We start from the raw sequence: 72,089 nt of genomic DNA on the forward strand, positions 1-72,089 counted from the left end.
CATCTCTAAAGGATAATAATGAGCAAGATGGGTTTTTAAAACATTCAGTAATAGTTGTCATGGTCATCATGACTGAGACTCACTCATGTTATACATTTTAGATTAGATTAGATTCCCTCCAGTCTGGAAAAAGGCCCTTCGGCCCTACCAGTCCACACCAACCCCTACGAAGAGTAACCCACCCAGGCCCATTTCACTCTAACCAATGAACCTAACACTATGGGCAATTTAGCATGGCCAATTCACCTGACCTGCTCATCTTTGGACTGTGGGAGGAAACCAGAGCACCCGGAGGAAACCCATGCAGACACAGGGAGAATGTGCAAACGCCCACACAGACAGTCACGCAAGGCTGGAATCGAACCTAGGACCCTGCAGTTATGAGGCTGCAGTGCGAACCACTGAGCCACTGTGTGTTAAAAGCAATCGAAATTTCACCAGCTAAAACTTCCCATCGATCAGCAAAACCTTCTTTTCCCCTCTCCCTCAGATACGTATTTAATTCCACTGAAACTCATCCATACTATGTTGCTGGTTCCCACAATGAGAAAGTCACTCCCTCTCCCTGTCTACTCTACAAAGCCCACAATAATATTAACACAGTATTGTGAGAGTCATTTGTGGGGAATGTTGCCAAAATGAAATGGGATCTGGATAGGTCATGATTAAATTGATACCATCAGGTCTGAACAGCCAAGACCGTCCCCTTTCCCATCATCCTCTGACCCATCTGCAGCCTCCACCCAGCATGCTGAGTTGATCCACTCCACCACAATGTTCACTGTCCGAGCAGGGCCTTACTGTTATGTTCCACCACAAATCAACCCGAGCATTGTCCTTGAGTATTCCTTTCCTTAGCAGGGATTTATTTGCTCCCTTTGACTCTGATCTGGAATCCCCTAGCTCTCTGGGATCACTACCTATTATAGACACATAGAGTCATAGAGATGTACAGAGATGGAAATAAACCCTTCTGTCCAACTCGTTCATGCCGACCAGATATCCTAACATAATCTAGTCCGATTTGCCAGCACTTGGCCCTTATCCAGGTGCCTGTTAAATGCTGTAATTGTACCAGCCTCAACCACTTCCTCTGGCAGCTCATTCCATGCACGCACTACCCTCTGGATGAAAACCTTGCCCCTTAGGTCCCTTTTAACTCTTTCCCCTCTCACTCTAAGTTGATGCCCTCTAAATCTGGACTCCCCACTCTAGGGATGAGATCTTGTGCATTTACCCATTCAAAACCCTCATGATTTTATAAACTTTTATAAAGTCACTCCTCAACCTCCGATGCTCCAGCTTATCCAGCCTCTCCCTATCGCTCAAAACCTCCAACCCTGGCAACGTCCTTGTAAATCTTGCCTGAACCCCTTCAATCCTTGCTCCCCGGGATACTTGGCCTAGATTTTCCAATGCCCAGGCATTTGTTTTTTCCAGCATGGATGAGAGTTGCACAGCGAGACCCTGTGATATCCGATCAGAGACCACTCCAAAGGAATTGCCTGGGAAATTCTCCTGATCCATTCCCATTGCCGAGGATACTCTGCTGGTCTCCACTTTGATCACAGGATTTGGAAGATTCTTCTAAAATTCAGTAAATTATTACTTAGGAAACCTTAGACCATTAAACACCAAGTCTAATTCCTGAATAGCTATTCAGCTCACCCCATACCCAATTCACATGGAGTAAACTAAATGTTGTTAAAGGATTATTAAAGGATTGGACACTCTGGAGGCAGGAAACATGTTTCCGCTGATGGGTGAGTGCCGAACCAGAGGACACAGCTTAAAAATATGGGGTAGACCATTCAGGATAGAGATGAGGAAAAACTTCTTCACCCAGAGAGTGGTGGCTGTGTGGAATGCTCTGCCCCAGAGGGCAGTGGAGGCCCAGTCTCTGGATTCATTTAAGAAAGAGTTGGATAGAGCTCTGAAGGATAGTGGAATCAAGGTTTATGGAGATAAGGCAGGAACAGGATACTGATTAAAGATGATCAGCCACAATAATATTGAATGGTAGTACAGGCTCAAAGGGCAGAATGGCCTACTCCTGCACCTATTGTCTATTGTCTCCAACTACCACATTCCTCGGATCCCACCATCGGGCCTCACAACCCTCTCTCCGTCACCAGAACTGAACACAGTTTCACAGTAGGCCCTATCATGCCTCCACACAGCCTGACCCAACATTTCCCCCCACAGCACAGCAGAAATTGTTCCCACCATAACCTAATATCCCCCCGATTCCCCACTCCCCAGTGACCTAAACCGGCCTTGTAATGCATACAGCAGAATGGTATCCAAGCTGATAGGGTACATTATAAGGAAATATAGGCCTGTGTAAGGATAGTATGGTGGCTCAGTGGTTAGCACTGCTGCCTCACAGCACCAGAGTCCTAGGTTTGAATCCAGCCTTGGGTGACTGCCTGTGTGAAGCTTGTACATTTTCCCCGTGTCTGCATGGGTTTACTCCGGTTTCCTCCCACAATCCAAACATGTGCATGTCAGGTGAATTGGCCATGCTAAATTGCCCATAGTGTTAGGTGCATTAGTCAGAGGGAAATGGGTCTGGATGGGTTACTCTTAGGAGGGTTGGTGTGGACTTCTTGGGCCGAAGGGTCTGTTTCCACACTGTAGGGAATCTAATTATATGTAGGACTAAGGGGTGCTTGATTTAATGTGATGAAGCAATTCAATGGTGTGGCAGCTTGGAGGAGCGAACCTATTTTCATCAAAGTGACAATCCAGAAAAGTTTAAATATTTAAACTATCAAAACTGCCCTTGAAGGGCTTTTTATGAACAGCAAGGATATTGTGTCTTCAAGAGTAAATACAGGGAAATGACTGACAATGTAGATTATCTATCAGGTGGAGGAATAGGGGGACAGCTCAGAAGGCTGAATTATTTATAACTGCATTCTTATATTGTTTTCTGAGACATTTGTCTATAAATGCCAATGCATAATCTTATTGGTGTAATTACATTTGTTTCAGTTAATTTAGTGGCTATTCTCATCCTGACACGTGACAGGTGTAGACTCTCCAAATGTATCACCCACCAGTTTAATGCTCAAGGATGCCCTTATAAAAACAAGGTACAATGCTCAACTCATCAACCGCCAGTTCCAACGTGCCACAGTGAGAAACCATAATGACCTCCTTAGGAGACTGACACAGGCTGCAACTGACAGGGTACCCTTCACTGTCCAGTACTTCCCAGGAACCAAACGACTACACCATATTCTTTGCAGCCTACAACACATTATCGATGAGGATGATCACCTCACCAAGACCTTCCCCACGCCTCCACTTCTCACCTTGAAACAATCACCAAACCTTCAATAGACCATTGTACGCAGCAAACTGCCCAGCCTTCAGGATAACACCATACAACCCTGTTCCAGCAGCTGCTGTAAGATGTGTCAGAGTATCGAGATGGATAATTCCATTACACATGGGGACACTTCCCACCATGTATGCAGCGAGTACTCCTGTGTCTCGACAACATTGTCCGTCTCATACGCTGCAGGCAAGGATGCCCTGTGTCATGGTACATTGGTGAGACCAAGCAGAGGCTACGGCAATGGATGAATGGGCACTGCACAACAACCACCAGGCAGGATTGTTCCTTCCCAGCTGGGGAACACTTCAGCGGTCTGGGACATTCAGCCTCAGACCTTCAGGTGACCATCCTCCAAGGCGGACTTCGGGACAAACAGCAATGCAGAGTGGCTGAGCAGAAGCTAGTTGCAAAGTTTGGTACCCCTGGGGACGGCCTCAACCAGGACCTTGGATCCATGTCACACTATAGGTGACCCCACTGCTTAATAAACACACACACACACACACACACACGCGTGCACACACACACCAAGGCAGACCCTTTCTCATACACAAGGTCTCTCTCTCTCTCATGTGCACAGTCATCCCTCACACACACCTTCTCACAGACACATGCCCCATCATACTGACACACACACTTAACCAAGCTATAACACACACTCTATCACATGCACTCACATCCATACACACACACTCACATGCATACTCACTCTGTCGTTCCTACACATGCCCAAATATAAGTGTCTGGGGTGAATTTGTTTTTGCAAAATTGCATTTTATTTTGTTTAAAAACTGCATGAATCCATGTAAAACTCTGTAAAACTATGCAGAGGGCTTGTCAGCCCTTCCTGATGAAGGCCTTATGCCCAAAACATCGATTCTCCTGCTCCTCGGATGCTGCCTGTCCTGTTGTGCTTTTCCAACACCACACTCTCAACTCTGATCTCCAGCATCTGTAATCCTCACTTTCTCCGAGAGGGCTCATCAATGGGTGGCATGGTGGCACAGTGGTTAGCACTGCGGCCTCAAAGTGCCAGAGACCTGGGTTCAATTCCTGCCTCAGGTGGCTGCCTGTCTGGAGTTTGCACATTCTCCCCCTGTCTGCGCGGGTTTCTTCCGGGTGCTCTGGTTTCCTCCCGCAGTCCAAAAATGTGCAGGTTAGGTGAATTGGCCATGCTAAATTGCCTGTAGTGTTAGTTGTAGGGGAATGGGTCTTTCTCTTTATCTAACACAGCACTTTCCATTATTCTCTTGAACATTTCAATCATCTCAGATCCATCTAAATTCCAGGGACAACCCTGAGTTTGTGCCATTTCACTCCCTCACCACTAAACCCTTGCTGTCCGGCTAGCATTCTGGGGAATCCACACTGCACTCAAATGGACATGCACTCCCTCCTCTCCACTCTCCCTTACCTTTCCCTATTTGGAAAATTAACGTCATTGCCATGGTAACATGAAATGGCTGCCTTCAACAAACCTAAAATGGCTGCTGACTTACTGACACATTCAGAATCATTCGTCCTGGTTTTGCAGATTAACCATAAATGCATCCTGGACAATAGTGTTTTATAATTGTCCACCAATTTATACAGAAATGCTCTGTTTCTCGCTTTTTTTCCTGACGAACATGAATGATGTCACCCCATTTGTCTTTATGTTCTATCTGCCAATGTTTTAAACGTACTGCACATGACATAAACAGTAAAATATATGATATGGTTTTATGTAACAAATTCTATCACACTCAGTATCTTCATGTTGCAATGTTAATATATCCTGTCAGAGAATTGCCTATCACACAGGGGAACTATGTCCTTGGGTTTGGAAGCATGGACTGGCCTGGGAACAGGGAGTTTAATATGTCAATGAGTTTGTTTGCAAATCTCTGCCACAAACAGATAGAACATAGAACATTACAGCACTGTACAAGCCCTCAGACCTCAACGTTGCGTCGACCAGTGGAACCAAGCTGAGGCCTAACTAGCTGACACTATTCCATTTTCATACATATTCTTATCCATATTATACCTCTCCACATTATATTCCGTCTGTCGATTACTTGCCCACTCAGTGAAACTGCCCATATCTATTTACAGCCCCCATGGCTGTCCCCATCCGCCATTTCTCCCACCCAACATGGTCTTGTCTGGAGACACCACATGTGTTCCCTTTGATATCGATTGTAACTGGCTGCAGTGTTAGCTGTAACCGTCTGGCACTGCCCACTAGTACCACTCACCAAACTGGAAATGACCCTGCTTACCGTCCACCAGACAATCCTCTACCCTCTGGGCCACTGCAAACACTGTTACACTTAGTACACAGTCTGCCTTAGCATGACAATGTTATAATATACACTTAGAGAACTGTCAGAGATGGGAATGGTGAGAGGCACAGAGAGAAGCACAGAGTCAAGCAGAGACAGAGACAGAGAGAGACAGACAGGGATAGAGGGAGACATGAAATAACAGACAGAGACTGAGATGGAGATCTGTGAGGGCTCACCGAGCCAAAAAACTCCCTGAATGATGACACCATATTCAGATTAAAATACAATGCACAATTGTTCAGGTTGTGAAATGTCTGTATTACTGATAAATACTCAGAGTCAAACTGGCTTTTAAGCATTCAGCAACAAGATGAAAGCCCAGGTCTCCCTGGCAATGTGCCTGTTTTAACATCGGTTCCGTTCAGTTTATACGGCCCCACCTCAGACTTCCATCTGGAATATATCAGTTGCTCCTTGCTCAGTGTTCCTGTGAGCTGCCGTGGGCCTGTCCATTTCACCAGCCTGCTGAGATCCCCCTGAATCTGCTCCCACCCCATCAGTCTGGGTGTCTGGGGAAACCAGCCCAGGGAAACAGGGCAGCTGCAGCAAGCAACTCACATTGGTCTGCTCTGCAAGAGGATTGGAGTTCAGAAGTAGGGATGTCTCACTGCAGTGATGCAGGGGCCCTGGTGAGACTAGACATGGAGGATTTGGGTCCCCCTAGCTCAGAGAGGATATCCTTGCCACAGAGGGAGTGCAGCGTGGGTTCACTCAGCTGATCCCAGGGATGGCAGGACTGTCCCATGAGGAGAGGTTGGTTCACCTGGGCCTGTATTCAAAAGAATGAGAGGGGAGGGTCTGATTGAAATGTATCCAATTCCAACAGGGGGCCACACAGACAAATGCAGGGAGGATGTTCCCCTGGTGGGGGAGTCTCAAACCAAAGGTCGCAATCTCAGGATTGGGGCTGGGCCATTCCGGAACCATGTGAAGACAACTTTCTTCACTCTGAGGGTGATCAACCTGTGGAATCCTCTCCCTCAGAAGACTGTGGAGGTTAAATCAGTGAGTATATTCAGGAAAGGGATTGATAATGCTTTTAGATATTAAAAACATCTCTGGGTACAGAGAGTAAGTGGGAATGTGGCATTGAGATGGAGAATCTGCCATGATCTTACTGAATGGGAAGCAGGTTGGAAGGGCTGAATGGTCTATGCTCCAAGCTTCTATATTCCTGTCAGTTTAATGTCCTGCTGAAAACCTCATCCTGGAAAATATAATTGGTTACATTGGGGCAACACATCAATAGCTGTTTCCATTCATACATTCCTGCATTTTGAAAAGGTGAGTTTTATTTGCAGAAACTGTTTACAGTCAGTCTGAGGGTGAATGCAGTCCACGGGATTCCTGTCATCTCATTAAAACAGTCACAGCAAGACACCCGTACTCTTGGTGACCATGTCTGTGTGAATGAGCATGAGTATGTAAGAGTGTTATGTTAGTTTGAGATTTTAGAGAAAAGTTGTAGCTCAGGTTGTAGATCAGGCTGTAAGTTTGCTCGCTGAGCTGGTAGATTTGCTCTCAGACGTTTCGTCACCATGCTCACTAACGTCATCATTGACCCTCTGGTGAAGTGTTGGTTTTCTGTCTCATTTGCTAGTTATCTGTCTCGGTTTGTTGTGGTAGGTGATATCATTTCCGGCTCTGTTTCTGAGAGGTTGGTAAATGGGGTCCACATCTATATGGTTGTTAATGGAGTTCCAGTTTGAATGCCAGGCCTGTAGGAATTCCCATGCGTGCCTTTGTTTAGCCTGTCCCAGGATGGAGGTATTGTCTCAGTCAAACTGGTATCCCTCTTTGTCTGTGTGTATGGATACCAGTGATAATTGGTCATGTCTTTTGGTGGCTAGTTGGGGCTCATGTATCTTGGTGAGTAGTTTCCTGCCTGTCTGTCCAATGTAACGTTTGTCACAGTCCTTGCAGGGTATTTTGTGTATAACATTCGTTCTGCTGACTATTGGGACAGGGCCCTTTAAATTCATCAGGAGCTGTTTCAATGTGGTGGTGGGTTTGTGGGTTACTATGATGTCTAGGGGCCAGGGCGGTCTGGTCATCATCTCTGAGATGTCTTTGATGTATGGTAGGCTGGCTAGAATCTCTGGGCATTTTGTGTCTTCCTGTTGTATAGGAATTGGACGTCTGCACTTACCGGGTACCCATTGTTCCTGATTGCGTTGTTTAAGTGTTTTTCCTCGGCTTCTCATAGGTGCTGCAGTGTGTTGTGGCTCATTAAATAATGTCCTGATGCAGCTCAGTTTGTGGGTGTTGGGATGGTTAGTATGTTGGTGTCAAAGAGTAAGCATGAGTGTGCAAGAGAGTGTAAGAGTGTATGTGATTCGGTGTGCATGTGAGTTAGTGGAAATGTGTACGAGTGAGCATAAGTGTGTGAGAGTGAGAATGTTTGTGATGGTATAAGAGAGTGAGTATGAGTGTTAGAGAGAGAGAGAGACTGTTTCTGTTTGGTTGATAATGTGTATGTTTGTGTGAGTCTGGATTTGTTGGTTATTGAGAGTGTGTGTGTTTGTGGATGAGTGTGGCAGTTCATATTTGTAAGACAATGTGAGACATACAGACACACTTTTTTTTATTTCAAAAATATACTTTATTCATAAATATATTGATGATCTGTACAATTGGTCATGCCATACATCCATAAAGATTCCATTTCTTTGCATACAGAGACAGTAATCATTCATATATACAGGTCTGTATGATTATTATCCACATGTTTAGCTGGGGAGTCAGCAGAGCCCCCTTACTGCTTCGGCCCCCTGTGCTTAGGCAGGCAGACGTTACACGGTGGTCTTTCCCCACCGCGCCTTGGAGGCAGCTGCCCCAAACTTCAGTGCATCCCTCAACATGTAATCCTGGACCTTGGAATGTGCCAGTCCGCCACACTCAGTCGGGGTCAACGCCTTCAGCTGGAAGATCAACAGGTTTCGGACTGCCCAGAGAGCATCCTTCACCGAGTTGATGTTCGTCTCGGTGTGCGTCCCAGGGAACAGAACATAAAGCACGGAGTCCCGCGTCACGGCGCTGCTCGGGACGAACCTTGACAAACACCACTGCATTCCTCTCCAGACTTCTTCTGCATAGGCACATTCCAGAAGGAGGTGTGTGACAGCCTCGTCCCCCCCGCAGCCACTTCAAGGGCAGCGTGTGGTGCGGCTGAAAGCCTGGGCGTGCATAAAGGATCTCACAGGCAGAGCCCTTCTCACCACCAGCCAAGCCATGTCTTGGTGCTTGTTGGAAAGTTCTGGCGATGAGGCATTCTGCCAAATGGCTTTGACAGTCTGCTCAGGGAACCGCTCGACAGGATCCACCCTCTCCTTTTCCCGAAGGGTCTCAAGGACACTACGTGCTGACCACTTCCTGATGGACTTGTGGTCAAAGGTGTTTTTCTTCATAAATTTCTCCACGAAGGACAGGTGATACGGAACAGTCCAACTACTCGAAGCGTTCCGCGGCAGCAAGGCCAGGCCCATCCTTTGCAACACCGGGGACAGGTAGAACCTCAGTACGTAGTGACACTTGGTGTTTGCGTACTGGGGATCCACACACAGCTTGATGCAGCCACACACATAGGTGGCCATCAGGGTGAGGGTGGCACTGGGTGTGTTTTTTCCCCGTTGCCCAGATCTTTATACATCGAGTCCCTTCGGACCCGGTCCATCTTTGACCTCCATATAAATTGGAAGATGGCCCGGGTAACTGCAGCGGCACAGGTTCTGGGAATAGGCCAGACCTGTGCAACGTATAACAGCAATGACAGTGCCTCACAGCTGATGACCAGGTTATTTCCCGCATTGAAGAGCAACCATAGCTTCCATCTGCCCAGTTTCTGCCTCACTTTGCTGATACGCTCCTCCCAAGACTTGGTGCACGCCCCAGCCCCCCCGAGCCAAATATCCAGCACCTACAGGTGGTCAGTCCTTACGGGGAAGGGGATCAAGGATTGGTCGGCCCAGTTCCCAAAGAGCATGGCCTTGCTCTTGCCTCGGTTTACCTTGGCCCCCGACGCACATTCAAACTGGTCACATATGCACACGAGTCTGCGCACGGACAGTGGATCCGAGCAGAAAACGGCAACATCATCCATGTACAGGGAGGCCATAACCTGCAGGCCCCCGCTGCCAGGAATAGTCACCCCTCTCAGGCTCGCATCCTTCCTGATGGACTTGGCAAATGGCTCTATGCAGCACACAAACAAGGCAGGAGAGAGAGGGCAGCCCTGCCTGACTCCAGATCTGACTGGGAAGCTATCTGATTCCCACCCATTGATTGGCACTGCACTGACAATATTGGTGTAGAGCAGTCTGATCCAATTAGTGGGCAGCACGGTGGCAAGTGGTTAGCACTGCTGCCTCACAGCGCCAGAGACCCAGGTTCATTTCCCACCTCAGGCGACTGACTGTGTGGAGTTTGCAAGTTCTCTCCATGTCTGCGTGGGTTTCCTCCGGGTGCTCCGGTTTCCTCCCACAGTCCAAAGATGTGCAGGTCAGGTGAATTGGCCATGCTAAATTGCCCGTAGTGTTAGGTAAGGGGTAAATGTAGGGGTATGGGTGGGTTGCGCGTCGGTGTGGACTTGTTGGGCCAAAGGGCCTGTTTCCACACTGTAATGTAATGTAATGTAATCTAATCTAATTGCAGATTCCCTCCCCAAAGCCCATTTTGGAGAGAACATGTCTCATATACATATGTGATATCCTGTCAAAGGCTTTCTCCTGGTCCAGGCTGATAAGGCAGGTGTCCAATCCTCTGTCCTGCACATAGGCAATCATATCCCTGAGGAGTGAGAGACTCTTAGCGATCTTCCTGCCCGGTATAGCACAGGCTTGGTCAGGGGGAATCACCGACCCCAGAGCAGACCTGACCCGGTTGGCGATTACCTTTGACAGAATTTTGTAATCCGCATTCAACAATGAGATTGGTCTCCAATTTCTGAGTTCCTCCCACTCCACCTTCCGCTTGTAGATGAGGGTGATGATGCCTTTCCTCATGGATTCACTCATGGTACCTGCCCGAAGCATACTGACATACACCTTCAGCAGGTCCTGGCCAATCAAGTCCCACAGAGCAGAACAGAGCTCAACCGGTAAGCCATCGCCTCCGGGAGTTTTATTCTTTTTGAAAGACTCAAGGGCCTTGGTCAGCTCATCCAGAGATAGCGGCTGGTCCAGCCTCTCCCGTGTTCCGTCATCTAGGACCTCCGTGATAGAGGACAGGAACGACTGGGAGGACACGCTGTCGGTTGGCTTCGAGTCATACAGACTGGCATAGAAGGATTTGCTGATCCTCATGATGTCAGCCTGAGATGACGTTACCGAGCCATCTTCTTTCTTCAGGCAGCTGAGCACGGAGCTCTCTTTGTGCACCTTCTGGAAGAAGTAACGTGAGCACGTCTTGTCCTGTTCCACCGAACGGACCCCGGACGGGAAGATTATCTTGGAGGCCTCCGAGGCAAAGAGCGAGGCTAGCTGGCCCTTCACCTCCTTGAGGTCCTCCATGACATTGACCCCGTTGTCTGCAGCAGGAACAGGTTCTGCATACTTTCTTGGAGCTGGGACAGTTTTCCCCGCCTCTTTCTCGCCTCCTGAACACCTTTGAGGATGAAGAACCTCTTGATGTTCCCTTGTACTGTTTCCCACCAGTTCGCTGGGGACTCAAAGAGGGACTTCATGGTTCTCCAACCTGCGTAGTCCCTCTTGAGCTCCTCAATGTTTCCCGGGGTCAGCAGCTTTGTGTTAAGCTTCCACATTCCCTTACCAGCCCGCTGCTCGTCCTGTAGGTGACAGCAGGAAGCAGTGGTCAGAGAAGAACACTGGCTTGACATAGGTGGATCTGACCGAGGACATTCGGGACACAAACAGGTAATCTATCCTTGAGCGGATAGACCCGTCTACCCGTGACCAGGTGTATCTACGCTGCGCTCCATCTGCAGGGGTGCTGAAGATGTCGTGCAGCTTGGCATCTTTTACCGTGTCCATCAGGGCTCTGGACGTGGTGACCAGTTTACTGACCAACCCCCCCCCATCCCCCGCTGGATCGTCCATCTGCATCAATGATACAGTTGAAGTCTCCGGCCAGAATGACCGGCCTGGACGTAGCCAGCAACAGTGGAAGCTGCTGCAGGATGGCCAACTGTTCACTCTTACCCACTGGGGCTTACACATTAATCAGTCTCAGGGGAGCGTTCCTATACATGATGTCGGTGCCGAGGAGGTGCCCGCCCATCACCTCCTTAACCTCGGAGATGGTGAAGTTGCCTTCTCGCAACAGGATACCCGGGCCGGAGGCGCAGCTATTGTTGTCCCCCGACCAAACTGACAGCCCATGGGCCCACAAGCTCAACCATCTCCTGTAGCTGCTGAGGTGCGGTATCCCGCACTCCTGCAGAAACAGGACGTCGGCTTTGACGTTGGCCAGGAAGGCCATCGTAGAAACACATCGCGTAGCCGATTTGATGCTAAGCACATTGATGCTGGCAACTCTTATCCCCATTTAAACAGTTTACGACGTTACCAGTGTCCATATGCTGCTGGTCTTGCCTCTCTGGGGTAGCTGTGTGCATCCCCATGGTGACGGCAAACTGCTGGACCCTCCCAGGGCAGAGGTAGCTGTCCCGCTCCACGCTGGGGCCACTTCCCCGCTCTGGTGTCTTCGGGTCAGGCCCAGGGTCTGCACAGTCCAGTTCTCCATCTGACAGCGGGGCTATCACAGGACCGCTGCTCCCAGTTACCTGGAGCTGTGGGCCGGTGGGTACCTCTTGGTTCTCACCGGATGGCGGGAGGTCTCTACCCAACCCCTCAGAGGGTTCGTCTTTCCCTGTTTGGGCGGTGCTGCCCTCCTTTTTCCCCGCGGCGCTCAGTCTCTTCCTCTGGTGACGACCCTCCTTGTGCCCGTCCTCACTGTCGGAAGAGCTGCCTGTATCCTCGTCGTATAGGTGTCGCTTCCCCCTTTACTGGGTGGCTTTGGGGGCCTGGTGAGGTTTCCTCTTCCTGCTTTTGACAGTAATCCAATCCTCTGCCTCCTTTGTTCCCTCCTCTTCCATTTCCTCCATCTGTCTTGAAGGAGCTTGGATCGGCTGCTGCACCTCCCCGCTGTCTGCTGTCTGCTCCGCTACAGCCTGCCCTTCCTTCTAGGTGCCTCCAGACACTGTTCCCATGCTGTTTTGTGGTACCTTGCTGGTCTTATGCGGTCAACGGCTCGTGTTGCCACCTCCAGCCATCTGTGCATAGGTGGAGGCCCCTCATCTTGGGCAGGCCTTGTATATGTGGCCTGCCTCTCCGCACAGATTACAGTTCTTGGCCTCTTTACATTCCTTGGTTGGGTGGCCTTCCTGCTTGCAGTTTCGACAGACGGTCACCTTACAATCCACCGCCATGTGGCCTGACCTCCCGCAGGTTCGGCACACTTTCGGCTGCCCTGCATACGTCAGGTAACCTCTGCTTCCTCCGATGGCAAAGCTGGAGGGTGGGTGGAGGATGTTTCCACTGGCATCGACTCTCAGGGTTACCCTGACCTGCTGTTTGCTGGTCCAGATCCCGAAAGGATCGACCACATCGGTACTTTCTCCCTCGACCTGGACATATCTTCTCAGGAAGGTCAGGACATCCGCTGCTGGGACGTGGGGGTTGTACATATGGATTGTAATAACCCAACTCCTCTGCACAGGAAGCATACACATGGGACCACAGACAAGACAGAGAACATAGGCTCCCCTTCCTTCTCTTTGAAAACCTTCAAGAGCTGCTTGCAATTCTTCACACTCCTGAAGGTCACATCAAAATAAGCTGCCCCTGGGAAATCCTGCAGGCAGTATACATCCTCTGCTTTGAACTCAAAGCACTCTAACAAAATCTTCTTAACAATCACCGTCCAATTGACTGGTGTGTGCTGTTCCACCTTCTTCACAGTCACCCTAACTGTGTTGCGAATGCCCTGGCCTGGGCTGCGAGCGGCTGCTGGGGCCATAGCTCTGAGGTTGGCTGGTACCTGAATTGGTGTTAGGCCGAAGCCAGCATGAAGATCCACCAAGAGCAGGTCAGCACAACCAAACGAACCTCCAACGTCCAATCACGATCCAGCGATGGTCTCCAGCAGCTCCGACAGACACACCATCTATACCCAAATCGGATATTCACCTCTGTTAGTCTGCACCATCGTTCACTAAGCTGCTCATTGGTGTAACTGCAGCCTCCACCTCATATTCATGGCAACATTGGAATCTCTTTCGGCAAGAATCTATCAAGCTTCTCCTGAAAAATGTTCAATGTCTCTGCCTCTCCTGCTCTTTGGGCAACAGATTTGCAAATGCTTATGACCTCTGTCAGAAAAATATTCATTACATCTCCATCACTGGAAAAAGCAGTGTTTTTAAACCACACCCACTCATTCTAGTCTCTCCCACAAGAGGAAACATTCTTTTAGCATCGACTCTGTCAAGTCCCCTCAGGATTTAATGTGAGCCGATCAGATCACCTCTCATTCTTCAAAGCTCCAATGGATACAGGCCCTGACTATCCCAACATTCCTCATTAAATTGGCAGGTATGACATGGAGGGCATTATGGAGATGTGGCTGCAAAGGGATCAGGATTGGGAGCTGAATGTTCAAGGATATACATCCTATCAAAAAGACAGGCATGTGGGTAGAGAGAGTGGGGTTGACTTATTAGTAAGGAATGAAATTAAATCGATAGTAAGAAACAAAGTGGGATCAGATGGTGTAGAATCTGTGTGGGTAGAATTGAGGAAACATAAAGGTAAAAAAAAACATTTTTGGAGTTATGTACAGGCCTCCAAATAGTAACAAGGTGCTGGAGCACAAGACACACCAGGAGATAGAAAAGATGTGCAGGAAAGGCAATGTTACAGTGATCATGGGGGATTTCAATACACAGATGGACTGGGGACATCAGGTTTGTGATGGATTGCAAGAAAAGGAATTTGTGGAATGTCTATGAAATAGCTTTTTGGAGCAGCTTGTGGTGGAGCCCACTAGGGAACAGGCAATACTGGATTTAATGTATAGCAGTGAGGCAGAGTTGTTAAGGCAGCTTAACATGAAGGAACCATTAGGAGACAGTGATCATAACATGATTGCATTTACTCTGCAATTTGACAGGGAGTAGATAGAATCAAAGGTAATGTTATTAGAGCTGAATAAGGGCAACTACAGAGGTATGAGGGAGGAGCTGGGTAAAATTGACTGGGAGAGGAGCCTAGCCGGAAAGACCATGGAATTGCACTGGTGGGAGTTTCTGGGAGTAATTCAGGAGACAAAGCAGAGATTCATTCCAAGGGCAAAAAAGCACGGTACAGGAAGGCTGACGTAACCATGGCTGACTAGGGAAGTGAGGGAGAGCATAAAAGCAAAAGAGAAAGCACATAGTGTAATGTAGTGAAGTGCAGTGGGAAACTAGACGATTAGGAAGCTTACAAACAGAGGGCAACAATGAAATAAATAAGGAGGGAGAAGATGAGATATGAGGGTAAGCTAGCCAGTAGTGTAAAGGAAGACTGTAAGAGTTTCTTTAGACATATAAAGGACAAAAGAGGGGCAAAACTTGGACATAGGCTGCTCGAAAATGAGGCTGGAGAAATAGTAGTGGGGAACAAGGAAATGGCTGAGGAACAGAATAGTTACTTTGTATCAGTCGTCATGGTGGAAGACACAAGTAATATCCCAGAAATTCAAGAGAGCGAGGGGGCAGAGCTGAGAATGGTGGCCATCACTAAGGAGAAGGTACGAGAAAAACTGAATGGCCTGAAGCTGGATGAAGCACCTGGACCACATGGACTAAACACCAGAGTTCTAAGGGAGATAGCAGAAGAGATAGTGGAAGTATTAGCAGTGATCTTTCAGGAATCACTAGAGTCAGGGATGGTCCCAGAGGACTGGAAAATCGCTAACATGGCACCCCTGTTTAAAAAGGGAGTAAGGCAAAAGATGGAAAACTACAGATTGATTGGCCTAACCTCAGTCGTCAGTGAGATCCATTGTGAAGGATGAGACTTCTGAATACTTGGAAGTGTATGGCAAAATAGGGCAAAGTCAGCATTGTTTCATCAAGGGGAGGTCATGACTTTCAAATCTGCTAGAATTCTTTGAGGAGGTAATAAGCAGGTTAGACCAAGGAGAGCCAATGGAAGCTGTCTATCTGGACTTCAAGAAGGCCTTTGACAAAGTGCCACACAGGAGGCTACTGAGCAAGATAAGGGTCCATGGTGTTAGAGGCAAGGTGCTGTTCTGGATAGAACACTGGCTGTCTGAAAGAAAGCAGAGAGAGGGGATGAAAGGGTCCTTCTCAGGCTGCCGGCCGGTGACAAGTGGTGTTCCGCAAGGGTCGGTGTTGGGACCACAACTTTTCACTTTATACACTCACAATCCAGATGAAAGAACTGAGGGCATTTCGGCTAAGTTTGCAGATGATACAAAGACAGGTAGAGGGACAGGTAGCATTGAGAAGTTGGAGAGGCTGCAGAAGAATCTGGACAGGTTAGGAGTGTGGGTGGGTAAAGAGGCGGCAGATGAAGGTACAACATTGGAAAGAATGAGGTCAAATTATAGAGTAATTTCAATATTATTATGGTCACTGACTCCTATGGGCTCCTTCACCTTAAGCTCTCTTAACAAGTCTGCCTCATTGCACAACACTACATCCATATTGCCTGTTCCCAGTGGGCATGGACTACTTTCTAAATGGGGAGAAAATTCAGAAGTCTGAAGTGCAAAGAGACTTGGGAGTTCGAGCCCAGAATTCTCTCAAGGTAAACTTGCAGGTTGAGTCAGTAGTTAGGAGGATAAATGCAATTATGGTATTTATTTTGAGAGAACTTGAATATAAAACAGGGATGTACTTCTGAGTTTCTGTAAGGCTCTGGTCAGACCACATTTAGCATATTGTGCACAGTTTTGGGCTCCATATCTCAGGAAGGATGTACTGGCCTTGGACCGTGCTCAGAGGAGGTTCATGAGAATGGTCCCAGGAATGAAAATCTGAATATATGAGGAATGTTTCAGGACTCTGGGTCTATACTCGATGGAGTTTAGAAGGATGGGGGTAGAGGGGGCTGATCTAAATAAAACATGCAGAATACTGAATAATCTGGACAGAGTAGATGTTGGGAAGATGTTTCCATTGGTAGGAGAGACTAGGATCCAAGGGCACAGCCTTAGATTAAAGGCAAGACCTTTTAGAATGGAGATAAGGAGAAACATCTTCAGCCAGAGAGTGGTGAATCTATGGAAGTCACAGCCACAGAAGGCTGTGGAGGCCAGGTCATTGAGTATATTTAAGACTGAGGTAGATAAGTTCTTGAGTATCAAAAGGGTCAAGGGTTAGAGAACATAGAACATAGAAAGTTACAGTGCAGAGCAGGCCCTTCAGCCCTTGATGTTGGAACCAATCTGAAGCCTATCTGTCTTACACTATTCCATTTTCATTCATATGTTTATCCAATGACCATTTATATGCCCTAAAAGTTGGTGAGTCTACTACTGTTGGAGGCAGTGTGTTCCACACCCTTACTACTCTCTGAATAAAGAAACTGCCTCTGACATCTGTTCTATATCTATCACCCCTCGTGCTAGCCATGAGGAAAACAGCTCTCACTATCCACCCTATCTAATGCTCTGATCTTTAAATGACTCAATTAAGTCACCTCTCAACCATCTTCTCTCTAATGAAAACAGCCTCATGTCTCTCAGCCTTTCCTCATAAGACCTTCCCTCCATACCAGGCAACATCCCAGTAAATCTCCTCTGAACCCTTTCCAAAGCTTCCACATCCTTCCAATAATATAATGGCCAGAACTGTACACAATACCCCAAGTGTGCCCACACTAGAGTTTTGTACAGCTGCAGCATGACCTTGTGGCTCTGAAACTCAATCCCTCTACCAATAAAAGCTAACACATCATATGCCTTCTTAACAACTCGATCAACCTGCATGGCAATATTCAGGGGTCTACGTACATGAACACAGAGATCTCTCGACTCATCTACACTCACAAGAATCTTACCAATAGCCCAGTACTCTTTATTCCTGCTACTTCCAAAGTGAATCGCCTCACACTTTTCCACATTAAACTCCATTTGCCACCTCTCAGCCCAGCTCTGCAGCTTATTTATGTCCATCTGTAACCTGCAACATCGTTCAGCACTATCCACCACTCCATTGACCTTAGTGTTATCTACAAATTTACTAATCCATCCTTCTACGCCCTCATCTAGGTCATTTATAAAAATGACAAAGAGCAGTGGCTCCAAAATTGATCCTTGCAGAACACCATTAGTAAGTGAACTCCAGGATGAACATTTCCCATCAACCACCACCCTCTGTCTTCATTTAGCTAGCCTATTTCTGTTCCAAATCACTAAATCACCCTCAATCCTATACCTTCATATTTTGTTAAATAGGCTCCGGTGGGGAACCTTATCAAATGCCTGACTGAAATTCATGTACACCACATCAATCGCTTTACCCTCATCCACCTGTTTGATCACCTTCTCAAAGAACTCAATAAGGTTTGTGAGCACAACCTACCCCTCACAAAACCGTGTTGACTATCCCAAATCAACTCATTCCTATCGAGATGATTATAAATCCTCTCTCTTATAACCTTTTCCAACACTTTACCCACAACCAAAGTAAGGCTCACAGGTCCATAATTGCCAGTATTGTCTCTACTCCCTTCTTGAACAAGGGGATGACATTTGCTATCCTACGGTCTTCTAGCACTATTCCTGTAGACAATGATGACATAAAGCTCCAAGCCAAAGTCTCTGCAATCTCCTCGCTTACGGGGAGAAAGTGGGATATTGGAGTTTAAAAACTTATCAACCATGATTAAGTGATGGAACAGACCGTGTGGGCGGCACGGTGGCACAGTGGTTAGCACTGCTGCCTCACAGCGCCTGAGACCCGGGTTCAATTCCCGCCTCAGGCGACTGACTGTGTGGAGTTTGCACGTTCTCCCCGTGTCTGCGTGGGTTTCCTCCGGGTGCTCCGGTTTCCTCCCACAGTCCAAAGATGTGCAGGCCAGGTGAATTGGCCATGCTAAATTGCCCATAGTGTTAGGTAAGGGGTAAATGTAGATGTAGGGGTATGGGTGGGTTACGCTTCGGCGGGGCGGTGTGGACTTGTTGGGCCGAAGGGCCTGTTTCCACACTGTAAGTAATCTAATCTAATCTAATCTAATCTAAACAGACCTGATAGGCTGAATGGCCCAATTTCTGGTCCTATGTCTTAAGATCTAAGTGTGTCCATATGTGTAGTTGTATGTATCTGTCTGCGTGTATGTGTTCCTTTCTCTGTTTTACTGTGTGTCTGCCTGTCTATGTCTGGCTGTATCTGTGAATGTGCATTAGCGTATTAGGCAGCCAACATAATCCCTCCCGCCCTGCTTTTAGTCTCTTGCAATTCCTTCAGGTGGGCAGAAGATGCAAAAGCTTAAGTACCATACCAAAAGATTCAAGAACAGTTTCTTTCCTGCTGTTATTAGACTTCTGAATGGACCTGTTAAATTTTAAATTTAATTTTGATCTGGCTATTTGTGCATCTTCTCTGTTGCTGTAATATTGTTTTCCTTGCTCTGTTCTATTTTTGTATGGTATGATCTGCCTGTACTATTCACAAAATGAAGCTTTTCAATGTACCTAGGTACATGTGACAATAATAAACAAAGTATAAGTGTGTGTTTGTGTGATTGTGTGCATCTCTATTCAATGGGCTGTCTGTTGCTTTGGGGTCTATTGAAATTGGGTTAAACCGTCTCTCTCTCTCTCTCTTCTTATTGTGTTTAACGTGTTACAACACCATCATCTGGTGGCCTCCAAAGCCATTGCACAAGGAGGAGGTTTGTTTTCTTTGCAGATAGCACCAATTCTTGTGAATCTCTCAGGTTGCACAGTTGTTTCTTCAAAGAATGTCTTTGGAGAGACAGAGCAGGTCTGTCTGATTCCTTGTGACGTTGCCCCTGAGGTATAAACAGAAAGAGATGAACATGCCCAGACATGGTCTTACCCCCTTGACTTTGTGCACGTGTGTGTGTGTGTGTGTGTTGCTGTGTGTGTTGATGGTGCTGTGAGCTTCTACCTCCCTCTCTTTGACTAATCCCTGATGGGTTTTTTTCACCCACCACCACCCTGTGCAGTGGAGTGGGGAGGCCAGCAGAAGGTGCTTTAAACAGCAAGGAGCAAATGGGAGAGACCCTGGGCCTTTCCTTCTCTTTCTCTCTCTCTCTTTCTCTCTCTCTCTCACACACACACATGCACACTTTCTGTCCCCATCTCTCTCTCTCTCTCTCTCTCCCTATTTCCCTCTTCCTCTCTCTCCCTCCCGCTCTTTCTTTTTATTGCTCTATTTCTATATCTATTTTTCAGTCTCATTTCCTGTTGCCCTTCAGTCGCCCCCTGCCCCTTCAAATGAGGCTCCTGTTTCTCCCCCGACACCCTCTGCCTACATTCTTAAAGACTGATCTTACTTCTATCTCAAAACTCTCTTTTAAAACGTTCTGTTTGTAATTTTATTAACTTTATAATTTTACTGAAAGAGCTTGCAGCAACGATTGTGCAATAAACTAATCTTTATGTTGTTTAAGACTAAAGCTTTGTTGCTGGTTATTTTTAAATTAAAACATTCAAAAACTAAAAGGGGGCAAAACAAGCAATATACATTCATTCTTCGTAAATCACTGTGAGGACTCAGAGGGCCCTATTCAATGAGAATTCCCATGTGATATCTCACTTCATGATGCAGAAGGCAACAGTTAATTATACCTCCCTCCCAGGGAGTCAGTTTTCCCATGACTATACTCGTTTCTTCAATTGAATGTAATGAGTATTAATAATGATATAACTGACATCTCATCATAGAATTCCCTCCTGTATAAATACAAGGCTCCTCTCAATTATAACCCCCTATTCTGAGATTATACCCTCTAGTTCTAAATTGACATAATATTCTGCAACTGATGAAACTTGGGAGAGGGAAAGCACTAATTTATAAACATATATAAATATATTAACTTATAAATACAGATAAATACATTCATTGTCAGGAAGTTAGTAAAGTCAATGATTCTGGTCAGAGTGAACACTGCAAGCAATTTCAGCCAGAGAGAGCCAGGAGAAATCTGAAAACTTTGATTGAATGAGATCGTGGTCACAGAAATGTATTGGGTATTATTTCTGCAATCTCCCTGAGGGCACCTGAGAGACAATTATTTCAAATTGAAGCTCATACGAACTGAGGGAAAATTACTGACCCCATTAGGAAATTGACTGAATGGGATAAATGACAACGGATCTTTCTAACAGTGGTCAATGATTAAATTAGATTACTTACAGTGTGTGGAAACAGCCCTTCGGCCCAACAAGGCCACACCAACCTGCTGAAGCGCAACCCACCCAGACCCATTCCCCTACACCTAACACTATGGGCAATTTAGCATGGCCAATTCACCATACCTGCACATTTTTTTGGATTGTGGGAGGAAACCAGAGCACCCAGAGGAACCCCACGCAGAACACGGGGAGAATGTGCAAACTCCACACAGTCAGTCACCTGAGGCAGGAATTGAACCTGGGTCTGTGGCACTGTGAGGCAGCAGTGCTAACCACTGTGCCACCGTGCCGCCCTTTTTTTTTAAGATTACTTACAGTGTGGAAACAGGCTCTTCAGCCCAAGAAGTCCACACCGACCCGCCGAAGCGCAACCCACCCATACCCCTACATTTACCCCTTCACATAACACTACGGGCAATTTAGCATGGCCAATTAACCTGACCTGCACATCTTTGGACTGTGGGAGGAAACCTGAGCACCCCATGGAAACCCACGCAGACACGGGGAGAATGTGCAAACTCCACAGTCAGTCACCTGAGGCGAGAATTAAACCTGGGTCTCTGGCGCTGTGAGGCAGCAGTGCTAACCACTGTGCCACCGTGCCACAGTGGCTCAGTGGTTAACACTGCTGCCTCACAACAGCAGGGACATGGTTCGATGCCATCCTTGAATGATTATCTGTGTGGAGTTTGCACATTCTCCCTGTGTCTGCATGGGTTTCCTCCGGGTGCTCCGGTTTCCTCCCACAATTCATAGATGTGCAGGTCAGGTGAATTGGCCATAGGAAATTGCCTGTGGTGTTCTGGGATGTATAGATTGTGCATTAGTCAGGATAAATGGAGTGTAATAGGGTCGGGGAATGGGTCGGTGTGGACATTTTGTTCTAAATGGCCTGTTTCCACGCTGTATGGATTTCTATTTAATTTTTCTTCAAACATATGCCAAACCTCATGTCTGGAGTATAACAGGGATAGTTGACTTCCAGGTCCAAAATTGTCCAGCAGCAAACCCTCCCTCAGTGCCTTTATAGTGATGTATCCAACCTATTCAGACATGTTATGAAACACATCCTGTTCAGGTAGAACTTGAATCCAGACCTTCTTCCCCAGAGGCAGGAACTGATCATCCATTAATGCCATGGTATCCTTTTACAATGTGGAGACCACAATTATACAAAACCCACCAAGTGTGATCTCTACCTTCTCCGAGAGCTGTATCCTTGTTCTTCTTTTTCTGTCTCTATTTACATAAATCTGAGTCAAATGATTCACAGATTACAGATAATGCAACAGAGTGAATCTTAACATGGAAATGGAGAAACTGAAATCTCAAGACGTTTGAAATTCTGCTGCTTTCAATCAGAAGTGGAAGACCTCAAGGCATTGGAGAAGGACCAAGAGCTGTCTCTGAGCCTGTACCCTCATCTCAGGAAGAAAGATCCAGAGTGTACCCAGAAGGTCACTGGCCTCCTTTAATAGCTGTTATTTATGCCCTAAGTAAGGTTTTCTGAGTCACTGCACTAGACTGTCTCTTGTTACTTTATTGGGTAAAGCCCCAAATTAGGAAATTAATTTTGGGATTTTGAGTTTAAGTTATACAAGACCCCTGGAACCTCCAGTACAATTCTAAAGTAATAGCTGCAGAAACATCAGCACATTGAATGCATGGAAATGACAACAAAGAAACAAACCGTTCAGACTAACTGGTGAATGCTTCACAAGTGTCTCCTGCCTTGCAGCCTCATCTGACACAGCCATTCCTTTTCTCACTCTTGTGTTGCTGCTTTTGGTGATCAATAAGGAACTGCTTCAAAAATCCCCACGCATCACAATCAGCAACTACTCAATATAAACAGGGGAAAAACAAACAGGAAATAAAGCAATTGTCTCTCAATTTAGTCCAGTCTACAATGTTTTTATTTCACTTCAACCTCCATTATGTATTGACCTTGATAGACTGTGTACTAGCAATAATATTTCACCATCCAAATCTATTTGGTGCTTTTCTTTACATTGCATCCAGATGGAGATTGAATTGACAACATCTCTTAACATTCCTGGATTTCATCATCTACAAGGCCATCACGTGACCTGGAGTCACGTCACTGTGCTGTTTCCACTGGAATAGAAAAGAAATTAAAGTTAACAAACTAATTTTAACTGCAGTGAACAAGGCTGGTCAGTGAGCAAAAGACCTGAACTCCAGAGGTGAGGTGAGAGTGACAGCCCTTAACAACCAGGTAAAATTCAACGAGTGTGGCATCAAGGAGCCCTAGCAAAACAGGAGCCAATGGGAATCGGGGAAAACATGTTGCTGGTTGGAGTCATGCCTGGAACAAAGGAAGATGGTTGTGATTGTTGGTGGTCAGTTACCTCAGCTTCAGGACATGTCTGCAGGACAGTGTTCTAGGCCCAACTATGTTCAGCTGCTTCATCAATGACCTTCCCTTTATCATAAGGTCAGACGTGGGGCAGATCATTGCACAGTGTTCAGCACCATTCGTGACTCGTCAAATATTGAAGTAGCCCATGCTCAAATACAAAAGATCTAGACAATGTCTGGGTTTAGATTGACAAGTGACAAATAACATTCGTCGAGAGTGTGAAGCTGGAAAAGCACAGCAGGTCACACAGCATCCGAGGAGCAGGAGAATCAATGTTTCGGAAATAAGCCCTTCATCAGGAATCAGGGCTTATGCCCAAAGCTTTCATTCTCCTGCTCCTTAGATGCTGCCTGCCCTGCTGTGCTTTTCCAGCTCCACATTCTCGACTCTGATGTACAGCATTTGTAATCCTCACTTACTCCTCAATAACATTCGTGCCATACAAGTGCAAAGCTATAAAAATCTCCAAAAAGGGAGAATCTAACCAACTGTCCCTGACATCGATGCATGATTATTCCTAAACACATACTATCAGTAGCCTGAGGGCAACCAGAGACTAGATCAGCTATGTAAACTCTATGAGTGCTTTTACAGGAAAGGTTATGAACCGCGGTGATTCTCCAATATTTGTATTGGACCTTTGCTGATACACAAGTCAAGCATGCCTTTTATACTGGGAGAAAGCAGACTTACATGGGATATTTTCTGCTCTTCCTGAAACTGGCAACAGTTGTGTGATTCCATGCATGAGAAGTAAGTGCAATTACAGTTCACCTTTTAGTTGATTCTTAAAGCTTACTTCCAAAGCAATCGATGTTCTGCATGGCTCCATTTTTATTGCCCTAACTAGTGGGTCTAGGTCAGGTGGATCGTAAAAATGTTGAAAACCTGAAAGAGTTTGGTTCTAATTTTAACGGAAAGTGTCAGGACAGGCACACAATGTGTTCACAGGAGGCAGGTTGATGATTTAAATGTCATTGTGTTATAATGAAGTGGGATATCTCAGAATTATGTAACTATTTCAAACTCAATCTTATCCAAAGTTGATTCCCAGACTTTGGAAAACCTGGCAGGTGAAGTGATAAGGACTGCTGGTTTGGATCAGTGCATTTTCACAATCCTGCTGGTCCCAGTTTAACTACTTCATTTACTTTCCCCACCATTAGGCAAACCATAATTCACTCATGGGATATGTTGTCACTGGCTGCACCATCTCCAGTTGCTCTTGAGAAGGTGTTAGCGAGCTGCCTTCTTGAACCGCTGCAGTCCTGACTTGCAATGTCATTACAAAGGGTGTTGACTCTGAAGGAACGGTGATATCCTTCCAAGTCTCTCCCAGGATGATTCAATGTCTTTAGTTGTATCCCACCAGTTGTCAATGTCCTGCACTTGGTTCCAGTGCTGTGACACAATGTGACAACCCACCAGGAGACTCAGAGACAGTCAATTCAAACATTTACAAAGAAAGTCTGCCTTAGACTGTTTAAGTCTGTGCTCTAAAAAGGCAACAAATGCTTATTCCTAATGCTGATAGTTCTCGTATAAAAGGTGTTTCAGCAGCTATAACATCCCTGGAGAATTAGGGAAGGGTACTTTTGAGAATGCTTACTTCTGTTCACAAAGTGCGAATCCAGTGGTGATCATTTTGCATGCTCCGTCCTGCCCCATGCCCCACTGTCAGGTGCTGTAAGTACTGTATAATTCCTGCAGGACTGCATCACTCTCATACATACCATCTGCCTTTCTAATTTGTTCTTGTACCTGTATATCACACAATCTACTCTTAGATTATCATTGTTTTTGCAAAATTGGAGGTGCATAGTGACAAGAATGTCAGCAAGAACCTGGTCCTGATGATAAAATTGCAATGTCTTTTTTAAAGCGCCCCCCCCCCTCAAGAAACAGGCAAAAGACAATCAACCACAGCCCCCCCACTTCTGCAACTACGACTGTGCCTGAATCTGTCCCTGCATTAACAATATTTTTCAACGTAATGTGTTAATGTTTTTAATAACTATGATTCAAACCTTCATGAATGATGTGCTATACTTTGTGTTAGGCTTTTGGGTGATCTTTGAGTGATCGTGAGTGCCCTAACCCCACTTTTCCCATCGGCTCCATTATTTCTATTAAGCAAGGTTTCACTGGAACGCAGCTCCGGCGTTATAGGAGAACTACCTGTGGACCCATTCGGTCACAAACTCAATTTCACTCTGGAGGATTGTCTGTCTTAAAAGCCAAAGTGCTGCTAAATGTGGCCAGCTGACAAAAAAATAGATCAACAGACAGAAATGCAAATGGACAGGTCACGTAGAACAAAAAGTAAACAGACTTTTAAAACAAAACAATATTTACCCTGTCAAATGCAGTGTAAAGGTGACCTTCAGTGTGATCAGGTTGGTGCATACTGTAGGGCCTCATCAATGTTTAATACAAGAGCATGTAGCATTGATTCTTGGAGTACAGGAGGCCATTCTGCCCACACGTCCTGTACCAGCTGCTTACAAAGCTATCCCAATTAGTTATAGTGTTGGTCTCTGCCTGATGCTATGATTACAATCTTAACCTTCTTGATATTTTCACCAATCTCTCAGAATCCGCTACCTCTGACTCATGGACTGGAAACTGTGCTACTTCTGGCTTGTGTCCTTTTTACTGGTGTGGGAGATCCCAGCTCCTGGGAACAATAATGAAGGTGATTATTACAAAGTCCATGTTTGTCTTTTAGAAATGCAGTTTGATCCAACAGCCCCACATTGAGGTGACAATATTTAACTCATGTAATCTTGGACACTAGAATAACATGAAAAGTTCAAAGCTAGAATTCATGTGAACTGAGGAATCGGCTCCTTAGTATGAAATATCTCAGCTGGACTTCTAATCCATAATCTTCAGCATGTGGAGACATCAGCAGTATTTAATGTTGTTGCAATTGTTTTCTTGCATGACTGTGCCTGGGAGATCTAATCAAAAAACCTTAGCTGTTTGGACAGCATTGTAAAACATTACTGAGTAGTGACTGGTTATATTCTGGAAGTACCTGGGACAATGAAGGAAACTTCATTGATAACCATCAATGATTCAATGATAACCATCAAAATGAAATGAGTATAGATGTGAAAAGGACAGGGCATCTGAGGATAGAGCAGAGAAATAAGACAACAGTAATAGAATTATTCTTTCAAAGAGCTAGCACAGATAGGAGGAGCCTGATGGCCTCCTGCTGAGCAGTACATTTCTAAATTTCTGGTACATAAATCTGAATATTAAGATTAATGTCTAGGCTTGCTTTCATATCAAAACAAAGTCTTTGTATAAATGCAAGATGTAATACATGGAAAACACGGAGAACAGACTATTTGGATGTAGAACTGGCTCAATGGTAGAAGACAGAGGGTGGTGGTGGAGGGTTGCTTTTCAGACTGGAGGCCTGTGACCAGTGGTGTGCCACAAGGATCGGTGCTGGGTCCCACTGCTTTTCGTCATTTATGTAAATGATTTGGATGTGAACATAGGAGGTATAGTTAGTAAGTTTGCAGATGACTCCAAAATTGGAGGTGCCGTCGATAGTGAAGAAGGTTACCTCAGATTACAATGCAATCTTGATCAGATGGACCAGTTGGCTGCGGAGTGGCAGATAGAGTTTAATTTAGATAAATGTGAGGTGCCACATTATGGAAAAGCAAACCTTAGCAGGAGTTATATACTCTAAATGGACTTCAGCAAGGAGCTCAACAAGGTCACATGATAGACTGGTTAACAAGTTAGATCATGTGGAATCCAGGGAGAGCTAGCCATTTGGACACAAAATTGGCTTGAAGAGAGGAGACAGAGGGTAATGGTGAAAGATTGTTTTTCAGACTGGAGGCCTGTGATCAATAGTGTGAAGCAAGGCTCAATGCTGTGTCCACAGTTTTTTGCCAGTTATATAAATGATTTATGTAGAATGAATGGTTAGTAAGTTTTCAGAAGACATCATAATTGATAGTGTCGTGGAAAGTGAACAAGGTTATCTCAGAGTACAATGGGACTTTAATCAGATGGGCCGAGGATTAGTAGATGGAGTTTAATTTAGATAAATGTGAGGTGTTGCATTTTGGTAAGGTAAAGCAGGGAAGGACTTATACACTGAATGGTCGGGTCCTGGTGAGTGTTGCCAAACAAAGAGACCTTGGGATTCAGGTTCATAGTTCCTTAAAAGATGGAGTCGCAGGTAGACAGGATAGTGAAGAAGGCATTTGGTACACTTGCCTTTATTGGTCAGTGAGTCGAGTATGGGAGTGGGAGGTCATATTATGGGCTCGACAGGACAATGGTTAGGACACTTTTGAAATACTGGATTTAGTTCTGGTCTCCCTGTTATAGGAAAGATAGAACATAGAACAGTACGGTACAGCTCAGTCTCTTCAGCCTACCATGTTGTGACGAGCATGACAGCATATTAAAACAATTCCTTCTGCCTGCCCATAGTCCATGTCCTTCCATTCTGTGCTTATCTTAAAGCCCCTTAAATGCCCCGTCACATCTGTCTCACCACCCACCCCAGCAATGCATTCCAGGCACCTCCCACTCTTGCCCCTCACATCTCTTTTGAGCAGTCCCCCTCTTACCTTAAGTGCACAAACCCGAGTATTAACATTTCAACTCTGTGAGAAAGATTCTGACTGCAAACCCTATCTATGCATCTCATAATTTTACAAACTTCTGTCAAGTCTCCCCTCAGTCTCTGCCGCTCCAGAGAAAATAATCCCAGTTTGCCCAGCCTCTCCTTTATAGCTCATACCCTCTAATGCAGGCAGCGTCCTGGTAAACCTATTCTGCACCCTATCCAAAGCCTCCACATACTTCCTGTAATGTGGCGAACAGAGTTGAATGTAATACTCTAATGCAGCCTAACCAAAGTCTTATAAAGCTGAAATATGACTTTCTGACTCTTGCACTCAATGCCCTGACTAATTAAAGCAAGCACATCATATGCCTTCTTTACCACCCTGTCTACTTGTGTGGCCACTTTCAGGAAGCTAAAGAGTAGGACCCAAAAATCCCAATGTCCATCAATACTGTTAAGGGTCCTGCCATTAATTATATACTATCCCTTAACATTTAATCTCAAAGTTGTTGTTAAACTTGAAAGGGGCAGAAAAGATGCACTACGGTTTAGAGTGTTTGAGCAATAGAGAGATGCTGAATCAGGTGGGGTTACTTTCCCTCAAGCTTTGGAAGCAGACGCATGACCTTTTAGAGGTTTATAAAATCATGAGGATCATGGGCAGAGTGAATAGCCAAGGTCTTTTTCCCAGTGTGGGGGAGTCTAAAACTAGGGGGCAATTGTTTAAAGGGAGAGGAGAAAGATTTAAGAAGGACTGAGGGGGCAACCTTTTCACGCAGAGGAATGGTTGGAGGCTGGTACAATTACAACATTTAAAAGGCATCTGGATATGTACATGAATAGGAAAGGTTTAGAAGGATATGGGGCAAGTGCTGGCAAATGGGACTAGATTAGGTTAGGATATCTGGTCAGCATGGACGAGTTGGACCGAAGGGTCTGTTTCTGTGCTGTGCAGCTCCATGACTCTGTGTTCCTTGAGAGGCTACATCTGGGAATAATTGACTACTGTCTTGTCAAAGAGCATCTGGTAGGAAAATTGGAGTAGAAATAATATGTGAACTGCATTGACTGGGTGCAAGGCGTGTAATTTACACAGAGTCATGGAGTCATAGAGATGTACAGCATGGAACCAGATCCTTCAGTCCAACCCATCCATGCTGACCAGGTATCCTAACCTCATCTAATCCTATTTGCCAGCACTTGGCTCATAGCCCTCTAAACCCTTCCTATTCATATACCCATCCAGATGCCTTTTTAAAACTGTAATTGTACCAGCCTCCACCACTTCCTCTGGCAGCTCATTCCATACATGTACCACCCTCTGCGTGAAAAGGTTGCCCCTCAGATCCTTTTTATATCTTTCCCCTCTCGCCTTGAACCTATGCCTTCTAATTCTGGACTCCCCCACCCCAGGGAAAAGACCTTGTCTGTTTCTCCTATCCATGTCCCTCATGATTTTATAAACCTCTATAAACTCACCCCTCAGCCTCCAGGGAAAACAGCCCCAGCCTATTCAGCCTCTCCCAATAGCACAAATCCTTCAATCCTGGCAACATCCTTGTAAATCTTTTCTGAACCCTTTCAAGTTTCCCAACATCCTTCAGATGGGAAGGAGACCAGAATTGCACGCAATATTCCAGAAGTGGCCGAACCAATGTCCTGTATAGATGCACTATGACTTCCCAACTCCTATACTCAAAACTCTGAATAATAATGGAAAGCATACCAAGTGCCTTCTTCACTGTCCTATCTCCCTGCAACTCTACTTTCAAGGAACTATGAACCTGCACTCCAAGGTCTCTTCATTCACCAACACTCCCGAGGACCTTATCATTAAGTATATAACTCCTGCTAAGATTTGCTTTTCCAAAATGCAGCACCTCACATTTATCTAAATTAAACTCCATCTGCCACTCCTCAGCCATTGGTCCATCTGATTAACGCTGAAAATTTTGTCGCTGGAAAAGCGCAGCAGGTCAGGCAGCATCCAAGGAGCAGGAGAATTGATGTTTCGGGCATAAGCTTCCTGAAGAAGGGCTTATGCCTGAAACGTCGATTCTCCTGATCCTTGGATGCTGCCTGACCTGCTGCGCTTTTCCAGCAACACATTTTCAGCTCTGATCTCCAGCATCTGCAGTCCTCACTTTCTCCTCCATCTGATTAACGTCCCATTGTACTTTGAGATAACCTTCTTCACTTTCCACGACACTATCAATTTTGATGTTTTCTGCAAACTTGCTAACCATTCCTCCTACATAAATCATTTATATAAATGACAAAAAACAGTGGACACTGCACTGAGCCTTGTTTTACACCACTGGTCACAGGCCTCCAGACTGAAAAACAACCTTTCACCATCACCCTCTGTCTCCTCTCTTCAAGCCAATTTTGTATCCAAACAGCGAGCTCTCCCTGGATTCCACATGATCTAAACAGTCTATCATGCAGAACCTTGTTGAGCTCCCTGCTTAAGTCCATTTAGACAACATCCACTGCTCTACCTTCATCAATCCTCTTCGTCACTTCTTCAAAGCATGAAGACTTTCGAACAGGTGCAAATAGAATCGGTCGGCAGGAACTCAGGCACCTCATTGTTTCAATTTACCTCATTGTTTCAATTCTCTGAGAGTAGCCAGCTTCAGATAGAAATACTTTCAGACCAGCCTTATGTGGAAATTTGAATTACAGAGAATCTAACCAACACATGAGTTTCTGCAATGTTTATGTACTGATTCAGCCAAATTCACCTGGCTTATACAAATCTAACCCTGTGATAGCCCCTTAAGGATTTTAGGAGTTTCTTTGGTCAGAGGGTTTTAGGATTATGCTACATGTTGCTCTCAGAAAGGAGTAAAGTCAATCACATTTAAACAGGGAGACATGGTGCATGTAGAAGAGAAGGGATAAGGTGTAAAGAGCTGATCAGTATGATAAAATGTATACATGGTGCATAAACACTGATACAGACCTGCAGGCAAGATGGTGTGGAGCTCAGCTACAGATTCTCAGGCCTCCCAATAAACATACATCGAAATCTCACAACTGCTTGGGAGAACAGAGTTGCAACTTACTTTGGAATGCAGTTGCCTGAAGGAATCCACAGTAGACTAACCTACTGTGCATACTGTCCTTTCTCACCCCTCGTTGCAACCATAAAGCTACATTGTCAACCATTGCTCTGATTCGCAACCTAACAAGTCAAACTCGTAGTGAGGTGGACCTAACATATCAGCAGATTAGCACAACGAGTGCCAACAGTGGTTTTAGACATAATTGTTTGTGATATATTTAGTTCAATGAACACAATCCATTTAATTGGCTAATGACAGTTTTGCATGGATTCAGAATTGGCTTGCCTATAGAAGACAGAGGATAATGGTGGAAGGGTGCTTTTCAGGCTGGACTTCCGTGACCAGTGGTGTTCCGTAGGGATCCGTACTGGGGCCTCTGCTGTTTGTTGTAAATGACTTGGATGAAATTGTAAATGGGTGGGTTAGCAAGTTTTGCAAACAATACAAAGATGGGTGGGATTGTGGATAGTGTAGAAGGTTGTCAAATTATACAATGGGACGTAGATTAGTTGTAGATATGGGCAGAGAAATGGCAGACGGAGTTTAACCTGGGTAAGTATGAGGTGCTGCACTTTGGGAGAGCAAATGTTAAAGAAAAGTATAACAGGGCCCTTAACAGCATTGATGTCCAGAGGGATCTTGGGGTTCAAGTCCATCGCTCCCTGAAATTGGCCATAAAAGTAGATTGGATGGTCAAGAAGGTGTAAGGCATGTTTGTCTTTCTGGGTCGGGGAACTGTATACAAGAGTCAGGATGTCATTTTGCAGCTTTATAAGACTTTGATGAGGCCACACTTAGAGTATTGCATTCAGTTCTGGTCAGCACAATACAGGAAGGATGGTGAGGCTTTGGAGAGGGTGCAGAAGAGATTTACTAGGATGCTGCCTAGATTAGAGAGTATGAGCCATAAGGAAAGGCTAGAAAACTTTGGGTTGTTTTCTCTGGAGCAACAGAGGTTGAAGGGAGACTTGATGAAAGTCTATAAAATTATGAGATGCATAGATAGAGTTGACAGTCAGCATCGTTTTTTCCAGAGGTGAAGTGTCTAATACAAGCATACATTTAAGGTGAGACGGGCTACGTTCAAAGGAGAATGGAGGGACATTTTTCTCACACAGAACACGGTAGATGCCTGGAACACACTGCCAGGGCTGGTAGTGGAGGCAGACACGGTAAAAAATCATAGACTCATAGAATCACTACAGCGTGAAATCAGGCCCTTTTGCACACCTACCCTCCAAAGAGTAACCCATCTAGACTTATTCCCCTACCCCATTATCCTATATTTACCCCGGACTAATGCATCTAACCTACACATCTCAGAACGCTGTGGGCAATTTAGCATGGCCAGTTCACCTAATCTGCATATCTTTGAATTTACGGGACTTTTCGTTAAGTATATGAATGTGCAAGGAATGGAGAGATTTGGACTAATGATAGGCAGAAAGGATTTGTTTCATTTGGCATCACGTTTGTTACAATACTGTAGGCAGAAGGGCCTGTTCCTGTGCTGTACTGTTCCATGTTCTGTGTTCACAATATGACACTGTTAACAAGTGTACCTTGAGGGTTGTACTTATAGCCCATTATTTATTTCAGCAACTTGTGATAAACCATGGTTATCAAATAAATGCCCACTGCATGTAGGATCCTGATGATTATGTGGGACGCTGCAGTCGTTTAAAATATAATTTTCTTCATCAGGAGTTCCAGACAATTTCCGATTCATTTTTGAACACAGTAACAACATTGAAGATTCAGAATGGCTGGTGGAAGAACAAAAGTGAGTAGTCAACGGTATTTGCATCTTGCACAAACTGGTTTCGAATCCATTTCCATACATAATAGAAAGAATTTTGACAAGTTGGCAGATCTATCTAACAAAACAGGAGTATGTACGTGCATGCATCCTTACCTGCCCAGGATGGAGATAAGTGACAGTGAGAGTATGGGCCAGTGCTCATGTTATTGTGGGTGAATGTCAGTCACAGAGTCATACAGCAGAGAAACAGAAAGATCGGTCCAACTCATCGGCCCAACATATCCAACCAGATATCCTAAACCGATTTGGTCCCATTTGCCAGCACTAGGCCCATATCTCTTGAAACCCTTTCTATTCATATACCCATCCAGACATATTTTTAAACTTGTAATTGTACCAATCTCCTCCACTTCCTCTGGCAGCTCATTCCATGCACAATTCACCCTCTGCATGTAAAAATTGCACTTCTGATCCCTTTTAAATCTTTCCCCCTCACCTTAAACCTATGTCCCCTAGATTTGGACTCCTCTACTCTGGGGGTAAGATCTTGGTTATTCACCTTATCTATGCTCCTGATGATTTTATAAATCTCAATGAGATTACCCCTCAGCCTCCGATGCTCTATGGAAAACGTCACTGTTGTATTGAGATGATTGGAGGAATTTCACATCACCCCTCAATCTTAAAGTTGTCCTCTCACCTAAACATGGCACCATCTTATCACCTGATATTCCCAGAAGGACTTGCCACTCACCAGATGCCCATTCCAAAGGCTGACATTCCGGCAGCTAAGGTCACTGTGTTCCTGGACGGGCACTGGCATTCCGAAGCTGCCCAGCGTGTCAAAGGACAGTTTTCCTGAAGATGTCTGAGAAGAGGAAGATGGGATTGTGATTCTCTGACAGGGACCTGAATTCAGCCTGGTCTGAGTTCATCATCCCACCAAGGCTTATACTATCCTACTCTCAATGCTGCATGCAGCATCTTCCGCAACTCACCTCTGGTTTGACCCCTCAAATACCAACATCACTGACCCCATGTGGTCCCTTTGATGCCTACTTAGTTGCTAGGGACACCTCACCAGCAGCACTATTAGTGGTTTCCCTAAGCCATTTACAGCTTTCATCTCAGTTGGCCCCATCCCTCTCTCCCCACTGCACATAGCTATAGAAACAATGTTGTGAAATGTGAAAGGGTTCAGTAAAGATTTACAAGGATGTTGCCAGGATTGGAGGCTTTGAGCTATAGGGAGAGGTTATATAGGCTGGAGTTGTTTTCCCTGGAGCGTCAAGGCTGAGGAGTGATTTTACCTGAGGAGTGATTTTATACAGGTTTATAAAGAGAGGCATGTATAGGGTAAATAACCAAGGTCTTTTCCTTAAGGTTGGGGAGCCCCGAACTAGAGAGCATTGGTTTAAAGTGGGAGGGGAAAGATTTAAAAGAGATCTAAGGGACAACTTTTTCATGCAGAGGGTGTTGCATAGAGGAAGTGGGGTAGGCTGGTACAATTACAACATTTAAAAGGCCTCTGGATGAGCAAATGAATAGGAAGGGTTTAGAGGGATATGGATCAAATGCTGGCAAATAGGACTATGATTTACTTAAGATATCTGGCCAGCATGGACAATTTGGACCAAAGGATCTGGTTTCTGTGCTGTACATCTCTATGACTCAATGAGAATGCACTTCCAGGTCCTTTTTGCCTGCCCAAATCTATTCTCCCCATCTCTCCCAAAAAGGTCTTTTCCACATTTAACCCTCCCCAAACACTGATCTCTCAAGTTTGGTCCTACACTTTCCTGGTGACCAGATAGATGGTTCCCTCCTTTTATAGATCCAGCTGGTGTATTAAGGTAGACTAAATTTGGGATCATGAAAGAATCTGCGAAAAATATAGGAAAATCCTAAATTGGTTTTCATGTATGTGAATGACTAGGGGGCATCGTTTTAACAGAAGGGAAAGGAGGTTTAGAGTAGATGTGAGGAAAAGTCTTCTTTCATCCAGAATGTGGTGGGAATCTGGAACACAATGCTTTCACAGAATGGTCAAATCAAACACCTTCACAACCAAAAAAAAGTATTTAAATGCATATTTGCAATGCCGAGTGCTGGAAAATGAGATTAGAATAGTTAGGTGGTTATATGTGGTCAGCATATACTTGATGGGCCAAAGGGCCTGTTTACTGTGCTAGAGATCTCTATGATTTTATACTGAATGGCGTGAGGATTGCTATTGCTCCTCGTAGACTGAATGAATCGCAATAGTGAAAAATAGGGATTGTCCGTTCCAGTCTAAGTACCTTGTTATGGACCAGGCTGACCCCCCTCAAAACACATCAAGAAGATATCCCAGACCCTAACTTTCCTAGTTGTTATAAGTAGGTGTGAAGTGGATATTCCAGGAATGATGCCCAACCCTCTGTTTTAAACAAAACTAAATTTAGTTTACAGATGAACAAAACCAAACTTAGCACATAACTATTTGAAAATCAGTCGACTCTCTCACAATTTAATGATGATGTTCCAAATACTTGCACTAATCCCCATGAACAACCCCTAGCACAAAAAGGTAAAATCAAACACAGGTTCTTACAGGAGGATCTCAGAGAGAGAGAGAGAGAGGATCGGCATGGAGCTGTTTCTTTGACCAGCAGCCTCAAAAACTGACTGCTTGCTAAAACCAAACCAAACCAAACCAAACCAGAGTAAAGCTGAGCTAGGAGAACTGGCCACTTCTGTGGAGGTGCATGTATTGGACTGGGGTGGACAAAGTTAAAAATCACAAAACACCAGGTTATCGTCCAACAGGTTTATTTGGAAGTACAGAGGAACCTCAATTATCCGAACGAGATGGGCGGGCACTATTTCGTTCAGATAATTGATTATTCAGTTAATTGATTTCCTCTGGGGCTTGGAGTTTTCTGTGAAATCTGCTCCCCGTTCAGGAGACTTGGCAAAAGCACACTGCACGCAAGCCCCCAGCCACCCGCCCACCCCGACACCATTCAATACCACCCCACGTGCGCCCCCCCCCAACCCTGCATCGCAGTCCTTCCCCACCAACTGTCCAACCTCGTCCATGCCCCCGCTCCCCCATCTGACTCTCCCCACCCTTCTGATGGTTGTGGGGGAGGGGGGTAGGTGGGCAGCTGGATTGTACACCAACAGTAAGACTGCTGCTGCCTTTGTGCGGTAAGTCTCCAAATAGCACATGCACACACACACACACACACACACACACACACACACACACACACACACACACACACACACACACACACACCATTTTGACAGTTTCCACCATTGCCCTGTACAGGACAATGTAGGAGAGATTATCTGTGGAAGGGGTCTTCAGGGTACACGTCTATGTAGAACTCCAGGGAAAGTGTGCGGGTACAGAGAGTGGGCGGGACATCAGTCACGTGGAGACGGTGCCTGAACTGTCCGAGACTGTTCTCAGCAGCATTTCAGAGAACCGAGTTCATTTATAATTATTGTACCTGTAAACAAAAGACATGATCAGGGTTGAAACAGCTCTTTACATAACGTTTCTATCGGGACCTTGAGATCCCCTTCGGATAGTCTAATATTCAGATAATTGATATTCAGATAATCGAGTTTCCTCTGTACTAGCTTTCGGAGCACTGCTCCTTCATCAGGTTGCTGTGGAGTAGGATAATAAGACACAGAACTTATAGCACAAGATCACAGTGTCATACATGCAACTGATATGATATATGGAAGAAATTTGGATTGCTGTTTCATCTTTCATCTTTTAGAACGGGTTGCAAGTTTCAGTTCATTAATATGTAAATCCCAGAAATTGTTTCGAATCACGTTCTCAAGATAATGTAAGGTTTTATAAAAAAAAGTTACATCTCCACTCAGACAATACATTAAAGCTGCAAGGTTAGAGTCTCTCTGTATCCCAATCTTGAGGCATGCTGGTTCTATTTCCAGAGAAGGAATTTATAAAATGTTACATGGGTTGACTGCCTGCAGATTATGTGCTTTTTGAACAAAATAGAATATATCTGAAATTACAATTCTGCAAATGCAAATTCACCTATGGACTTATATGTGTTTGTGCATGCATGTGAGGGAGAGAGAGTGTATGTGTGTGTGCATGTTTGTGTGTTTGCAGTGTGAGAGACAGTGAGTGTGCGCGTGTGAGTATGCGTGTGAGAGTGGGTGTTTGCTTGTGTTGTCTCCCAGAGAGAGAGTGTCTGAGAGAGAGCATAGTATATGCAAGAGGGTCTGCATGAGTGTGTGAGCATGTAAGAATATGTATGTGTGTGAGTGTGTGTGTGTGAGAAAGTATATATTGTAGTGGGGTTACCTGTAATGTAACATGAACCCAAGGTCCCAGTTAAAGTCATGCTCATGGGTACCAGACTTGGTTATCAGTCTCTGCTCAGCCAATTAACAGTAATCTAGGTTTGTGGAATCTATTGTATTAGTCGCATGCATGACACTGTGATCTTGTGCGATACATTCTGTATCTTATGATCCTGCTCCACAGTTACCTAATGAAGGAGCAGTGTTCCAAAACCTAGTATTTCCAAATAAACCTGTTGGACAAAAACCTGGTGTTGTATGATATTTAATCCCTTTAATTTTACATTTCTTTTATTTGAAAGCCTTTGGTCTGAGGTAGTATCTGTTAGCTATAATCAAATTGCTTTTAAGCCCCATCCAAACCAGACACATTGGGATCTATGCATTTACAACCCCTTTGAAAAAACAACCAAGGACAACTTATCCTTGTTAAAGGAGCAACATCGTCACATGTTCCCCCTTTAAAGCAAAATGAACCATCAATATCCAAACATGGCTTCATTTCAATCCAAAGATGTGTAGATTTGGTGAATTGGCTATGCTAAGTTGAGTGTTTAGGGATGTGTAAGTTAAGGGCGTTAGTCAGGGGTAACTGTAGAGTAAGAAGGTAGGGGAATGGGTTTGACACAGTTACTCTTCAGAGGGTCAGTGCGGATTTTTTGGGCCTTTGGCCTGTTTCCACACTTTAGGGATTCCATGATTCTACACTGTCAGTATATTGCAAAACCCCATATACATTACATTGACCATAAATATGTAAACATTCTACTTCAGTCCGTTTAGTCCTACCACCAAACGCCTCCGTTTCTCATCCACGTCTCGACAATGCATCAGCAATCACGTTTTCCCGTCCTGCCACATGCACAATTTTCACAATAAATGGCTATAACAGCAAGCTCCATCTAAACAGTCAAGAATTTTGTCATAGATTTCTCCACAAGCTTCAATGGGTTATGATCAGTGTATATGATCATCTCAAATACATTACTGGTAACATAAACATTGAAATGTTGTAATGCTTACACCAAGCTGGAAGCTTCCTGTCAAATATTTGTTGATGCATGTTCAATTTCCTGGAGAAATATCTGATAGGTCTTTCTATCTTTTCATCATCTTCCTGTAAGAGCACAGCACCGACACCAACAGCACTTGCATCGATAGCCACTTTGAATGGCTTTCCGTAATTAGATGTGGCTAATACTGGGGCAGTGGTTAACATCGTTTTCAGTCTATCAATGCCTTCTGACAGTCCACTATCCAGTGAAACCTCTTACCTTTCTTTAGCAATTCAATGAGTGGAGCAGCCAAACTGCTAAAATTTGGTGCAAATTTCCAATAAACTCAATTCAATCCCAGAAATTGGAATACTGCTCTTTTCAGTGATGGTATGGGAAACTCCCCAGTTACCTTTGTTTTTGCAATCCATGGGGCCATTTGTTCATGACCAATAACATGGCCCAGGAAGGTGACTTAGGCAAATTCACTTTTAGCCAGGTTTAACAAAAAGCCTGCCTCCCAAAGTTGATCGAACAATTCTGATAAATGTTGCAAATGTTCCTTCCATGTGTGAGTAAAAATCATCAGGTTAACTATGTTTACAACAAAATTAGTTAAGCCGGAACTGACCTTATTGCTAAGTCTTTGAAATGTGGCTGACGCATTTTCCATTCCAAAGGCATGACTTTAAACTGATACAGTCTATTTGGCGTTATGAAAGCTGAAACTGTATTCGCTCTTTCAGACAAAGGTACCTGCTGGTATCCTCTGAGCAAGTCCAGTATAGAAATATAAGTTGTTTTTCCCAGCTTTTCAGCACAGTCTTCCAAAAGTGGAATCAAATATGTATCAGTCTTTGTAACTGCATTGATTTTGTGATAGTCCACACATAACCATTGGCTACCATCTGGTTTTGGTTTAGCATGTGTGAGCTCCAGTCACTGTAACTCACTTTATTTATGTCGTTTTGGAGCTTGTATTCAATCTCCTTTTGAACCTTGCCAACTTTAGAGGGATATGCCTATAAGAATGTCGCTTAATCTGAATAGCATCTCCTATATCTGCATCACACTTAGTCAGGTTAGTACTTCACAGCTTATTTCCGTGTATCAGTGTGTAAGTTAACTCGCTGAGCTTGAAGGTTTATTTTCAGATGTTTTGTCACCATACTAGGTGACATCATCAGTGAGAATCGCCTGTGAAGCGCTGGTGGTATGTCCTCCCTCTCTACTTATAGGTCTTGGTTTCTTAAGGTGGATGATGTTTTTTTTCAAGGGAAGGTAGATATGATCTAAGTCGATGTGTTTACTGATGGAGTTCTGGTTAGAATGCCATGCCTCTAAGAATTCTTGTTTGTATCTTTGTTTCACCTGCCCTAGGATGTGTGTGTTGTCCCAGTCAAAGTGGTATCCTTCCTTGCCTGTATGTATGTATAGTAGCCACTAAAAGACTCGACCCACTATCACTATTTTCTATATATGCAGACAAAGAAGCACATCACTTTGATAGGGACAACACACACATCCTGGGGCAAGTGAAACAAAGACACACACAAGAATTCTTAGAGGCATCGCATTCTAACCAGAACTCCACCAATAAACACATCGCATTAGACTCTATCTACATTCCCTTGTAAAAAAGAACCGGAAATGACATCACCCAATTGAAGAAACCAAGACCTATAAATAGAGAGGAGGAACATACCACCAGCACTTCATGAGAGACTCTCATTGATTATGTTACTTAGTCATTGTGACGAAACATCTGAAAACAAACCTTCCAGCTCAGCGAGCTAACTTACAGACTTATTATCAACCTGAACTACAAATCTTCTCAAAAATTGCTATTTTCACATAGTTCCCCATGTGATAGTAATGACTCTTTCAGGTCATTTCGATTTTCCTTTGGAAGTAAACTCAATAATGTATCCCAATTTTTGACAACTTCCTCATTGTCCAATTTAATTTGAGGAATATCCAATTCAGAATCCTCTGAATTTGGTTCTTCACTCTGTGCTGTAACTAGTAACACAATTTCCTTTTTGCTTTCCTTCCCTGTCAAAATGTTGTTTGAGCATATACACATGACACACTCAATGAGATTTCTTTCTGTCTGAAATCTTTTTTAAATAGTTGACCTAACCCATCCTCGTTTCAAATTGATAAGGTGCACTAAACCTTGCTCTTAAAGGTTCATCTATCACTTGAAGTAACACAGACTCCTTATCTCTGATAACAAAATTGCAAGTTTTTGATTTTTTTGTCTGCTTCCCGTTTTATTGAATACTGTGATACTTTTAAATGTGTCTTGCCAATTCCCTCATCCTATTTAATGATTTCCTAAAATTTGACACAAAGTCCAAATATATGTTCTCTGAATTATGACTTACCAATTTCTCCTTAATCAATTTTAGTGATCCTCTCAGTCCATGCCCAAAACCTAATTCAACTGGACTGAATTGAGTAGATTCACTTGGTGGCAAAAAAATACAAATGGAATTCCTTTATCCCAAACATCTGGATAATCTTGACTATAAGCCTTCAACATGATTTTTAATGTCTGATGCCACCTTTCTCATGCTCCTTGTGACTCTGGATGGTGTACAGTAGATTTGAATTGTTTTATTCCTAAGCTGTCCATAACTTCCTTGAATAATTTTGATGTGAAGTTTGACCCTTGATCTGATTGTATCTCTATGAGTAGTCTGTAACGACTGAAAAAATTGAGTAACTCCTCCACAGTTCTTTCAGCTGTGAGATTGTATAATGGCCTCTGGAAATCAAGTGGACACATCCATTATTGGTAACAAATACTGATTCCCACTTTTTGTTTTAGGTAGGGTTCCTACGCAATCAATTAGGACTCTTCTAAAAGTTTGGTAAAATGCAGGAATAGAGTTTCAAAGATGTAGATTTTATTACTGCCTGTGGTTTTCCAATTACCTGACATGTATGGCGTGCCTGGCAAAATGTGCAGTCCAGGCCAGTAAAAATGTTTTTGCATTTTAGCTTAAGTTTTTCTTACTCCTAAATGACCTCCTACTGGTAGTTCATTTGCTACCCACAACACCTCCTTTATATAACCCACTGGCAATACAACTTGATGAAAATCTGCCCATTTATCATCTGCCTGAATATCTAATAGTCTCCATTTCCTCATTAAGACATCATTTTTAAGATGGTACTATACCGTGCTATATCTAATTCATCTTCCATGTGTGCCTTTTGATACATTTGGTTTAGTTTCTCATCTTTCTGCTGTAACTCAGTTGATTTCTCTGAACTAAAGATGTCTGTTTTGTTATCTATCTGCTCCTCGTTTGTCTGCACCATCTGATCAAACAGGATCTCTGTTAATTCCTCTTTACCATTCTTATCTATACTCTTTGATCTTTCCTGTTTCAACTGATGACTTTGTGACCTCATTACCACACAGCCAGGAGAAATCCCAGGATATGTGCCCTGCAATAGTTCAGTTGACGGATTTCCACTGGCTTTTCAACCACCATAGGCAGCACTCCTATCTGTGAACCAGCTATATTGTTAACAAGGACAAATTGTATTCCTGGAGCTGAGAGTTTGTCCAGTAGTCCTGCACAATTTCTCCACTCTTCACTGGACACTCTAACCTCACTCTGCATAATTGAGCACTTTTTGTCTCACCTTGGATTTCTGTTACGAGCACATTTTCTGGTTACAATCCTTCTGAGGTACATATCTCCTCCTCTTTCAACATCAAAGATTGAGAGGATCTTGTACCTCTTAATATTGGAACCTCTTTATCTGCTGATCCTGGGCTGTGTGAGTAAACGCTACCTTTGCAGGTTTATGGTTTAAGAAGATCTTTCTTCCTTTCCTCGCTCTCCTTCTCTTTTTTTATTTTTCCTGCTAAAGCGGTTTGTTCTTTTTCTTCTTCCTCTGCTTTTAATCATAATTCAAACAGTGTCTTTCTTGCCCGTTGCTTGTCTTTTGCATCTAACTCAAACTGCCTCATTTCTAATTAACTTTTAGCCGTCCCCAAAGATTCTGATGGCATTTCCAGCAAATCTCAATGCTGAGCCATGGCAGTAATTATCTCTCCTTTCCTCCCGGAAGGAGGCAGCTCCAACTCCAGCTTGACTGCCAATTCCAGCTGCTTGGCCTTATTCACCTTTTGTAAAACCCCCCCAAAGTTACTTCTTCCACCCCCAGAAAACCCTTTGTGACTTAGTGACTATCCAAAGCAGTGTTTAAGCTAACCAGAATCAATACCCAGAATAAAAGACACTAACAACTGTCACGCGCAGCCTTTGAGTCCAATAACCCTAATCCCAACCTGGAAATATAAAACAAATTCTGCAAAAAGCCTAAAATCTGTGATGGACCAGGCCAGACCCCCTCAAAACACTTGCATGTGTGTCAATGTGTGCATGTGTCTCTGTGCGTTTGCATGTGTACTTGGGTGTGTGTCTATGTATTCTAACTTTATAAAGTATTCTGTTCTCTTTTGTTTGTGCTTCATTCTGTAATCTTACAAATAAATTCCGTGTTATTTAAAACTAAGTGATTGAGCCAGCTGCATCATTCTTAGAATATCCACCATCCACCTGCTTAAAACAACTCGCAAAGTTAGGGTCCAGGCTACTTACTTGATGTGTTTTGAAGGGATTTGGCCTGGTACAAAACAATTTGATGATAAATTCATCATTCTGATAATGTTGGTGATCCAAAGTTATTCAGATAATCTATGTTTCAGGCGTTTTGTATTCTTAAGGATTTTTCAATACGAATGTTTAAGCAGGGGCATAGTTTATTTTTCTGGTCAAATAGGTCCCTGACACTCTTGAGAGCACGCAGTGCAATGAATTCCAGTACAAAACCTTATAGAAAATCTATGGGCAAAGTCAAAGATAACAGTCTTCAGAGCAATATCTTATGCAATTTGTATTGGCAGTCACACAGAAAGCCACATACAAACAAACATGGACAGAAATATTACAAGTAAACAGATCTAGCACACACATCAGGCACCTAGATACAGGTACAATCATGTGCACAAACTTAACCAGCCTCAGAGACATTCTTTCCAGAGACATTCCTGGAAAGTTACACAGGCAATTTCTATAGAGAAAGACATACACCCAACGTGGCACAGTGGTTAGCACTGCTGCCTCACAGCGCCAGAGATCCGGGTTCAATTCCCGCCTCAGGCGACTGACTGTGTGGAGTTTGCACGTTCTCCCCGTGTCTGCGTGGGTTTCCTCCGGGTGCTCCGGTTTCCTCCCACACTCCAAAGATGTGCAGGCAAGGTGAATTGGCCATGCTAAATTGCCCGCAGTGTTAGGTAAGGGGTAGATGTAGATGTAGATGTAGGGGTATGGGTGGGTTACGCTTCGGCGGGGCGGTGTGGACTTGTTGGGCCGAAGGGCCTGTTTCCACACTGTAAGTAATCTAATCTAATCTAATCTAAACCCCTCATGTACACACAAACACAAATACACAGAATCAGATACACACACATGCATACCCACATGCACACAAACCGACACACTCACACAGACACATAGGCATATACAGATCCTCACACAGCTTTACAGCAACAGACTTACATGGAACACACAAACAAAACCAATTGCGCAGAGATCAGATTTATGCATATTTGTAAACAAATTACATTTCAGAAAACATTTACTTTGGCTCTTATTGTTTTCCAGCAAAGCGCGCCAATTACTGAACCATTGGAATGATGCAGGTGTGACCGGGATATCAAAGGTACAAAGATCTTGAATCAAGTGCCATGAATAGATTGATTTATTTAATATTACTTTCCATATAAATCTTAAGAAGCATGCTAGGTTCAGAAGAGGAGGAAATCTGTCACTGTTCTTCTGGACAATTAATAATGTGGTAAGATTAATCAGGTTCAAGGTATATAGACAGATATGAGGTCATAGAACATAGAACAATACAGCACAGAACAGGCCCTTCGGCCCACGATGTTGTGCCGAACTTCTAACCTAGATTAAGCACCCATCCATGTACCTATCCAAATGCCGCTTAAAGGTCACCAATGATTCTGACTCTACCACTCCCACGGGCAGCGCATTCCATGCCCCCGCCACTCTCTGGGTAAAGAACCCACCCCTGACATCTCCCCTATACCTTCCACCCTTCACCTTAAATTTATGTCCCCTTGTAACACTCTATTGTACCCGGGGGAAAAGTTTCTGACTGTCTACTCTATCTATTCCTCTGATCATCTTATAAACCTCTATCAAGTCACCCCTCATCCTTCGCCGTTCCAACGAGAAAAGGCCGAGAACTCTCAACCTATCCACGTACGACCTATTCTCCATTCCAGGCAACATCCTGGTAAATCTTCTCTGCACCCTCTCCAAAGCTTCCACATCTTTCCTAAAGTGAGGCGACCAGAACTGCACACAGTACTCCAACTGTGGCCTAACCAAAGTCCTGTACAGCTGCAACATCACTTCACGACTCTTGAATTCAATCCCTCTGCTAATGAACGATAATACTCCATAGGCCTTCTTACAAACTCTATCCACCTGAGTGGCAACTTTCAAAGATCTATGTACATAGACCCCAAGATCCCTCTGTTCCTCCACCTGACTAAGAACCCTACCATTAACCCTGTATTCCGCATTCTTATTTGTTCTTCCAAAATGGACAACCTCACACTTGGCAGGGTTGAACTCCATCTGCCACTCCTCAGCCCAGCTCTGCATCATATCTAAGTCCCTTTGCAAATGACAAATGCCCTCCTCACTGTCCACAACTCCACCTATCTTCGTATCATCTGCAAATTTACTGATCCACCCTTCTAAGTCATCTAAGTCCCTCATCTAAGTCATTAATAAAAATTACAAACAGCAGAGGACCCAGAACTGATCCCTGCGGAACTCCACTTGTAACTGGGCTCCAGGCTGAATATTTACCATCTACCACCACTCTCTGACTTCGACCGGTTAGCCAGTTTTCTATCCAATTGGCCAAATTTCCCTCTATCCCATGCCTCCTGACTTTCCGCATAAGCCTACCATGGGGAACCTTATCAAATGCCTTAATAAAATCCATGTACACTACATCCACTGCTCTACCCTCATCCACATGCTTGGTCACCTCCTCGAAGAATTCAATAAGACTTGTAAGGCAAGACCTACCCTTCACAAATCCGTGCTGGCTGTCCCTAATCAAGCAGTGTCTTTCCAGATACTCATAAATCCTATCCCTCAGTACCCTTTCCATTACTTTGCCTACCATAGAAGTAAGACTAACTGGCCTGTAATTCCCGGGGTTATCCCTATTCCCTTTTTTGAACAGGGGCACAACATTCGCTACTCTCCAGTCCCCTGGTACCACCCCCGTTGCCAGTGAAGATGAGAAGATCATTGCCAACGGTACTGTAATTTCCTCTCTTGCTTCCCACATAATCCTAGGATATATCCCGTCAGGCCCGGGCGACTTGTCGATCCTCAAGTTGTTCAAAATGCCCAACACATCTTCCTTCCTAATAAGTATCTCTTCTAGCTTAACAATCCGTTTCACACTCTCCTCTTCAACAATACGGTCCCTCTCGTTCGTAAATACTGAAGAGAAGTACTTGTTCAAGACCTCTCCTATCTCTTCCGACTCAATACACAGTCTCCCACTACTGTCCTTGATCGGACCTACCCTCGTTCTCGTCATTCTCAGGTTTCACACATACGCATAAAATGCCTTGGGGTTATCCTTGATCCTATCCGCCAAGGATTTTTCATGCCCTCTCTTAGCTCTCCTAATCCCTTTCTTCAGGTCCCTTCTGGCTATCCTGTATCCCTCCACTGCTCTGTTTGAACCCTGTTTCCTCAACCTTATATAAGCCTCCTTCTTCCTCTTTACTAGACATTCAACCTCCCTCGTCAACCAAGGCTCCCTCACACGACCATTTCTTTCCTGCCTGATAGGTACATACATATCAAGGACACGTCGTATCTGCTCCTTGAAAAAGTTCCACATTTCCACCACATCCTTCCCTGACAGCCTATGCTCCCAATGTATGCTCCTCAAATCCTGTCTTACCAGCATCGTAATTTCCCTTCCCCCAGTTGTAAAATCTACCTTGTTGTGCGCACCTATCTCTCTCCATAACCAAGGTGAAAGTCACAGAATTGTGGTCACCATCACCAAAATGTTCACCCACTAACAAGCCCACCACTTGTCCCGGTTCATTACCGAGTACCAAATCCAATATGGCCTCCCCTCTGGTTGGACAATCTACATACTGCGTTAGAAAAGCTTCCTGTACACATTGCACAAACACCGCCCCATCCAATCTACTTGATCTAAAGAGCTTCCAATCAATATTTGGGAAGTTGAAGTCGCCCATGACTACGACCCTGTGGCTTCTGCACCTTTCCAAAATCTGTTTCCCAATCTGTTTCTCCACATCTCTGCTGCTATGGGGGGCCTATAATAAACACCCAACAAGGTGACTGCACCTTTCCTATTTCTGACTTCAGCCCATACTACCTCCAGAGGCAGATCCCCCTCAAACTTCCTTTCTGCAGCCGTTATACCATTTCTAATTAGCAATGCCACCCCCCCCCTCCTTTTTTACCACCCTCCCTAATCCAACTGAAACATCTGTAACCAGGAACCTCCAACAGCCATTCCTGTCCCTCATCTATCCACGTTTCCGTGATGGCCATAACATCGTAGTCCCAGGTACCGATCCACGCCTTAAGTTCACCCACCTTATTTCTGATACTCCTTGCATTGAAGTATACGCACTTGAGCCCATCTCTGTGTCCGCAAGTAGTCCCTGTCAGTGCTACCTTCTCCACAGCCTCCCTACAGTCTTGGGCATCCTGACACACAGCTAGCTTACTTGCTGGACTACAAGTCCGGATCCCATCCCCCTGCCAAATTAGTTTAAACCCCCCGAAGAGTGCTAGCAAACCTACCCCCCAGGATATTGGTGCCCTTCTGGTTCAGGTGCAACCCGTCCTGTTTGTACAGGTCCCACCTTCCCCAGAATGCAGTCCAATTGTCCAAATACCTGAAGCCCTCTCTCCTACACCATCCTTGCAGCCACGTGTTCAACTGCACTCTCTCCCTATTCTTTGCCTCACTGTCACGTGGCACCGGCAACAACCCAGAGATGATGACTCTGTCTGTCCTAGCTTTTAGCTTCCAGCCTAACTCCCTGAGCTCTTGAATGACCTCCCCACCCCTCTTCCTACCTATGTCGTTGGTGCCAATGTGTACCACGACTTCTGGCTGCACACCCTCCCCCTTAAGGATTCTGAAGACACAGTCTGAGACGTCTCGGACCCTAGCACCCGGGAGGCAACAAACCATCCGAGAGTCTCGCCCATGTCCACAGAACCACCTGTCCGTCCCTCTAACTAGAGAGACTCCTATAACTAGCGATCTCCTCCTCTCCCCCTTTCCCTTCTGAGTCTCAGAGCCACAGACCCCTTCACTGCAGCTTACACCTGCAAGGCTGTCCCCCCCCAACAGTTTCCAAAGCTGTATACTTATTTTTTAGGGGAACGACCACAGGGGAACCCTGAACTGCCTGCTTCTTCCCCTTCCCACCTCTAACTGTTTCCCAGATACCTCTGTTCTCCGGCGTAACTATGTCCCTGTAGGTCAATACGGAAAATATTACCCAGCCCATTAACACAACACTGATACTCTATCGTTCAATCTGCTCTCATGTTCAGAGAGGAAGGATATATTAAGACCCTAATTTGAAACACACACACATACATGGTCATTCTTGAAGTGTGTAAACATAGCGCACTTGAGTTGGAAATCATTATTACCTGCTTCATTTGATCTTTTAATGAATCAGTTCTGAAGAACTGAAAGCTTTGACAACACAATGGTCACCTTATTCAACTGCAGATACAGCCTTGATGTAGATATAAAATGGAAGTTGTCAGTGGAGTGAATCTACTTTGCTGATATAAAATCAGAAATGCTATAAAATGATTTGAAAAATTCTTTCCATCAGGAGGCTTTGGAAGACCATAAGACATAGGAGCGGAAGTAAGGCCATTCGGCCCATCGAGTCCACTCCGCCATTCAATCATGGCTGCTGGGCACTTCAACTCCACTTACCCGCATTCTCCCCGTAGTTCTTAATTCCCTGAGACAACAAGAATCTATCAATCTCTGCCTTGAAGACATTTAGCGTCCCGGCCTCCACTGCACTCTGCGGCAATGAATTCCACAGGCCCACCACTCTCTAGCTGAAGAAATGTCTCCGCATTTCTGTTCTGAATTTACCCCCTCTAATTCTAAGGCTGTGTCCACGGGTCCTAGTCTCCTCACCTAACGGAAACAATTTTCTAGTATCCACCCTTTCCAAGCCATGTATTATCTTGTATGTCTCTATTAAGTCTCCCCTTAATCTTCTAAACTCCAATGAATACAATCCCAGGATCCTCAGCCGTTCCTCATATGTTAGACCTACCATTCCAGGGATCATCCGTGTGAATCTCCGCTGGACACGTTCCAGTGCCAGTATGTCCTTCCTGAGGTGTGGGGACCAAAACTGGACACAGTACTCCAAATGGGGCCTAACCAGAGGCTTTATAAGGTCTCAGTAGCACAATGGTGCTTTTATATTCCAAACCTCTTGAGACAAGTGACAACATTGCATTCGCTTTCTTAATCACAGACTCAACCTGCATGTTGACCTTTAGAGAATCCTTGACTAGCACTCCCAGATCCCTTTGTACTTTGGCTTTAAGAATTTTCTCACCGTTTAGAAAGTAGTCTGTGCACAAATATAACAAAGACACAGACAGATACAGACTAAGAGAGACCCTCCACAGTTTCCTAAACAGCCATTCCCCAGAGCCAGGCAAACACCAAACAGCAGGAGATCTTCCCACATGCTGCTCCCCTCAAACATTCATTGGATTAGGTCTGTGTGTGTGTGGGGGGGAGGGGGTAGGGGGGAAGGGGGGAAGGACTTGGATGACATGATGCCAGTGCCAGCTGAGGTAAAACACAGACTGGAAGTTAGCTACTCCATTCAATACACTGTTAGGTCATTTACACTCTAGATTATTCCATAGACTCTCCCTATTTGTTTGTATCCCCCGACCCCCAACTCCAGGTAAAGAACAACAATTTCCAGGAAGTTGGAGAAGAGATCGGTGGCTCCTTCCCAGACGGTAAGGATCACACAGTGATCCTCAGGATGGAATCTGATCAGATTGTGCAAGATGCAGCCGATTGGATCTACAACAAACAGAAAATCCAGGCCGGGGAATACAGGACCCTGCTAGAGTGGAACGGACGAGGCTTCACTTATCTGAAATCGACATCCCAGGGGAGTGTCCCCGAGGTGACCAGCCGCTCCAAGCTGGTGGTCGTTGGCCACGGCTCAAGCCAAGAGGCCACCTTGGGAGAGCTGACCACCCATCAGCTCTCTGAGGCAATCCTCGCTCTCCGTGGAGCTGAATCACCGCTCTCCTTCCCCAGTAAATCGGTGCAGTCTCTCAGCCTGGTGGCCTGCAATGTTGGAGCGGGCTCTGAAGGTGAGCTCTTCGTCCGGGATCTTCTGATTGACCTACGGAACCATGGACTGGAGGTGGGCTCCCTGTCGGCCCGGACCACCAAGGTCAGCGTCCTCCCAGACGGCACCAAAGTCACATCAGATTCCGGTGAAGACTGGCTCCGGCATGAAGCCAGTCACCGACGTCGGGTGAGGCTGGGTGAAGATAACCAGCTTGAAGACCTTGGTGATGAGGATCTGTACTGGGCACACACACTCGACCCAGATGAAGAGATCCACCCTCTGGTAGACAACCCAGAATATTTAATTTGGTCCCATGATGGGGAACGATACCTGATCCCGGACACAAAATTGGATGAGATCATTCAGGAGAAAAGCATTGAAATATTTGAAATGGCCAAGGATGTGGAGGTGGAGCAAGTTGCGAAGACAAGAGGATCTGGTCAGAATGAAGAAACTGTTGAAGTGAGAGTATTCCGGAACTTTCCACAGTATCTGGCCAATGTGAAAAAACTGATCGAGGAAAGTCAAGACCTGAGATTTAGGCTTCTCGAATCAGAATGGAATAAGGTGGAAGTGAGGAGGGCATGGGAAAGGCTAGGGATCCCTCACCTGGACAAAAACAATATGATTGAAATATGGGGCAAGATTTTCGAAAACAGTGTTCCAAAACCTACGGAGGCACTGAAGAAAATAATACACAGGGCATACTGGAATGTTATGACCAGAATGAGGAATGAAAACCGATTCATACAGTTTGGTGAATTCACTTTGAAGATCAATCTCGAGAACTTTTACATTGAGCCGTACATCCTCCCGGGAGGTGAATTCCCGAGGGGAGAATTTGATCCAACCTACAGGGGTCTTTTACAGAACATGAATGCAGCCAAGAGTTTCAAGCAGAATGCCATAGCCTGGGTGACTGGAGAGACGGATAAGATCAGTCAGAATGTCAATGAACATGATGCAGTGATAGTGGCGGCAACTCACTTAGCGGAGGTGGTGAGGGATCCCAGGATGGTGCTGATGAACTCTCTGCTTGGTGATCTGCTCCGAAATGCCCGAGTTTTCCGCAACCCCATGGCCGGTGGGGGTACCTGGGGGACTAACCATGCCAAAATCGGCCTGGAGGCAGTCCCATTGGACATGGTGAGGGATCGATCCCGGGGAGTCTTGAGAAAGTGGATGGTGGGAAAGTCAGCACATTTCAGACTGACACAGGACAGCCACAACCTGCCACCAGAGTCTGATCAGAATATTTTGGACAACCTCCTCAGGGACCAGGTTTCCGACCACCTACCGAAAACTCCAACAATGCAGAGTCAACTCCGGCAAAGTCTGAGCCGGGATATGATCGACTACATGAGCCAATTGGAAGACTCGGTGCTGGGGAAGAGCCTCCGACCAAGGCTGGCTTTGAAAATGGCTGAGGATAGACGGTATTTAGAGAGGGAGGTAATGCAGAGCGTGAAATCGCAAGAGGAGCTGGACAGGGTGGAGTATGAGGTTGTGCAAGACTCGGCCCACTTCGAAAAGGGCAGTTTAACTGTCGAAATCCAGAGCAAAAGTGACCCTTCTATCGTGAAGGAGCTTCAAATCCCAACCAAGGTGGAGAAGCTGGCATCGGAGGAGCTGCTGGATGACCATTTCCAGAAGCTGGACCAGGTCTCAGAGGGTGAGAGTCAGGCCATGGAGAGAGTTAACCATGCCCTGGGCATCTATGGCATCCTCATGGGATTCCAGGGAGCCCGAGCATTCCTGGAGCAAGGCCGCGATGTGGAGGGTGGCATCATGCTGGCACAGGGGGTCCACGGACTGGGCGAATTGGCGGGCATCAACCGGGCCATTTCGGGACTTCTCGAGGACTCTGCCAGCCGTGCCCTGACCAGTATCGCTGCCCGAATGGAGGGCGAAGCAGCCGAGAGCCTCCTGGGACAAATGTCCAAGCTGGGGAAGGTCACTGAGGCACCAGTGCTCTCCACCGCTTTTGCCGCCTTCAACATTTACGAGGACGTGGCGAGGGAGAGCCCGCTCGGATATGCTGACGCAGCACTGGACGCTGCCATCTTACTGACGGGGCTGGCCGGGCCAGAAATGGCCCCTGTCACCCTGGCTCTGACCATCATCAGACTCGGCCTGGACCCTCTCTACTCGGAGATTAAGGGCAGCCTGGACTCCTTACCCCCGGGGGCATCGACTGGTCAGCGCTGCCTCGCAGTTCTCAAGGGCATTGCCCTCGCTTTCCGAGATATTGCTCAGAGTCTTTTGGATGTGGTGGGTGAGTTCTCCCCGTTGTCTCTGATTTACAGAATCCCGGAGCTGGACGAGCAACATCGCAAAGATATGAAATTCATCGAGGAGCTGAAGAGTGCTGAGAGTTATTTTACAGTCACCGAGGACACCCAAGCCGATGGGTGCCATGGGATGGTTAATTTCTTATCTGGGAAGGATTCTGCCTTTGGGGGGGCACTGGACATTGAGCTGGACGATGCCAATTGTATGACAGTCCGGATGCCGGATCCAGTAGGTTCCGGAACCATTGAGAGAAAGCACTGTTTCCCCACTCACTGCTCCGTGAACGACCTGGTCGCTGGCGTGGGAGAGACCCAACGAGTTCACTTGATCAAGAAATCGGTCACTCTGCTGTTCTTCATCCACGTGCACACCCAGGAGGTCATCGGATCCCTGACCGAGGACCGCAGCACACTACATGGCTCTTACACCGGCAATTCCCGGCCGAACCGCTTCTACACCGTCCAGGAACTCCCCAAGGGAGCCAAGCTCACATACTCCCTCTCCGACTATTACTACACTCTCCGGGGACGGGACGGTGGGGATGCCTTCTACCTCGGGCCCCAGAGGAGCAGCGTGCAGGGGGACAATGGTCAAGATCTGTACTTCATTCCCGAGTGGGGAGGAGTGACTGATATCGATAATCACGCAGTGGACGGTGCAACAGATTGGCTCCTCTTCAATGTCTCCTTTGGTCAGATCTCCGCCAAGAAATCCCAGCACCACCTGAGGCTGTTCTTCGGCAATCAGCATCAAGTGTGGGTCAAGAACTGGTTCCTGGGAGACGAGTACCGTCATATGAAGTTCAGGAGCAACGATTACGTCACCTTTACCATTGGTGATGCCACCTTGAACAACTGGATTGAACTCCAAGCGATCTCTCTCGACTTCTCACCCATTGATGACAAACCAGAGACTGTAGACCTGAGTGAAGTGAGTTGGAGCTCTGTTATCTCAGTGATTGGTACGAAACATGGGGATACCATCCGCGGCAATGATTTGGGTAACGTATTGCGGGGTGGCCAGGGTGCCAACTACCTGGAGGGGCGTGACGGGAGGGACACCTACGTGATCGAGGCGGACAAGGCCTGCGACACCATCAATAACTGGTCGAGCGATGAGGAATGGGACACAGTCCATCTGCCTTCCGATCACCAGAACCTCGGTGTGACCGTTAGGGACAACGGCGACCTCGAGATCCGTGACACGGTTTCCCAAGCGGGGGCCTGTGTGATTCTCCAGAACTGGCGAGGAGGTTGGGCCTGGCAGCACGTCACCTTCATCAGCGGCGACTTTGTCATGTTCCAAGTGTCAAACACCTCTTCAAGGCCGGAGATCAAACCAATGATTGTAGACTTCAGTGGCCGAGAGTCCGGTGTAGAATTTCACCTGGCCACATTTCCCGGGAACCAGCAGATCATGACAGTGTTGGGATCTCACCACAATGACCGGTTATACGGGAATGAGAGAAACAACGTGCTGAGTGGGATGGGGGGAGCGGATTTTCTGAAAGGGGGAGGTGGCAGCGACACCTACATTATCGATTGCCAATGGACCTGGTTGTTCCCAATCACCATTGACAATGAGGACACAAAGGAGACGGTGGATTTCCTTTTGCTACCTGAAGACTTTGAGGATTTAGTGTTTGAACCGAATCCACCCAATGCTTACCTTCGGAACCGAAAGCAGTCCCCCTGTTTAATCATCCTGATGGACTGGTTCAAGGATGGGGCACATCGCCACTTGATGTTGCGTAGTCAGGATGGTGTAGTTTTTACGCTCCCGGATCAATACATCCAGGAAACCGTCCCTTCCGTGTCACTGCCTAATATTTCCTTGCCACTGTTACCTATTTACATCCCACCGCCGCCTCCTATCTCCTACCACAACCTCATCCCTCAGGTCTTTGCGGTGGACAAGTCCAACTCCAAGCTGCACACCGTTCTTATAGATGCCCGGAGCCAAGCGTTGGCTCACGCTGTCAAACTGATTGGCTCCTCCCAACAGAACTGGATCTACGGCAACCAGAGAAACAATTATATTGACTGTGGTCCAACAAACTGCCATGCAGAGGGGGGCAATGGTAGTGACACGTACGTCCTGACTAAGGGCACGTGCACCATCAACAATTACGCCGAGGACCTGCACATGGATCAGATTCTGGTTCCGGCGAAATTCACCCAAATCCGGGTGTGGAGCATGTGGACACACATCCACCTGAAAACCCCGGGTCTCTCCTGTACCCTGTTCAAATATCTGCAGGGGGAGGCATACCAGCACCTGGTGGGACGGAGCAGTGACGGGGTCTGGTTCACTTTCACCAAGGACGGGCTGCAGACTCTCTATGTGGACATGGCACTGCAAGGCAGCCAGCACCTGAACCTCTCGTCCGTGCCCTCCCTGGATAAGGTCGTCTCAGTCCATGGTCAGCGCCAGCAGCGCAATTTCATCATCGGCAATGCGCTGCCAAACGCCATCATCGGGGGCTCCGACACCGACGTGCTGGAGGGACGTGGAGGAGACGATACCCTCCAGGGGTCAGCTGGGGAGGACTATCTGTCCGGGGGTCAGGGAGCCGATGAAATCCACGGCGGTGAAGGCACAGACTGGATCCTGGGCGGTGCCGGCAACGATATCCTTTACCCGGGACCGGGGGCAGACCGAGTTCACAGTGGAAGTGGTTCAGACACCATCTTGTTTGCGGGAGATCCTGAGAAGGGCCGGGGGGTGCTGGTGAACCTGGAGGTTGGCTTCGGCCTCGGGGCGGATGCCGACGGCGATTTGTACTACGCAGTGGACAATGCCATCGGCACCAGTTACGCCGACGTGCTGATCGGATCAGGAGGGGACAACGTCCTGAGTGGGGAAGGGGGAGATGACCTCTTCCTCCCTTTGGATGGTCGGGACACCCTGAAGGGTGGAGAAGGAGCCGATGTGTACCACCTGGATGGCACGAGAGGCCTCAAGATGATTGACAACTACGCAAAAGATCGGAAATACGATACCATCGTCCTGGGCAGTCGGCGCACGAAGGACAACCTCTTCCTGGACAGACAGGGAATGCAGCTCATGGTGACACTCTTAAACATTCAGGAAGGTGACTTTTCCGGTTCACTCCTCATCAGAGATTGGTTTATGCGGCCGGAGAACCGGCACATCATCGTGCAACTTGACAAATCCTATAACATGGAGGATCTGGTCTCAGAAAAGGTTCATCCCCGGCCAGCAAATCGGTTTGTCCTCAATTTCAAAACTTTCTATGAAGAAAGGAAGTAGCCCCACCCGTTAAAGCCCCATGTAAGGCCGACTGAATTAACTGCCCTCGATCTTCACGATCCAGAACACACTTCATTCAAGTGTTAAACCGAGACAGAAAATCACAACTTGAATCATGTTTTGAAATGTTTTTGAATGATGCTTGAGATCGTCTGGACAAAAATATCTAGCTCCAAAGAATCTGAACCATTTATACTGAAAGACACTGGCTGTTAGCTTGTCAATCAATCCCAATTGGCCTTGGAAGCTGTGGGGATCTATTGGGCCTGGTTCAATCCTGCTTCTAATTCCTCAAAGCCGCACACTTTCAAAATTTCCCTTTTGTTTGTAGTCAGCTGATACCTATGTATGGATAGAAATCACTATCTGCACGTGTAACTAGCTCAGCTCCTATGTATAATATTTCCAGGTAAGACCAAACAATGTGTCTCTTTGGCTGTTCACATGAGGCACAATACTGACTGTAATGAGTAAACTTGAGCTTACAGAAATCACAGTAGTGTGTCAATCAATAGATGTGGTTATGATTGGACAACTTTTACTGAACAACACTGAATGTGCTCAAAAGTACACCGAAAATATATCCTAGCTTACCTGTCTTGTTCACAACATGACTCTCTCATGCTTGACTGTCCAGGCTTTGCATCATCCCTGTATTAGATAAAGCTTGGGTGACAACAGTTCCCTCAAGCATTCTCTGTGGTAACACCTTGATCAGTCAAGGTGACTTACTAACAGTTCAGCGCCATTTTCTCACGCAGCATTAACTATTTCTCCTTTCGATATGTAGTATTCTGAGATCAGTCCTGAATACAAGCAAGATATGAATCATTCCAGTATTTTTTATTTTTAGCTATATTCAATTTCTGTACAAACAAGTAAATGTTTGTAGACCTGAAACAGAGATACAATGAAGAAGAAATTTGGATTATCAACAGCATAGTTTCATTCTAAATGAATATTTCAAGTCTTAAACATCTTGTTTTAATTAATGCTGAAGCATGGACAGCATCTAGATCCCTGGTCCTTTATCCATGGCAGTGCCTTGGTCAAAGTGTTGACTTGTCAACTGACCAGCACCTGCATTTCTCCTCTAAGAAAAGTTGCTATAATCATTTGAAATTTTGCACTGTCGCATTTATCCTGATAAGTGAAGAACAAATAGTTTCAGCAATATGTCTCTCCTCGCAGTACTTAAATAAAATCTATAAATCTTCAAAACTGTTTCTGAGAAATTGTTGGTTACTTTAAGTTGTTATTGTCATGGCCATTTTGGCTTATATTACAATATATCCAGGAAATGATCATTAGAGCAGTTTTGGATGGTTTGACATGTATGCTTCTGCAATGGTAAAGGACATATTTGAAATATTGTTGAGATAGTCAGGAGTATATTGATGGAATAGTTAATGAAGTTAACAGAATACTGCCATATATATTATCCGCTAATTTGCAGCTACGCTGGATCACGTGATGTCACCGTACTAACCAGTCTACATTACTGAAGCTTGTTAAATGCTTTAGTAAAATCCATAAAAACAGTGTCTACCACTCTGTCTTCATCAATCTTCCTTGTCACCTCTTCAAAAAATTCACTTCAGTTCATGAAAACCATTTCCTACACACAAAGCCATGTTGACTATCCCTAATCAGTCCATGCCTTCCCAAATGCATACAAATCTTGCCCCTCAGGATGCCCTCCAACAACCTACCCACTGCTGATATCAGGCTCACTGGTCTATAGTTCCCTGGATGTTCTTGTCCACGTTTCTTGAATAAAATCTTGTAACTCTATTAGCCACCCTCCAGTCTTCCAGCAACTCACCTGCGACTATCAATGATACAAATATCTCAGCAAGGCACCTGGTAATCTCTTCTCTTGCTTCCCACAAAATTCTGGGACATACTGATCAGGTTCCAGGGATTTATTCATCTTTATGCATTTTAAGGGTTCTAGAACCTCAGCTGCTGTAATTTGGCTACTTTTCAAGGTATGACTATTTATTTTCCCAAGTCCTCTAACTTACATATCCTTCTCCACAGTAAGTACTGATGCAAAACATTTGTTGGTATCTCAGCCATTTCCTGTGGTTCCACACTTAGATGGCCTTGGTGATCTTTAAACATCGATAACACAATTTGTGTCAAGCAGCCGCTTCCCAGCATTAGCAGATGAAAACATGAAATGAGCTTATAATATCAACTGACATATTCTGAGGAAAGATGTACATTTGTTTAATAATCTTATGTTCACTTCCACCAGACACTTCTGTTCAAGTTTATAATTAATAATTTGGCTGTCTCTCTCTGCGCCTGTGGTTCAGTCACTGTCTCTCTCTCTCTCTCTCTCTCTCTCTCTCTCTCTCTCCCCCTGTCTGTGGCTCTCACTCTCTTGCATTTGTACTGAGGTCCCTCAGACTGGAAGATGCTCATAATAAAAAATGTTTGTATTCCTTCTGCATTATGTTTTTACAGTTATTTGTAAAATAACTGTTTTGTAAGGAGACACTTTATTGCACTGTCTGCAATTTATAAGCTACTCTCAAAAGAATTCAAAAGTGGAGGAGATGAGATTAGTACTGGGTATGTTCATCTCCTTCTTCTTGTATCTTGGGGCAACATCGAATGGGATCAGACAAAAACTGCTCTGTTTCTCCAAAGACCTTGTTTAAAGAATAAAACAACTGTGCAGCCTGAGTCATGCTCCCGCGAGGAGGTTGAGCAATTCATTAACTTCACAAACACATTGCACCCCGACCTTAAACTCACCTGGACATCTCTGACACCTCCCTCCCCTTTCTGGACCTCTCCATCTCCATTAATGACGACCGACTTGACACTGACTTTTTTAGAAACCCACCGACTCCCACAGCTACCTGGATTGCACCTCTTCCCACCCTACCTCCTGCAAAAATGCCATCCCGTATTCCCAATTCCTCTGCCTCTGCCTTATCTGGTCCCAGGAGGACCAGTTCTACCACAGAACACACCAGATGGCCTCTTTCTTTAGAGACCGCAATTTCCCTTTCCATGTGGTTAAAGATGCCCTCCAACGCATCTCGTCCACATCCCGCACCTCCACCCTCAAATCCCACCCCTCCAACCGTATCAAGTTCAGAAGCCCCCGGGGCTCACCTTTCACCCTACAAACCTTCGCATAAACCACATTATCTGACGACATTTCCGCCACCTCCAAACAGACCCCACCACCAGGGATATATTTCAGTCCCCATACATTTCCGCTTTCCACAAACCATTCCCTCCGTGACTACCTGGTCAGGTCCACGCCGCCCAACAACCCACCCTCCTGTGCTGGCACCCTCCCCTGCCACTGCAGGAATTGTAAAACCTGTGCCCACACCTCCTCCCTCACCTCCATCCAAGGCCCCAAAGGAGCCTTCCACATCCATCAAAGTTTTACCTGCACATCCACCAATATCATTTATTGTATCCGTTGCTCCCGATGCAGTCTCCTCTACATTGGGGAGACTGGACACCTTCTCGCAGAGCACTTTAGGAATATCTCCGGGACACCCGCACCAATCAACCAAACCGCCCTGTGGCCCAGCATTTCACCTCCCCCTCCCACTCTGCTGAGGACATGCAGGTCGTGGGCCTCCTCCACTGCCGGTCCCTCACCACCCGATGCCTGAAGGAAGAACGCCTCATATTTTGCCTTGGAACACTTCAACCCCATGGCATCAATGTGGACTTCACTTCCCCATTACCCCTTCCCCCACTTTACCTCAGTTCCAACCTTCCAGCTCAGCACCGTCCCCATGACCTGTCCTACCTGCCAATCTTCCTTTCCACCCTCCTCTCTGACCTATCACCTCCATCCCCACCCCATTCACCTATTGTATTCTATGTTACTTTTTCCCCACCCCCACCCCCCTCTCATTTATCTCTCCACTCCGGAGGGTCCCTGCCTCTATTCCTGATGAAGGGCTTTTGCCCGAAATGTCGATTTTCCTGCTCCTCGGATGCTGCCTGACCTACTGTGCTTTTCCAGCAACACTCTAATCTAGACTCTCGTTTCCAGCATCTGCAGTCCTTGTTTTTGCTTAGCCTGAGAGATTGTCAGGAATTGATGTTTTCCCAAAGAAAATCTGCTGCTTGGGTGGCACTGGGAGGCCACAAGATGGTGGCATTGTACCACTTTATACACAAGAGGGACAGAGGGTGGCTCTGAGACTTTGATCATCAGCTTTTCATGAATTATTTATTTGTTCATTCATTCAAACTTCTCTCCAGGCCAAAGTTTGTCCCTTTGCAAGCAGAGATACACACACTCACACACACACACGCGCGCTCACACACACGCTCACACACGCTCACATACATGCTCATACACACACACACGCTCATACACACGCTCACACACACACACGATCACACACACGTGCACACACACACACACACGCTCACACACACACGCTCTCACACACGCTCATTCACACGGTCATACACACACACGCACTCACACATGCTCACACACACACACACATACGCTCACACACACGCTCACACACCACGCTCTCACACACACGCTCATACACACGCTCACACACACGCTCACACACATGCTCACACATCACACTCACACACACACGCTCACACATCACGCTCACACACACACGCTCACACACACATGCTCATACACGCGCTCACACACACGTGCGCACACACACGCTCATATACACACACACGCTCATACACACACTCACACACACACACGCTCACACATACATGCTCACACACACGCGCACACACACACACACTCAAACACACAGTCACACACGCTCACACACACACACGCTCACACACACTCATGTTCATTCACACACACGCTCATACACATGCTCGCACACACGCACACACACATGCTCACACACACACATGCTCACATGCACACATACACATACATGCTCATACACAAATACATAAACACGCACACATGCTCACACACACATGCACATACACACACAGGCACACCTGTACACACATACACGTAGAGACTCACATCAACATGGCTATCAGCATTGTAGCACTTTAAACACAAGAAGGGCAGACAGACAGCCAAATGCTGTGCTTTTCCAGCACCACCCTAATCTAGACTCTGGTTTCCAGCATCTGCAGTCCTTGTTTTTACCTAGACCTGAGGTGGGGAACCTGTGGCTTTCAGGCCATTGTCTGTGACCTTTTGAATGAATCCAAACTTTGCAGAACAAATCTTTTATTTTTTTATTAATTTGTTTCTTTCATCCTTTATTATTTTTATTTTAATCTTAAAATGAATGTATTTAAAATACCAGAGAGTAAAAGAAAATTCAACAAAATAATCCTCACAGACTGACCACCACAATTAAAAAATTGGTAAGTCATAAGGGCTATTTCGATACCTGCTATGCTCATAATTTAGTTATAAAGTGACTCAAGAATGTACGTTATCTTCCCCGCCTGACTGGCGCCACTACCGCCTGAGGCTGGTTGGTGAGAGCCTGTGGGTATCCAGTACGCCAGTGTTTATCAACTTATGACAACAGTGCACGTGGCTTTCCATTTGAAGTGAAATTTGAGAATAGTTAAACAGTCTAACCGTCATCGTCAGTTTTGTATCATGCTAAAGTTGGATGATGAGGTATTCAGTGTGGATTTGCCATATCAGTCTAAAGTGCATTGGCTATCGCAGGGACAGGTGTTAGCACAAATTTTATCTTTGCGAGAACAGGTAATTAAATTTTATGAAGAGCAGAGTCAGCAATACGAATTAGTGAAAGAAGATTTCTATAGAAATGCTGCATTTCTGTGTGATATCATGTCAAAGCAAAATGGCTTGAATATTTCTTTGCAAGGTAAAACTAGGTCTATATATACGGTATGTGGCAAAAAAAAATCCATGCATTTCGAAAAAAGCTATCTTTTTTCAAAACTCTTCTTCTTCAAAAGGAAATTTCGGATGAACATTTTCCCCAGTTAGTAAAGGTCATTAATGAACAGGAGGATTCTTGCAAGTCATTAGAAGAATACATAGCTGTTATAGAATTATTGATTGGCGAATACAATGAATGGTTCTCTGACTTTGAGAATCACACTCAAATTAGCATTTGAACCTCACCTAGTTGATGTCGCCAAGGCTCCTAAAGAACTACAGATGGAATTGATTGAGCTCTCAGAAGATGACATTTTAAAGTCCTTATTTGACGCTAAGAAAGATCCGATTGAAATATGGAAAGATGCAATAGAATACCCATGCCTTCGGCAACATGCACGAAAAATGCTTTCTTGCTTTTCAACCACTTATTGCTGCGAATCTACATTGTCCTACTTAACCAAAATCAAGACGCCCTTAAGGTCACAAATGACGGATACCCATCTAGAGGATCAGCTAAAACTGCAGACCTCCGTGCTGTAACCAAATATTCAAATGCTTTCATACAAAAAGCAGTCACAACAAAGTCATTAAAAGGTTAGTTAACTTTAGAATTAACATTTTTTCTTTTTTTTTAGTTAGTACATAGTAGTCAGATTTTTACAAATTAATGTGAATTTTGAAGAATATATAATTGAAGTTTCTTGGATGCGGCCTTATTAGATTACAACTAACATCATGCAGCCTTCCAACATGAAAAGGTTCCCCACGTCTGGCCTAGGAAGTCAAATGCAGGTAGGGGAGAGGGGTTAAGCCCATTTCAATGGATCCTCCCCAAAATAAGAGACAGTGTACACTAGTGTGTGTGTGTGCGCGCGCGAGTGAGAGTGTACACTAGTGTGTGTGTATGTGTATGTGTGTGTGAAAGAGAGAGACAGAGAAAGAGAGAAAGACAGTGTACATCAGAGTCTCTGTGTGTGAGAGATAGTGTACAAGCAAGCAACTATTTCAAGATCTACAAGGGAAATACAACAAAGACTAAGTCTGGATATCAGCAACGTAATTTGACTCAAAAGGTAATATGTCAAGCCTTGGATTTTTTTTGAATACATATTTCTTGAAGTAACAAATATATAAGCAGCCTAACTCATTTAGTCACATAAATAGGCTGTAATGTAGTTTCAAAACACAGTAAACATGGGGAGAACAAATTTGGCCTTGTATGAGTCAACAGTTTGAAATGTATAGGATTGCATCATGTTAAATTCTTCTTTAACTGGAATAGAATTAAATTCAGATGAATTGTTTTAGGCCGATGAGATTGAGACATGTGTTAGGATTAGTTGCACTTTAAATCATTGAAGGAATATTTTAAGACATGAGAGAAAATGAACACATATGGGATTTTCAACATTGATAAGGGAAATGAATAACTGGGCAGGATGCCTCCTTTTATTTTATTTACCACCACTGAACAGAATTCATCACTGAACAGAACTCAATCTCCTAAAAACATTCCTAAGAATCATTCTAAAATTAAGCTGCAAAATATAATAAGTTGGATGATACAGTCAGTTATGGAAACAAACACACACAGATAGCATCTCCAATTCAATTTATTGAAATCCTGTCAGCAATCCAATGGAAGCCATTATAGTACAAGGAAGAAAAAGGATTGTCAGAAACCCCTAGCATGATCAGTGATTTATAATGTGTCCCACATACCAAGTATTAAAAGTTGCACAAGTGCAACTTCTTAGACTACTGCTAATTTCTGAATGTAAAATGAAGTACAGAATTGTATGAAAGCAATTTTTTTTTTAAATGAAGGCATTTTGTCACATTGCAGTCAATTGTCAGTGACTCCTGTGAAGACATGGCCTGCATTAACGGTAAAAGATCAACACTGCAGCCTCTGTCACCTCCTTCGATGCACTCCATGACTGGTGTGTGCCAACACCATTCCAGTCAAAGGCTGTGAAATCTCCACACTGCCTTGGCGATGCCTCAGGGAAGTATCCTCCACCTCCAATACAGACCTAGACATAAACAATATGAAATATTTCAACAATTATTCCATTCATCAGCATTCTGATGGGCAAAAACACCAGGAGATGAACTATTGAGACACAGGCTGGACTGCACTGATTCAGAAAGCTGCAGTTACAATCTCCCCACAAACAACAGCAGCTATAACATGGGGAAATATGTGGCTGAACATTATTTAAGTGAGATTCTCCTCTGGATCGTAATCATTCTGTGATTCTGTTTGCTCACTCAGACTGTCCTCTCACTTTTCTATCATCCCTATTTTCTGCAGTTCTATACTTACATGTTCTGAATTGCATCCATTGTACTTCACTCCAGAACACATCGCCAGTGCTGCTTTTTCATTGTTGAATACCCTGAATTGCACATATCCTGGTTCAAATTCGTCTGCAAACACATAACAAATCACACAGCTATTTAAGCACCGTTTGGAAAGAAAAGTGTTAGAGTGTTTGAATGTCAAACTTTAAAGAGTCACAGTTAGAGAGGAGAAAGATATTAACTGATGGTTGCTGCTGTTGCCAGAGCTGCTGAGGACTTTCAGAATTTTGAGTTGGGGGAGCTATGGTGGGTTGCTTCAGAATTTGTTGTTTCTATTTTGCTCACATGCAGTCTGGGTGGTTGCATTCTCACCTCCCCTGTTGTAATCTCACCTCACCTCTTCTGAACTGAGTCTAGAGCTGAGTGGCCCTCACAGAAAGCTAGCTAAGCATTGTCGGTTCTTGTATCATGACATCATGATTTGAAAAAATGAGCACAGGAACAGGAATGATCCTTTAGTCTGTTGAGCCATTCAATGAGATCATAATTAAAAAATAACTTGCAAGAACTTTAACAAACAATACATTGAACAAACGGGCAGAAAACTAGCCACCAGGATATATGAACATCGACTAGCCACAAAACAACATGATCCACTCTCACTATTATCCTTACAAATGGATGAGGAAGGATACCACTTCGACTGGGACAACACATCCATCCTAGGACAAGCCAAACAGAGACAGGTAAGAGAATTCCTAGAAGCATGGCATTCCAACCGGAACTCTATCAACAAACACATTGACTTGGATCCCATTTACCATCTCCTGAGAAAAAGAATCATCACCACAGGAAATGATGTCACCACAGAGAGTGACATTACCAACCCAAGGAAACCCAAACATATAAATAGAAAGCCGGTTACATCATCAATGCTTCATGCGGAGGCTCACTGAAGATGTTACCTAGTGTTATGATGAAACATCTGAAAACGAACCTTCCAAATCAGCGAGCAAACCTACATCCAGGAGATCAGGACTCCCACACAACCTGAACATCTATGACTTGCACTTGGAGTTTGCAGCTGCTTCTTGTTTTGGGCAAAGCAGGCTCCAAAGTCCAAGCTCTGTTTTTTTTTCAAATGTTGCACCAAGTTTTTGGTAACCAACAAAGGTTTCATTGCTTGAATAGAGTAAATAAAGAATTTTGCACTTACTGTGACTCAAAGGCCCATACAATTGCTGTATCTTCTCATCACTGCCGAAGTCATAAGTGATGTGACTTAAGGGCCCGTTATCATCTGGACATTTCCCTTTGTTGTATTCGACAGGGTATTGCTGAAATTGAATGCATTGTTCTACTTGATATCTTGCTTTTATGTGACCCTTCCTCTTGTTTTGCCCATTTCTCCCACAATTCTTCCTCACCTTGCAGTTCTATCCACCCCAAGCATCATCTTCCTACACAATCCTTTGCAATCTCACATCCTCCATGAAGATATTACTGCTTTTTCTAATGAATTCCCCATTCTCTCCTGATTATCAACTTGGTCCAATGGCAATTTGGTGTCTCTGAGTCAGAATGTGGTTGGACCAAGTTCCGTTGTCGGGGCTTGGCCTCTTATGAATGCCATTTCAATGTAGTGCATGGGTTTGGTCACATTGAGAGAGGATGTCAAATTGTTTGAAGGACATCCTTTGCTAGATTTTGTTTCGAAAACAAAACACTCTCAGCAATTCAGGGGAATACAGACCTCACACTTGCATCTACCTATCGCCTTCCCAGTTACCTTCCCCCTACCTAACCCCACTCCCCTATTTACTTCTCAGCCCCTTCCCCTCCCCCCCACCCACCATGATTCAATTGAAACAAAAGCAGGGTAGACACAACAGTGTCCTTATCAACATTTATTCCTAAAGTTCTCAAACAAAGTAGTTCATCCTGTATCCCCTTCTGGTTTCTCACCGTGGCTGTGGTTCCTAACCACAAAACAATTTAGTATCAAACCAATTTTGTCTGTGGGAAAATTAAGGACAAGTAGAGTTTGTGGGGATAGGGGAATAACATAACTTCCAGGATTCTTTAATTTTTCAACATTTTAAGTTTTTGGTTACACAAATGTTTTTGTTAGAACCGTGAACTGAAATCTAACCTATGCAGTTTTGAGTGCTTTTGGGGGGCAATTTGCTCATTCCCCTTCTATGTGTTCTTTTTAAACATTGTGTTGGGTGTCAGCTAATCACTTTTGAAGACAATGTCCATTAACATTAGAATACAGTATTTATTTAAGTCCCTGCATTCGACAGTTAAAGTTGAAAAGTGTGGTACTGGAAAAGCACAGCAGGTCAGGCAGCGTCTGAGGAGCAGGAGAGTTGACGTTTTGGGAATGAGCCCTTTGTCAGGAATGTGGTGGGGGAGGGGAGGAAGGGGGCTGAGAGATAAATAAGGGGAGTTGGTGTGGGGCTGGGGGTGAGGAAGCTGGTAGATGCAGGTGGGTGGTAATTGAGATGGGGAAGGTGGAGCGGATAGGTGTGAAGGAAGATGAGCAGGTAAGACAGTTCAAGAAGGTGGAGATAAGTGAGAGGGTTGAATCTGGAGTGAGTTGGGGGAGGGGAGATGAGGAAACTGGTGAAATGGATGTTGATGCCATGTGGTTGGAGGATCCCTAGGTGGAGGATGAGACATTCTTCCTCCAGTTGGTGGGTGGGTTTGGTTTTGCAGTGGAGTAGGGCCAGGACCTGCATGTCCTTGGGGTAGTGGGAGAGGGAGTTGTTCTGTCTCTCCAGCATCTGCAGGTCTCACTCTCTCCTATACTGCAGTTAACCCAGGGAAAAGGTCAGTTAACATTGTTCACCATTTTCCCCATGATCTCACTGAGTAAACGTCAAAAATGTAATTGGTAGTAAAACATTTTGGGACGTTCCGATGTTATGAAAAGTATCATAGACATGCAAATCCTTTTTAAAACTTAAATTTATCACTATTCCTAGTTAACCTGATAGTCAGGTTGATTAGTGAGATAGGCAGATGGGAGCACAGTGTCCGGACATAACTCCTGGAGTGTGCTCCTGAGAGGGTCAGAGGAACATAATGGTCACCCACTTCTCAGTACATTTGCGAGGTGGAGATAGTCTCTATTAAAAATTGCCTGACTTGTGTTTGCAGACTTGCCCATTCAAGAAAAACACAAAATTAACCTTGTCATCACCACCACTGCCCTGAAGTCAACATTGTGAGATTCTGTCAATTATGTACATTATTGGACTCTGTTCAAAACTATCCTCGCTTTTTTAGGCTACACAGCCATTGCGAGTCAGTATTTTAGTAAATTAAACATTTTTGATATATTAATGTCCATAGGCATGAGAATTTTAAGAGCAGAATTTTCAGTTTATTATAAAACTGACTGTCAATGGAGGTAAATTAAATGAATTGGTTTGGTTCATTTAAAGAGATGATTTTCAGTGATTTTACATCAGATTACCATGAGCAGGAGCTGAAGGAGAAAGAGAGAAGAAGACTTGCTTATTAAATTGTTTAGAGTGTCCAGTTAAACCCATGTTCAGCTGTTTTCATAATGTTGTCCCAGGTTATAATCCTTAAACACATCAAATACTTGTGGAAGAGTGAAATAAACAATTATGTTTAATTACCACGCCAACTCCACCCTCAGGTGACTGTTTGTGTGGAATTTGCACATTCTCTGTGTGTCTGCGTGGGGTTCCTTCTGGTGCTCCAGTTTCCTCCCACAGTTCGTAGAGTTGCAGGTTAGGTGAATTGGCCATGCTAAACCATCTGTAATGTTCAGGGGTGTGTAGGTTAAGTGGATTAGCCCTGGGATATGCAGGGTTAGAGTAGGGGATGTGGATCTGGGAGGGATGTTCTTCGAAGGATCAGCGTGGACTCGATCGGCCAAATGGCCTGCTTTCACACTGTGGGGATTCTATGAAATGCGGTCACTGCTGAGATACTCACATGGAACAGCTGATACAAGTTTCCTCCGTACTGCTGTAGGAAGTTGGTTTTGGTGTGATAGCGGAGGATTGCTGCATCTTTCCAGCTGCTTAGCGGTGTGTCATTGGGTACGTGCCAAATTGATATATCTGAGGCCTTTATGTCATAGTAACCTGGGTTCTGATCAGAAATAGACACAGATTGTCAGTGCTGCGGCGAGTAGAGTTCACCAGCATCACAAAACCACAGAGGACAACCTCATTAATTAATGTGGGAGACTCATTCTTCTTCAGATAAGTTCGAGCCCAGTGCTACAGAATAAGGAAATTCAATTGCAGTAATATCATATAATATGCAAAGTGGCCTGTGGCCTAGTGTTACTCCCCACCAATGTCATCTCTTAGAGACATAGAATCACATTTTCTCTTCCTTGGGGGCAGCCAACTAACCAAATCAACATTCAAATGAAAATACCACAACCTCTTCATTCATAGGGCTGTAAAATTGATTGGCATTTCAAACGATACCTTGTGGTCTTAAGTGCAAGCCACTGACTTCTGACATCTGTCCTATATCTATCACCCCTCAACTTAAAGCTTTGTCCCCTCTTGCTAGCCATCACCATCCAAGGAAAAAAGGCTTTCACTGTCCACCCTATCTAATCCTCTGATCATTTTGTATGCCTCGATTAAGCCAGCTCTTAACCTTCTCTCTAACAAAAACAGCTTCAGGTCCCTCAGCCTCTCCTCATGAGACATTCCATCCATACCAGGCAACATCCAGGAAAATCTCCTCTGAACCCTTTCCAAAGCTTCCACACCCTTCCTATAATTCAACAACCAGACCTGTACGCAATACACCAATTGAGGCCGCAACTGAGTTTTGTACAGCTGCATCATGACCTCATGGCTCCAAAATTCAATCCCTTGAGCAATAAAAGCTAATGTACCCTCCACCTTCTTAACAACCCTATCAATCTGGGTGGCAACTTTCAGGGATCTATATACATGGATATCAAGATCTCTCTGCTCATCCACACTACCAAGAATCTTACCATTCACCCTGTACTCTGCATTCATGCTACTCTTTCCAAAGTAAATCACCTTTTCCACATGAAACTCCATTTTTTACCTCTCAGCCGCACTTTACAGCTTATCTATGTCTCTCTGTAACCTACAACATCCTTCCACACAGTCCTCAACTCCACCAACTTTAATGTCATCTACAAATTTACAAACCCATCTTCCTACACCCTTATCCAGGTCATTTATAAAAATGACAAACAGCAGTGACCCCAAAACAGATCCTTGCAGTACCCCACTAGTAACTGAACTCCAGGATTAACATTTCCCATCAACCACCACCCTCTGTCTTCTTACAGCTAGACAATTTCTAATCCAAACGGCTAAGCCGACCACAATCCCATGCCTATGTATTTTCTGCAATAGCCTAACGTGGGGAACCTTATCTCACACTTTCCTGAAATCCATATACACCACAATCATGGCTATATCCTCATCCATCAGTTTTGTCATCTTCTCAAAGAACTCAATAAGGTTTGTGAGGCACAACCTACCCTTCACAAAACCGTGTTTATTATTCCTAATCTAATTATTCCTTTCTAGATCATTATAAATCCTTTCTCTTATATTTCTTTCCAAAACTTTGCCCACAACAGGAGTAAGGCTCTCTAGTCTATAATTACCAGGGTCATCTCTACTCCCCTTCTTGAACAAGGGGACAACATTTGCTATCTTCCAGTCTTCTGGCACTATTCCTGTAGACAATGATGACATCAAGATGAAAGCCAAAGGGCCGTAATCTCTCACCTAGCTTCCCAAGAATCCCAGGATAAATCCCATCCAGCCCAGGGGACTTACCTGTTTTCACACTTTCCAGAACTGTTAACACCTCTTCCTTATGAACCTCAATCCTGTCTAGTCTGATAGTCTGTATCTCAGTATTCTCCTTGACAACATTTTTTTATCCTGTGTGAATACTGTTCATTTAGCGTCCTTCCTATCTCTTCGCACTCCATGCACTACTTCCCACTACTGTCCTTGACTGGCCATAATCTTATTCCTGACTTCTTTTATTCCTGACATACCTATAGAAAGCTTTCAGGTTTTCCTTGATCCTATCTGCCAAAGACTTCACATGTCCCCTCCTGGCTCTTCTTAGCTCTCTCTTTAGATCCTTCCTGGCTAATTTGTAACTCTCAAGTGCCCTTCACATCTCATCTTTATATAAGCCCCCTTCTTCCTCTTGACAAGAGCTTCAACTTCTTTAGTAAACCACAGTTCCCTCACTCAATCACTTCCTCCCTGCCTGACATGTACATACTTATCAAGGACATGCAGCAGCTGCTCCTTGATCTAGCTCCACATTTCAACTCTTACCATCCCCTACATTTCCTTTCCCTATCCTATGCATCCTAAATCCCACCAAATTGCATCATAATTTCCCTTGACCCAGCTATAATTCTTGCTTTGCGGTATATACCTATCCCTTTCCATTGCTAAAGTAAACATAACCGAATTGTGGTCACTTTCACCAAAGTGCTCACCTACCTTCAAATCTAACACCTGGCCTGGTTCATTACCCATTACCAAATCCAATGTGGCCTCACCTCTTGTTGGCCTGTCTACATACTGTGTCAAGAAACCATCCTGCACACATTGGACAAAAACTGACCCATCTAAAGTACTCAAACTATCAAATTTCCAGTGAATATTTGGAAAGCTAAAGACCCCATAAGAACTGCACTGTTGCTCTTGCTCCGATCCAAAATCACCTTTGCAATCCTTTCCTCTACATCTCTGAAACTATTTGGAGGCCTGTGGATACTCCCAACAGGGTGACCTCTCCTTTCCTGTTTCTAACCTCAACTCATTCTACCTCAGTAGACAAGTCCTCATCAAAATCCTTTCTGCAACTGTAATACTGTCCTTGACTAACAATGTCCCCCCTCCCCCTCTTTTACCACCTTCCCTGATCTAACTGAAATATCAAAACCCTGGAACTTGCAACAACCATTCCTGTCCCTCCTCTATCCATATCTCCGAAATAGCCACAACATCGAAGTCCCAGGTACCAACCCATGTTGCAAGTTCATCCACCTTATTCCGGATGCTCCTGGTGTTGAAGTTGACATACTTCAAACTACCCTCCTGCCTGCCAGTGCACTCCTGAAAACTTGAAACCTTATTCCTGACCTCACTACCCTCAACCTCCTGTACACTGGAGCTGCAATTCATGTTCCCATGCCCCTGCTGAATTCATTTAAATGCTCCCAAAGATCATTAGCAAATCCACAGCCCCCCCCCCCCCCCACCAGGGTATTGGTACCCCTCTGGTTCAGGTGTAGACCATCCCATTTGTAGAGGTTCCACCTACCCCAGAATGGGCCCAATTATCCAAGTATCTGAATCCCTCCCTCCTGCATCATCCCTGTAGCCATGTGTTCAACTACTCTCTCTCCCTATTCTTTGCCAAGCATCCAACCTATATACCTGTAGGCGGAAAAGAAGTCCCAGAAGTCTCTGCACTCTGGTAAGTTTTTAAATGGAGAATTTACCTTCCCGACAGCTCCCTGGTTTCCACTCTCACCATTCCCGCTGCAGAAATGAATTGAAGGCCACTGCCAATGACAAACATTGTTTTAAATAAAGAGATTGCACAAAAGCTCATCACCTTCAGGTCATCACTTGTCGCTCCTTCTGTACAACCAAATGTCGCAAAATTGGACCATGACCTGTCTCCTGCTGGAGAACTGGCATTACCCCCTTGCTGACTGGACCAGCGGTCCCCAGTGGTGCATTTCCCAAGTATGTTGTTCTCATGGACACTTGCAATTAGGGTCCAACCACCTCCATCAGTGGTCATGTCACAGAAGGCCTGGTAGAGTTCACCATTACTAGTTATGAAGAGATGGACGCCATCTGTATGAAGAGGACAATATTATGCAATTCAATCTTTTGAGAGCATTATATGGTTAGAACTAACATCATAACAGGAAGGACACTTTGGATGCAATTTCCCTGTGAAATAAACAAAGTATTGAATCACTGAAAGGAAAACTAGAGCTGAATGTAGATGACAATGTCAATTGCTGTTAAAATATTGGCTTAAAAAAAAGAGTCCCTCTCATAATAAAGGATTGCATTTGTGCTATAGACTAGAATGTCTCGAATCACTTCACAATTGATATAAGTCTAAGTAACAATTAGATGTAGGCATGTAATTGTCCTTGCCTGATTTTCTTTTCTCGAAACCTTCTACCCAGCTGAATTAATAAGTCTCAGTCTAATAACTAGAAAATGACTTCATTTACTTAATATTTTTCTGTTCTCACAAAATTTCTGTCTCCCAACGCTGGGTTCTGCAACTTGCCTGAGGAGTCAAGAACATCCATTCTGTGCTTCTTCATTGAGGGTTCCAATATTCACACACAATTGAGTCAGTTTGAGGTATTTTTCTGACCTTGTTGCATTGGCAAGAAACATGGTGGTGTTTGCCATTTATCTGAGGAAAGGTTTGAACAAATCGCACACAGTGCCCGACTTAATTTCTCTGACACACCTTTAGCATTTAAGTTTCACAACATCAAGGGGAAGTCCAAACGTTATCTGTTCTCCATCATGGCATCACTACAGAAGAGTTTCACTTGTCTGCTTTATTGCAAC

General features: G+C 44.9%; 2 protein-coding genes across 2 annotated transcripts in view; one reads left to right on the forward strand and one right to left on the reverse strand.

Annotated features, from left to right (window-relative positions):
* Positions 1-24,064: 24,064 nt before the first annotated feature.
* LOC140476556 (uncharacterized) lies at positions 24,065-56,453 on the forward strand. The gene is made up of 5 exons (XM_072569340.1): positions 24,065-24,163; positions 26,005-26,105; positions 32,795-32,873; positions 43,879-43,936; positions 49,299-56,453. The coding sequence occupies exons 2-5, from the start codon at positions 26,024-26,026 to the stop codon at positions 55,266-55,268; spliced, it is 6,189 nt and encodes a 2,062-aa protein (XP_072425441.1). The 5' UTR covers positions 24,065-24,163; positions 26,005-26,023; the 3' UTR covers positions 55,269-56,453.
* A 6,381-nt stretch (positions 56,454-62,834) lies between these two features.
* Positions 62,835-72,089, reverse strand: part of LOC140475953 (intelectin-1b-like) — a 12,282-nt gene continuing 3,027 nt past the window's right edge. The window contains exons 3-7 of the mRNA XM_072567867.1: positions 71,098-71,345; positions 67,426-67,584; positions 64,667-64,787; positions 63,473-63,576; positions 62,835-63,179 (exon numbers count right to left, since the gene is read on the reverse strand). Of these exons, the coding sequence (XP_072423968.1) occupies positions 63,027-63,179; positions 63,473-63,576; positions 64,667-64,787; positions 67,426-67,584; positions 71,098-71,345 (785 nt within the window). The 3' untranslated portion in view covers positions 62,835-63,026. The remainder of the gene's footprint in view (positions 63,180-63,472; positions 63,577-64,666; positions 64,788-67,425; positions 67,585-71,097; positions 71,346-72,089) is intronic.

Source organism: Chiloscyllium punctatum, chromosome 4 (assembly GCF_047496795.1).
Source record: "Chiloscyllium punctatum isolate Juve2018m chromosome 4, sChiPun1.3, whole genome shotgun sequence".
NCBI classification, from domain to species: domain Eukaryota; kingdom Metazoa; phylum Chordata; class Chondrichthyes; order Orectolobiformes; family Hemiscylliidae; genus Chiloscyllium; species Chiloscyllium punctatum.

Coding starts and splice junctions, on each gene's coding strand:
- LOC140476556 (XM_072569340.1), top strand. CDS start 26,024: ATGGACTGGAAACTGTGCTACTTCTGGCTTGTGTCCTTTTTACTGGTG. Junction 26,106..32,794: donor TCCTGGGAACAATAATGAAG/GTGATTATTACA, acceptor TTTCTTCATCAG/GAGTTCCAGACAATTTCCGA. Junction 32,874..43,878: donor TGGCTGGTGGAAGAACAAAA/GTGAGTAGTCAA, acceptor ATTGTTTTCCAG/CAAAGCGCGCCAATTACTGA.